The sequence below is a fragment of the Melitaea cinxia genome, chromosome 4, assembly GCF_905220565.1.
Source record: "Melitaea cinxia chromosome 4, ilMelCinx1.1, whole genome shotgun sequence".
Lineage (NCBI taxonomy): Eukaryota > Metazoa > Arthropoda > Insecta > Lepidoptera > Nymphalidae > Melitaea > Melitaea cinxia.
Window position 1 is genome coordinate 13,562,884 of NC_059397.1, and position 72,089 is coordinate 13,634,972.

Here is a 72,089-nt window from a genome sequence, read left to right on the forward strand (position 1 = left end):
TTTTTATACTGTGCTAATAAAATTAAACATGACTTCATCTACATATGAATCATCAATATCCTAATAAGTGTTATGAAATCGGGCTATCAAAACTGAAATACACTTGAGTCACATGTACGCATCGAAAATTGATAAGATATAATCAAATTAATTTATATGTTACTTAAGTCGCGCAAACGTCACCTAAGTGATGTAATAGAAATGTGGCAAAGCGAGATATCAATCACCGCGAGGTGACCCACCCAAATTCTGACATTTGTTTATTTTCTCACGCTTTTGCACACTAATACAAATATAATAAGTAATAAAATTACAATCAATCGCTAAAATAGCGATTTATTCCAGATAACTTTTGGGCAGAGGGCTATTGTATGGGAAGGGAGAAAATTTTTGTATAAAAAATGATAGAAGTCTAAAAAATTACAAATGTACATTCAATGCATAAGCAGATCATCTATCTGTCATATATAAGTGACAAAGAGAATAGATATGATTAGTGACAGATTAAAACAAAAAAAAATAGAAAATAATATCGGAAATATGCCACCTTGCCCGATAAACTGCATTTTTATTTTGCAAAAATTCGTTTCTTGCAAAATAAAAATGCAGTTTATCGGGAAATTTAAAAAAAAGTTAACAAATGTAATTTGACCTTCAACGCTTAACAGTTCGCAAGAAAGGATAACATTAGTCGGGTCAGATAGTAAATAGCTTAAGTGTCGTCTTAATTTTCATATAGCTACAATAACTTCTGCTAAAAAACACGTTTCACACAGGATAAATACCACACGTTTTATTGAAATATGTGCATAATACGATGTAAAAACACGTGAAATGATAAGAAGAACGCTTATGTATCATATCTAAAAATATAAATACCTATCTCATATATTTTTTTATATTTTCTGAAAAGATTAAATTTTATAATGACAAAACTAGAGTAGTCCATTATATAAACAACCAATGGAAATACTTAATATACTTTTGCAACAGATGTTATTATAAATATTTTTACGCTAAATTAAATCCCTTCCACAGTCTGATAAAAAAAGTAAATAACTGTGTTTGCTCGCAAACGAAAAAAAACCGACTTCCATTACATCAACAAGTAACACAACATAGGTAGACGAAAATATCTGATAAGATAGCAAATATATCCAATGACCTTGATTATTTCCGTGTGTCACAATCTATAACATGTAGTCTAGAAGCCTTAACTGAATACATTAATTCCCCTCGAGGTTTCATTTCAGTTATGCACATGAATATCCGCAGCCTAGCAAGTAATTTTGCCGTTTTTACTTTCCTTTTAGAAGAAATCCCCATATCATGTGATGTTCTTAAGTAAAATGTCAACCACTTAGTACTATAGGGTACGTATCATATATTTCAATTTATCAGAAACAGAACCCCGAGAAGAAATTTTTTCGTGTTCCTTAGAAGGACCGGACCGGGCATGCCTGATCTGGACCGGATAAGGTATGTAACGCAGAAAATATGTCTGGATCCGATCACGAAATCTCATTTCATCCTGATCAGCCGGCTCGGTCCGGTCCTTTTAAGAAACACGAATGTATATTCTTGAAAAAATTGTTTAATGAAGAAAAAGCGAATTAATATTATAAATATGTTCGCTTCAGCCTGCAATATCCCACTACTGGGTATAGGCCTCTTTTCCCATGTAGGAGAAGGATCAGAGCTTAATCCACCACGCTGCTCCAATGCAGGTTGGCGGATATAAGATAAATATGTTACGTAACATTATTTATTTCTGTTTATTTTTACCCATGTTTTTTTCATCACCATTTCATGTTTTTTTTTACGTGGGGAAAATCCATCATGGATACACTTCAGCGCGGGGACGCCAAAGGGTTATGTCAGACTCCTACTGACTAAAAACCACCACGTGTGAGCAGTCGTCTGCCTGAGTGGGGCGAGATGGGGTCACGTTAGCATTCGCCACCTCGCCCCGGCGGTAGGCCCGGATAAAGCCTCCGGGCCCCGGCAAACCAGTGGTAACACTAAGCTAGCATATGAAGTCCCACTGGGCAGTGTCATTGATCCGAAATTGTTTTGGTATACGTTAACAGCCTTCGTACTCTCTAACTACCTACTTGTAAAATATTTACCTACGCAGATGATACAGAGGGAGAGACTGGACGGAGGTATAAAAGCATGCAGAAAATCCTTTGAAACAAATTATAAGATATCTAAATTATAATTTGCTAACACTTAATTTGAATAAGACCACATATATATTTTTTTTTACTACGTACAAATTATTCAGCCCTCAAGTTATTTTTTTGTATAAGAGCTCACCATTATGATAGGACAGGTGACGTTTGTGATTTTCACTGTCCTCGCTTACCTTGTACACCCACTACATAATATCTTGGCGTTATTATAGATAAACGTCTCAATTGGTCCTTACATGTTAGGTTTATATATATTCTTTACATCTCTCATGTTCGGTAAGTAGGTTCTTATTACCTCCAAATGGGGCTTGTAGGTGACTAATTAGCGCTCTAGGGTAATAATGTAGCTAGAAAAGCCCTAGAGCGGTAAGTAATTAAAACTTCTTCATTTCAAAAAGTTCGCGTACATCTAACCATCATACTGGCAATAGACATCGTGCATTCAGCCCAATGACCAAAGAGGTCGCTTTGCTATTCAGCCTTGTCTTCGTGTGAGTATAATAGTCATCAATTTTAAATATCGAAAGGCGAAGCTCAAAATCGATCTTGAAAAAAAAAAGTAAAAGTTTTTTACTTGATTCTTTTTAATGATAAAATGTTTTATTCTTGTAATGTCGGTTTTTTTCTACTTACCTCACAATCGAGATGTAAAACAGAATAGTTAGCTCGGGTATAAGCATCGATTGCACCCTCGAACTATAGGCGCCCTCGCTGCGCTCGTGCGCCTAAATATCTCAAGCTGCAATTGATGCCTTACAGCCCTTGGCTACTAATCTACTATTATTGCACTAAGTAATTTTTACAATAGTCATTATAATATAGGAAGTTGACAAGGGCGAACTTATCTCTAAAAGAGATCTCTTCCAGTCAACCCATGTCAGTGAGAGATAATGTGAACGCGGGGCAAAGTACCCTATGGAAAAAATCTCATAAAACATGGACAAATGCAGACCAAATTCTCATACCGAGCTATGAGTTGTATGTGTATGTTGTATGATGTTGTATGTTTTATGAGATTTTTTCCATAGGGTAGTGCAGGAATAGAAGAATAATAAAAAAACATATAAAATACATACACTGCACATACATAAACATATATAAACATACACAGATACATCTACATACATACATATATACATACATACATACATATATACATACATCTACATACATATACAAAACATAAATATTACATGTATAGATCTCATACATCTGTACTGATTTTAGAAAGCAGATAGTTCTTAAAATTGATTTTAAAAGTGGACAGCGATGAGCTCTTGAATGAATTTTGGGAGATTATTCCAAAGGTTAGCAGCACGTACAGAAAATGAATTTAATCTGAATTTGGTGTTATGCCTAAGAACTTCAAGCATTGTTGTTATGCAAGAACGCCTAGAGCGGGTGGGGGTAGGAAGCAATTTGAAATTATTTAAACTATAATTTTTTAGTGTACGCTGCTTAGGGTTTATGAGATCATAGTCAATTATTTGATTTGAATACAATACACACACGCTTAAATCACGAATGTACGAACGCTTCAATAACCTTATTTAAGTAAAACTTCTTTACGCACGCTTGACTTGGGAAGTAAGAATGGTGAATGCGTGACGAAAACAAGAGAGGTGCGAGCAAACATTTTATTTCTGTCTTTCTTTCATAGCCAGTTATGTTTCGTATATTATCTAGGACACAATGCAGGCCTATTGTTCAGCCCAGGCCTTTGGAGCCTAGGCCTCAGACTGAGGTCTGGGACCTAGGCTCCAACGGGGAGGAGTTGCTGGACTTCTACTGGGCGCATCCCCTGGGTGGCAGATAGGGGAACGCCGCCTGCGGTTTAACGACTGCGGGTGGTAGGGGTCTTCGGAACCCCGCGGACCAAAACCAGACGATGCGCTCCGGGTACGCTCTGGTCATCAGAGTGGACCTGTGAGCGCAGGTCAGTTGGCGCTGAGACGGCGCGGTGATGTAGGGGTCGGTTCTTCCTTTCCCCACGCGGAGGACGGGATGGGTGGGTTCGCTCACCCGCCCTGAGGCGTGCCAAAGCGCGCACTCGTGCCGAGGCCGCGGTCAACCCGTGTGTGGGGGCCCGTGGCCACCCTGGTCTTTGTCGACTCCGGTTGGCACTATCTGCCCCGGGCTAGGCCTGGTGCGCCCGGGCTAGGCCTGGGGTGCCACGGCGGCGCGAGGAAGTGGCGTCCTTGGTGCGCGGTGCCGTAGGGCACGGCGGGCGGGCGGGGGGTTTTCACCCCGCCCGCGGGGGCCAAGCGGGCGATGGGTCGGGGGATTCGTCGTCCGCATCGCACGGTCCCAAGTCGGGGAGGGCGCGCTTCGTGTTCGAGCACGCCCTCCGAAGTGCTTTGCACCGGGGTGGGCCCGCAAGGGCAAGCGCCGGTGGGGTTTGCGAAAGCATGCTACAGGGTCCCCGCGACCGCGCCACATAGGCGCCTAGGCGGACACACGTGGCGGTTTTTATTCAGTAAGAGTCTGAATCCCCCTGGGGCCCCCGCGCCGAAGGGTGTCCATAAGGATTTTCCCCAAAAAAAAAAGGCCTATTGTGCAGGCCTATTGCTAAAGAAGTTTTAATTCAGTCATGTGTAAAGCACACTCGTTTTTTGCTCTAATCAGTAACTTTCTACACAAATGCATAGAAAGATTATTATTAGTATCTAAATGGTTATGTACTGTAAAAATCTGAAAATGTTCTGTCAACGAAAGTAAAACATGCTTTTATACTATCTCACTCGGCTCGAGAAATAATGAAATAAATTCAACAAAAAACATAAACATAATCATTAAAGAAAATTTAATTCAACTTAAAAAAAAATTAAAAATCTCTACGACGCCATCTAAATGAGCATTTAGAAATTGGTTAGATTTTCGATTGGTTAAATTAATGATATTTTTAATTTAATGATATTTTTACTATTACGAAAGACCTTTATCTTGCGTAAATTTCCTATGATTTACAAAACTTCGTTATAGTTTTTATAAAAGGTTTTTTTTAAGTAAGTTTGAGTTTTTGGCAAATTTTTGGTGGATATTTTTTCTTACAAAAAAATGTTAAATTAAAAAATGTTAATTTTACTCGTTTATTTCCCACACAGAAACGATACTGAATTAACAAAAAGTATTAAAATTTATTTATAAGATTACTTTGATATTGTACTACCGCAATTAAAAGTAATATTGTTTTTATTTAGTGTATGTATGGACTTATGGGCATCGTATGTAGGGACATCATTTAACCTAAATAGTATCTGTAAAACCCATCAGTTTTAACGTATTATAATTATAGTCTCGTTGATATGGAGTTTCGCCTTGAATTTTTATGCGTGTGTGTATTTTTGTATAGAATTTATACAAGTATTCTGAACTTGACCATGGATCTATTTTTAATGTTCTGTCGTGAGTGAATACATTTGAAGTATTATTTGATTCGAATTCAAATTTGATTTTGATGATTGCTGTTATAATTTCAATTTTGATTATTGTTGTTATAATCAAAAGCTGATGCTTGTCTTGTGGTCCCATTAAAATCTTATCGAGCTCTGATGACTATTTTTTGAGTAATCTCTGATACCGCGTATTAACTTAACTATTTTTTCGTTTTCGTACGGTGTGTTACTTATCAATGTACTTGAAGTCGGTTTTTTTTCATTTGCAAGCAAACAAAATTATTCTATTCTTAATACTTATTACATATTTATAAAACATATTACATATTTTAATAAATAAGAATTGTTTTTTTTTTTCATTAATAAGAATTTTTATTACAATATTAATGTCATAATTGTATCGTCTAACAAGTTCGTAAGGCGTATAATCATATGGAGAGTCAATTATAAAACAAACAGACTATATGTAATCTCGATCTTTAATTAATAAAGTACATAATACAATACAAATGCTTTAAATTTTAATACATATCAATAAAATCTCTTAAGGTATTAATTTTGATGCGTATTGTTATAAAAAGTGTTTAATAAATGTCAGAACTAGACTAACGTCACTTTAAAAATTTTCTGACGAAAAATCTGAGTCGAGTCCTAACTTTAAATATTAATCAATTTTAACAAACTTTATAAATCTTGAAATATAATCTGATTGGCCGTAAATAAAGCAAACACTTCTTCTTCCTATAATAATTAACAATCATACTCTTAATGTGTACATTATTAGTAATATTTCGATATTAGTATTACTTACAGAAGTTACACGTAATGTAACCTAAATAAGTACCACAGTACCTAATAGTACACACTGTGAGATAACAAAACATCCAAACTTAACTAACACTTAGCTGATTTTCGTCCATGTAAATATTTCGTATTTAAAATATAATTTAAAAAAATTAAAAGTGGAAAACTCTCGTTACACTTATTTAAATAAATTTTACTCTATGGCAATAATTTAATGAAAAATGATATTTGAAACATACTTTGGTATGTTTAATATACTTTAGAACGTAGAATATCTGACTCTGGTACACTCGTCGAGGAGCAGAAAACCGAAACTGATGCATCGACTTCAGATAACTGTTCCATTTCCTCCATTCTAAGCGCTGGGCTTAAATTTTAGTCTGTCGAGAGAATTTAAAGCTTCACGCAAAGAGAAACGGCTGTACGTGGTATAATGAAATTCAATCCGCTTAGATAGTTTTGTAGACGCTATTTGCTTGTTATATACAGTCATAGTGTTCTGGTGTACTTCACACAGTTATCAGTAAAATTTCTTATCTACATACAACAATAAGGTGGTAAGTGCATAAAATGCTTAAAATGTGTTATCATGGTTTCAGAACTTCACCCAATAGGAAATAGTTTTGTCTTTCATTATAATTCCTCAAGCATTTATACCAAGCTAATGATTCGTATAAAGGTATATTTTATTTTTTGGTTTTAAAGACACTTAAACGTTGAGATTTTATGCTTGATATGTTCCGATGTAAGCATTGCAACTCGGACAATAGTGGTCGGCGTTTTGGCAAGAGTCGACACAATAAGGAATGCAAACGCAAGGCCAGCATCTGAAACAAAAAAAAAAGCATGACTAAGATACTAAAGATAAAAAAAAGGAGGAAGAAATCTATAAAAGCCGATGAAAAAAAACTGCCGCGTTCCATCAGTTAATGGTTACGTCACGTCAGCTAGCACTCGATTCTTTTGATTCGGATTGACTGCGAATTTACGAAATGGAGTTTCGACTTATCATTTTAATTTTCTCGATACGCAATTCATATACAAACATTTCTACGATCTAATGCAACTCATATATTAGATAATTTTTAACAAAACAATATTTACGATTTCAGTATATTATGTATAAGTTATCTATCTAAAATGTAATGATAATAATACTTATTCAACTTTGTTATTGATTTTAAGTAATCGAGATCTGACAATTACTTTTTATCTAATAATGCGTATTTGTAATAATGTATAATAAAATGAAGACGTGGTTTTTTTTTGGAAAAAAACATAATTATGTACGATTTGTTTTTGTGTTACCCACACATTAGGGAATTCTAAACACTTTTTAATATCATATTAAGAAATCGACCGCTCCAGCGGGGATCGAACCTGCATCTCCGACTGACCGTGTTGGTGCTCTAGCCAATTAAGCTATGGAACGGTGTACCCGTTAGATTTAATTTATAATTGATTATATAAAATCATCATATCAAAAATTTCAATCTAACGGGTACGGTAACGGGTCGGAGATACGGAGATGATATTAGAAACATAATTATGTATAATTATGATCTTGTTATGAAAAAATTCACGAAGGGGCGGGTGGGTTCGCTTGCTCGCCCTGTGGCGCGAAAGCGCGTGGCGGCCGGGTTGCGCTACGCTCTCTGGAACTTGCTTGATTGCTCGGCTCTCGGATCCGGCTATGGAAGTCAGGTTTACCCTTCTCATGTGCTCTGCACTACGGTTGGCCCGTAAGGGCAAGCGTCGGTGGGGTTGCAGAAGCAAGCCATAGCGTCCCCGCGATCCCGCCATATAAACGCATCGGCGGAACACACGTAGAGTCTGACACTCCCCTGGTACCCCTTCGCCATCGGAGGATGTCCATGAGGATTTTCCCCACGTAAAAAAAAGATTGCGGAAAACTGGGATATTTTGCGCGAACATGGGGAGGCCTATGTCCAGCAGTGAACTGTGATAGACTGAAGTGATAGTGATATTAGAACATTACAGTAACCAAATAAGGTATGGTAATTTTTTTTGATGGTAATACAATTTTGTATGATAAAATGAATCCCCAAAATATACGTACGTGGATAATTTACAAACAACTGCACTAAATTAGATTATTTGGAATTTACTTCTTAAGACACCGAGTGATGAAAAAAAAAATTAAGAAAAGACTGGGGTATGAAAAAAAATATAAGGAGTTGTATAAAACAACACTGAGTTATGTGGCTGAGAATTTTACACATTTAAGGCATATACATTTTAGCTGTTTACATATGTAAGATATACCTGGATATAATAGTATACCAGCATTTAGTGTACCGATACAAATAACAAGCATCAATTTATATCTTTATTAGGAAGTATTATTACTTTTAATAATTGTAATTTCCTTTTAATAAACTGCAGGCGCATGTTGGAGCTATTGTAGCTAGTTATTGTCAGAAGAATGATTGTGTAAATATTTGTGTTTGTTGGCAAAAAAAATACTTCAATTAGGTACATCGACAAGTAATACAACATAGGTAGACGAAAAAATAATCAAGTGAATACGCATTATCAAAGATTACTCAAAAAGTAGTCATCAGATCTTTATGAAATTTAAATGTGACTACATGATAAACATTGGCTTTCGATTGAATTAAAAATCATCAAAATCGGTACACCCAGTAAAAAATTATGCGGATTTTCGAGGGTTTCCCTCGATTTCTCTGGGATTCCATCATCAGATCCTAGTCTCCTTATCATGGTACTACACTTAGGATATCACCTTGCCAACAAAAAAAAATGTCAAAATCGGTTCATAAACGACGAAGCTATCCCCGAATACATAAATATATATATACGGTCGAATTGAGTAACCTCCTCCTTTTTGAAGTCAGTTAAAAATATATATAAATATTCACGGTAAAAAAATCAGTATGAAGTCAGTCAGTATTATTATTACTGGTGATCTATACGATTATGACTCATAGCAATTAATTAAATTACTAAAAACGACAATGAGCTATTTAGAACAATTAGGCAAGAGACACGTTCAATTAATTAATTGAATTCGTCAGCAATGAACTATGTGATAATAATTACTATATAATGATCAGTTGATTTATATATAATTGTATGTATTTAGCTAACTGATAAATAATACCGCTTAAAAGAATACAAGTTTGTTTCATAAGGCTTATGTTAAGGTTTCAAAGTCAAACAGCTCCAAATTTTGAGCAAGATATTTGTTGCTGTGCTCAACCTCAGTGGTAATAAGATAACTCCTTAACTCAATAGAAAATTGTATTATATCTTGATATTCGAAATTTTACTACCTCAGGCTTCATTAAAAATAGGTCTGCAATATTAAACTTAGCTGTTTCTGTAGATAAGATTACAAATTTCATTCGATAAGAACAGTCAATTGGCCTGCAATTATACGGTTTACCTACAACGTTTGATCTTGGTCATTACAATGTTCGGAAATGTGTTTTTAATTTGGATTTGATGGAAATATCTTATCTTACCTACATAGAACATTAAAAAAATGGTGTGAGAAAAATTATATGCATACGCATAACTGGACCATCATCTAGTCTAAATCTATCTAGTATAAATGTGACATAAGGTACGACGTATGGTATTAGTAATATTTAAAACTGTTAGTTTTTAGGACAGATATACATATGTACGATTTTATTTTTGTATTACCCACACATTAGGAATTCTAAACATTTTTGAATATCATATCAAAAATTGGCCGCTCCAGCGGGATTCGAACCCGCGTCTTCCGACACGGTCAGTCGGAGACGCGGGTTCGAATCCCGCTGGAGCGGTCAAATTTTGATATGATATTCAAAAATGTTTAGATATACATACTACATTGTGTTGGCTTAGTATAAGATAAATATATCTCAGTTAATAAAAAAAAAATATTACACCAACTTTCGTGCAATTAGTGTACACAAGGCTTTCAGTTACAGATAAAAGGCTTATGATATTTAATCTCATCTCTCTAGAACCTAGATTACGTATTTGCACAAATATGCCATATTATACATATATAAACAATAAAAGTTGTAATTACAATAGATACGCTACCATAACAATATCTATATAGTCGTACTATAAACAATTCTGTTTTTTAACCTGTCATCCAACATATTAAAACATACTTAATTAGCTAAAATAATACACACCCTTTTTATAATTTTATATTTGTGGCTGACGAAATTTTTATATTATAGATATACAACGTTTTGTAAAAAGTAGGTGAATATATCGATTTTTAAGCAAACATACCACACGAGCGTCACAATTCAGTTTTATAAACATAAGCGATACAAGTGCCAGTTATTCTTGTAATTATAACGCCCCAAAGGCTAATCCCAATAACTTTGCATGGTAAAACTTAAACACTTTCGTTGTTTATTCACATAATAAATGTGTTTTATTTGATATTAAAAATTGTTTATTTACAGTAATTAAAGTGATGATATAATATAATTTCTATCTTTAATATATACTAGCTGCTGCCCGCGACGTCGTCTGCGTGAACGCTATACAGCACCAAAAATACTTACGATTATACATATAATAAAATGGTAGGAAAGTCAAAACTGTACATTGAATATTTTTTTGAAAGAATACTTGGGGTGTGATCTACAATCGATACCGAAGCCAAAAATATAGTTTTTAGAATTTTTGTTATTAAATGTACTAGCGACCCGCCCCGGCTTCGCACGGGTGCAACGCTGATACTAAATATACTACAGAATGTCTTTATTTATTGTATAAAGCTAGCTTATAGCATGGTTATTAACATAATAACAACATTCAAATATGCATCGTTAGATTACACGTTGTTACAGAATGCGTTGAAGAAATAAAGGTTCACTGCTCGTTCCCCGTAGGTGATAGCGTGATAATTTGTAGCCTATATATTGACCCGACTTCTTAATAATATTCGTGCCAAATTTGAAGTAAATCCATGCAGTGCTTTTTAAGTATATCCCGGATATACTAAAAATTCTAAAAACTATATTTTTGGCTTCGGTATCGATTCTAGATCACACCCCAAGTATTCTTTTAAAAAAATATTCAATGTACAGTTTTGACTTTCCTACCATTTTATTATATGTATAGATAAATTACGCGTCACGTTGTTTGTCCGCGGCGGACTCCTAACCTACTTAACCGATTTTAATCAAATTTGCACACCGTCTTCAGTTTGATCCAACTTGAAAGATATGCTATATTTCATTTTTATATAAGTAAATAATTATTATATTAAAAAAAAAATAAGCCAGTACGAAGTTCTCCAGGTCGGCTAGTTGTTTATAAATTAGTTTCATGGTACTAATTTTCTAGTAAAGCAGTAGCACCTCCGTTTTGAAATTATAATCGTAAAGATTGTAAGGATTTGTAGTAAATTAATTCACTTGTATTTTTGTTTGTACACTAGTGACAAGAGGGTTGGTGCATTTTTTGCCCAGAGAAACGGCACGGCATAGCGATTCAACGGGGAAATGCCGCCAGCATTCTTGGCACAATTCCACGCGGACATGATTTGTACCAAAACTATCTTTAAATAGTAGTAGTTAGTTAGTAGTTGGTATAGTTCTTAAGTTTTAAATTATAAAAAATATATATATAAGATATAAATAAATAAAGGTTATGCTTTGAAAAAAAAATTGTAGTAATAATAAATTTATAGCGTACGAAATTTTAACAAAAAAAATGTTATGATAATATATCTTCTGCGTGTTTAGATTTCAACGTTTCAACAACGAGCCTCATACGAGCCACTGTTTGTTCTTGCTACGTAAGACATAATAACATTATTTATTTAATTTGGCACCAAACTGTAAATTGTTATGATATAACTCTAGAATTCTTAGATTTCAACATTTACTTATAACAAGCTCTATATCGCTAGCTAGCTAGCTGATCGTACTTACTACATAAGACGATTTAGTATACTAAGGTAAACGGCAGATAATCGAATTTATTTTATTGTATTTATTAATGATACACAAAAAATATACATATAAATTAATAAGAGTTATAAACAATACGCCAAATATGTGTCCAAATTAAAGCAGAAGCTGAAGACAAATGTATAGAAAAAAAAGTTTTGAAGTTATTTTACGTTAGCTATAGTACATAAAAACTAAAAAATAGTAAATTACAGATAAGGACGTAAAATTAATTTACTCACAGACATAAGCATAAAATTAATGCTATAATGTGAGTTCTCGTCGTCGCCTTGTGATTGACTTTAGTGACTACGCTGGCGTTACAGGACGGGCAGACGATTGTGCTGGGTTTAGGTCCAACCGGTTGGACGTTCATTGTGTCTGGAAAAATATATTTAATATCAAAATTAATTATGTTCAGCTTATTTAACTAATTACTAACTAATTTTTCTTACAAATGAACTATTGTTCATTTGTAAGAAAAATTTGAAATATATTTCATACCACCAAATATGTAGTTTTGTAGTAATAATCAAAAAGTCAATTATATCAGGTTATACTTATACACGACCTTCAGTTTTACATTTTTGCATCAAATAATAGAAGTATTATAAGTGTAAACTATAACTTTTTGTTCGTGAGACTATTGTGTTCTAGTTATACCTACGTTACTTTCTATTATTGTACAAGGAACGCTAACATTCTATTCACATTCAAATAATCCAAATTACCAAATAAAATAAACAATATATATATTTCTCACTGTAAAATAATTTATTAAAGTTATAGGTATATGTTACCTTTTCCTACGAGTATTATATTCCTTTAATACGTCATTACTATAGTCATTGGTATTACTTAACTACCTACAAAATCAAACAATTTCAAATTTAGTTCAAATCTATCCACATAAATCTACACCATAGGAATTTATACTAACAAAATGCGAATTATAAAATAATTTTATAACAAAAAATTTACATAATTATTATGAGAAAATAAATAATAAACATTATTAACATGGCCTACCTGTTTGTAAAGTTATTACTTTAAAAACTACACTGTTTACACTTTGCTACCGAGGCGACCGTATAGCAACACAATCAACAGGCGACTAAAAAATAGCACGCGGTCGCTTATAACATTTATTTAATGACTTATCTTTTATTGTTAATTTATTAAAATATGTATTTTACAACGACTTTATGGGAATTACCTGATGTCATCATCCATATAAATTTAAAGATATATCTTTATATATTATAAAGGGAACGAAACAGATACAAATTTTGTTAAAAAATTATTGATAAACATCGTATTGACAGCGATTAAAAATAAGACTTTTTATTATTAAAGATAATATAAAAAATGATAATAATTAATTACTAAAACGATATATGACAGCTTACAAAAAATATGCACCTTCACAATCGATATCTTTTGAGTTTATTATTTAGTCTATAAATACTATAAAATAAATTGAATTAACATATTGTACCGATTACCTTGAGAATTACAAAATACATTTATATGTACTTCACGCCGAATCTTCAGATTTTTTAGATTTTTATTAATTGATTGTCTAAGGAAAAATGTGGTTTATCCTCGTATGGATAGGCAACATAAATAATGAAATTAAAATTTAATTTTATAAGATTTTTTGGATATTCCGTAAACTGTGAACGGATGTGTGAACGGAACGGATAATTTTAGATATTTTTTTAACAAACTTTTAGTTCACTTTTGAATTGTTTGTTTAAAGAAAACTTTCTATAATTTAATCCTTTTTTTTTTTACTCCTGGCTTACATCGATACCTAAATGCTATTTACTCGCTACGCCTCACATGTTTCGCTCGATTTGCAGCCGTACGTCAAAATTATAATATTAAAATCGAAAATTTTAAATTTTAATATCAATTTTACTAATAAATTTAACTGGAATGTATGTAACTGTAATCACACTTTTTCTATATAATTTTGTTCTGAGCCTACATAGACAATAATAAATTAGTTTCTCGAGTTTAGTTTCCGTCAGACCTTGGCATTACTTTAAAAATATATAATAATTTTATATTTGAATTGTGTGTCTATTGCGTGTAAGATAAAAAAGTTTTGCCGTAAATTAGTATTATTTATTATGAAAATGAAAAATAAATGAATGTTTTAATAAAAACGTGTGTGTTAACTCCCACATACGACTACAGTTTACTCCTTTATTTTAATGACTACCGTGATAGATGGATATATGTGGTAAAAAGTCACTCTCAGAGCAGGTAATATAGTTTTTGCTACAACGGAACTGAATTAATAGAACCTATGTTAACTGAACAGAGCCATCTTTTCCTTCTAATCGCCACAGTCTCACTATAAGATATTTATTTATTATGTAAAACCTGTTTTAATAAAAACCATCGAGATCGACGTTTTTACTAACACTCCGAGGCACGTTGGAGAGCTCCGACCGAAATAGCGACGTCTGTATTTTATGAACGTTACACCGTCCGAACGGTAATAATGAAAATATATGTGCTATTTGCATTGATTTATAAAATAGTTTTTTTATAGATCAATGGCTATTTAACGATTTCTGTTATATTAGAATCGAAAAGAAATAATAAATTATTCTGTTTCTTTTTTACGTAAAACCATAGGTACGCGTTTTTGTGTACACATATAAAAACTCAATTTGAATTAGTTGTAACAAACGTTCAATCGTAATCAAGTCACAAAAAATATTTCTTACGAGCGTACATATGTGTGTACGAGTATACGATTAATGTGTGAACGTAAAGCAGCTATTTAAAGTACCTACTGATTGTTAAATAGGGCATTTAGACAATAAATTAATGCTTAAATGTGCCTAATGTGGGAAACAAAACGGCTTCTATTTCCGTGACAATCACCTTCTTATTCTTCTATCTTTATTTTGGCCGATGATTTTGCCAATAATAAGTGCTAAAAATAAATTATAAAGTTCGGAGACGAATTCGTGACATTATCGATGCCGCTGGCGTTGACCTAGAGTATCAATGTCAAGGCTCGTGATCGGCGCGACGGAAAACGTCAACAGTAATGGTTATTTATAAAGTTCGTTCCATATTTGTTGTGCAGCTCATCTGATGGTAATCGATTACCGTAGCTTATAGACGCAAAAAGCAATACATTTTCCGATCCTTTATATTTATTTGTATCATCTACACCCGCACCACTCTGCGTAAGGTAACCAGAGCTAATGGGAGGATTGGTCTCGCCATCGTGCCTCGGAGAGCACGTTAAACCGTTCGGTCAACCGGGACCACCTGATACCATCGTGTACACCTGATAGCGATCGTTACTCATAGCAAGAAATATATCCGCCAACCCGCATTGAAGCAGAGTGGTGCATTAAGCTCTCCTTTTTCTACATGAGGTATGAGGCCTATGCCCAGCAGTGGGATATTAAAGACTGAATCGTAAGCGTTGTCTATTTTTTTATGAATTCTTTTCCTTGTCCTATCCATACTAGACTAGCCCGTTGGCGCAGTTTGTAGTGGTCCTGCTTTCTGCTCCGTGTAATAATTGTATTTTTATATTTATGTATTTATATGTATTATTTTTATGTATATTTATCAAAAAAATCTATAACAGTTTAACACAGGCATAAAGTTGCTTACCATAAGAACAGACGACAGTGTATATGTGATAAAATATTTATTATTTATTATTATATCCATTTTCGAAGAATAAAAAGATTGAAGAAATTAAAGCTATCTATTTATTCCAGTCGCAGAGCTTCGATAACACTGTAACGGGAAAAGATCAATATTTAGTAGCTTGTTATAAGCTTCTTAGTTTTCTATTTAGTACAAGATTATTATCATCATTATCATCACTTCAGCCTACCACAGTCCACTGCTGGACATAGGCCTCTACAAGTTCACGCCAAACATGTCGCGAACTCATGTATGTTTCCCATAGTCACCACGCTGGGCAGGCGAATTGGTGACCGCGTACAAGATACAGTTATGATAAACTAAAAGCTGTCAAAACATAGTAATATAAACATAATTAAGTCAAGAAAAATAGTAACAAAAAATATGATATGTTATAATTTTAAACTGTGTCGGTTTACAAGCCATGCTTAGTAACTAAGAATAACGTATAATACATTGATATCAGGTTACACATACTTCTTATAGACATAATTAAATTATGTGTAACACATTCTGTGGACACCTTAAGGTAATAAACACGTTTTTACTTAGTAACTAGAAGCACTTTTTTGTAATCGATGACAATGTATAATTATAGTTGGTTACATATTATTCTATCATAATTTTAAGCGACAAAAAAGAATACGCAATCATATTTACTTGAAAACAAAAAAAACGTCCAGTTACATTAACGAGTAATAATACAATGTAACTCAAAAAGTACTCGTTCATTATCCGTCGACTTTAAACAATACAATTAAACAAGCATCAGCTTTCGATAAAAATCAGTACACCCAATAAACATTTATGAGGTGTAATAAAATGTACAGCCATGGATTGTACCTGTAGCGCTGGCGGTTGCGGGTTCGATCCCCGCACATGACAAACATTTGTATTGGCCATATAGGTGTTTGCCGTGGTCTGGGTGTTTGTGCAGTCCTTGTAGGTTTCCCCACCGTGCCTCGGACAGCACGTTAAGCCGTCGGTCCCGATTGTTATCATGTAGACCTGATAGCGATCGTTACTCATATTAGGGAATATATCCGCCAACCCGCAGTGGAGCAGCGTGGTGGATTAAGCTCTGATCCTTCTCCTATATGGGGAAAGAGGCCTATGCCCAGTTGTGGGATATTACAGGCTGAAGCGAGAAAAAGTCAAGTAAATGCGCATTACTATCATATACATATAACTCAAAAAGAACTCATCAGATCTCGATAAAATTAAAACAGGATCACATTACAAGCACAGACTTTCGATTAAAGAATGAATTATTAAAATCGATCATCATCATTACAGCCTATACAGTCCACTGCTGGACATAGGCCTCCACAAGTTTACGCCAAAAATAACGTGAACTCATGTGTTTTGCCCATAGTCACCACGCTGGGCAGGCGGGTTGGTGACCGCAGTACTGGCTTTGTCGCACCGAAGACGCTGCTGCCCGTCTTCGACCTGTGTATTTCAAAGCCAGCAGTTGGATGGTTATCTCGCCATCAGTCGGTTTCTTAAGTTCCAAGGTGGTAGTGGAACTGTATTAAAATCGATACACTTAGTAAAATGTAATCATTAATATTAGTATAATAAAATAAAGTCGCTTCTCGCTGTCTGTATGCTTAGATCTTTAAAACTACGCTACTACTTGAGTAAATAGAGTGATTCCAGAGGAAGGTTTATATGTATAATACATGCATAATATCGTAGAGAAACACTGATAGTTTTTGCAACCGTGTGTAGCCGGGGCAGGTCGCTAGTTATCTGATAAAATAATACAATAAATAATAGAATTATTTCGCTTCGTCCACTTTCATTATTCCCTTCATACATGCTCTTCGGTTTAGGGTACTCTCGACCTGGGCTTTTTTCAAGGCGTCCCTTATTTGGTCTGGGAATGTCCGCCTAGGTCTACTCCTTCCAACCCTTCCATCCACACTCGCCTTATACACTTTTTTCGTCAATCGTTCTTCACTCGTTCTCTTGACATGATCAAACCATCTGAGCATACCTTTCACAATTTTTGTCACTACATCTTCTTTCAGACCACAACGTTTCCTTATCTCACTATTTCTTATCCTGTCACTCAGTTTAACTCCTATTATACTTCTTAACGCTCTCATCTCAACTGCATTTATTCTGCCTTCATATTTCTTCTGCCATACCCAACTTTCACTTCCGTACATGAGTGTCGGAACCAACACCCCCTCCTGCACAGCCAAACGAGTCTTGTTAGACACCTCCCGACTGCTCATAAAGAAGTGCAAATCTCCATTCACCCTGTTTCCTGCATTCACTATTCTTTAAATATCACTCTCACACTTTCCATCTCTTGTAAACTTTTAACCCAGATACACAAACTCATTCACATGTTCAATTTATTCATCTCCAATCACGATATTGCAGTCTGTAACTGCCTCATCTCTTTCAACCACCATCACTTTCGTCTTCTTTACATTCATCTTCATTCCCTTTCTTACAAAGGTCCACTCATATCAGTTACCATCTCCTACAACTCCTCGGGCAAAGACGCAAGTAATACTTGATCATCAGCATAGAGAAGACATTTGACGAGTAACTCATTCATTCTCAACCCATTTTCACTCTCTTTTAAATCTGTCAAACAATTGTCCATGAACAACCACGATGACGCTACACATCCCTGTCTAACACCTTTTTTTTATCGTCACTAGAATCCCTATAAAGAGATTGCAATGTTCGTATGAGGACACTGCTCATACCATTTACGGACAATGCTGACCACAATTCATTTCTCATCACTCTATCATAGGCCTTTTCTAAATCTACGCAATAGACTTTTTTGTTTTTGGCCAAACACTTTTCGCCTATGCACCGCAAAGAAAAGACCCGATCCGCACATCCCATTCCCTTTCTAAATCCCGCTTGTACATCCCATACTTTATCGTCTGTTTCATTCACAACCCTCTCAATCAACACTTTTGCATACAATTTACCGACGACGCTGAGGAGGCTTTTACCGCGGTAATTTCTGCAGTCCTGCCGTGACCCTTTTCCCTTGTACAATGGGACGATTACGGCTTTGCACCAGTCTCTTTGTACTTGCCTATTTCGCCAGCACAAATTAAAAAGGCGGTACAGCTTGCTAGCCACTATACCATGTCCATTCTTCAGCATTTCGACGGTAATCCTGTCATACCCTGCAGCCTTACCTAATCTCATACTTTTCACGCTTCACTCCAACCCATCCATTAAAGTCCCCTATCATCACGATCCGTTCATTTTCTCCGCACTTATTATAAGACATCTCTCATGCTATCCCAAAATTCCTCTCTCTCTCTTGTTGGGCTTTTGATGACTCACCTCCGCGCAGCTCTGTCGGTGCATAGACCCCAAGGATAAAAAAGCGAGTGAGTCCGACTTTTAGCCTGATCCAGAGAAGTCTTGGGCTTACACATTCATGCTCCATCACACATTCAACCATTCGAGAGGGAAGAATCACACCAACTCCCTGACAGCCTCGGCTGGTTTCGGGGACTCATGTCACATGTCGAGACGAAGCCCAGACCATTCTGGAAAGTTCGAGCATGTATCCGGTTTTCGAGTCTATACTTCTATATAGTTCCACCGTAGTTCCTCTAACGCCATCTAGTATTGAGTAGAGGGTTTCATGTTATCTCTGTCTTTGTGTGGTTTCAATGATTGCCGCTAGATGGCGCTAGTTTCTTCGTGTGATCGTAATAATATATTATGGTAAAGGCTTTAAAAATATTTTTTAGTCCAGATAAACTGAAAGGCATTATCAAAAAAACTGAAATAAATAAATATATATCTATGTGGTCGAAATCTAATATATATGTTTTATTAGGGACACTTAAAAACTACTTGTTAAATCACGATCAAATTTAAATGCTACAACATGACTATATATACCATCTGTGCAACCAGTATAAAGTTTTGAGGTAAAACAAAAAAAAATACAGTCAAATTGAGAACCTTCTCATATTTTTTTAATCAGTTGAAAATACAAAGTTAATATTTGACAATGAAAAACATGACTTAGACAAAAAGTAGAAACAAATAACGATGGAAAGAAATATTGAATATAGACAACAGGCTTAAAAAAATGGCATCTGTCATGTTACCTTAATCTTATACCATTCATTATACAGCCTTGGATAATTTTTCAGAAATTTTAGTAGCTACAAAAACTTCATCAATAAATGTAGTTCTTCTTGTTTAGAACTAAAAAAACGTTTAAAATTTTAAAAGAACATTTATAGAAGTAAGATAAAAAATAATTTAAACCACTTCAGATCACTAAACACAGAACATGTCATGATAGCACGATCAAAGCAAAAATATTTATTTTACTACTGGTGCAATTCTAGCGAACCTTAGGACATTTTTAGAGATCCAATAAAATAACGACTTATTTTTTTCTGTCATAGTTGTCTCAAGACCACTTTTGTAAATTTCAGAAATGATTTGACATATAAGTCATCATCCATTTTTAGGTTATATGGCATACATAATTTGATAATAATTTATGAAAATGTAGGTACGTAATATTGAATTAATATTCATGAAAAAAAGCAAAATATTCAAAAACTATTAACATTTAATTCTGTGACACCTACCTACCTATCTGCGTCGGTTTGCCAGTTATCGTGAATACAGATATGTGTTACACATGCGAATGATAGCGCTTTACAAATTTAAAGTTTACCCACGAATTTAAAAAAAAAGGTCTGATAGTCCAACGCACGGATATAGGAAGGTTAATGGAAATAATTATTATTTGTTGCTGTTTAAGTAACGACACTATCTTCAGTAACAATTATTCTTCTTCTTCTGATTAAAATGGCTTTCAATAGTGCCAAATGACCACAGATGATTTCAACAATTATTCAACACGACATTGAATCGATATTTAATATCGTTTTGACATTCTTAGTTATTTATATTTTAGTTTCGTGATACAAATCGTCGTGAATCATCCATCGAACAATGAAGGCACCATAAGTAGGTACTTAGTGATAAATGATAATAGATAAGAGATAACGAATACATCTACGACATAAATAAATATTTTTAAATATTTAATAATTATAAAGTGGGCTCAGTAATGTTATTTACAAGAAAAAGTTATTCACGTAAAAATATAGTTATATCATATAAAAATGCACCTAATTGTCTTACTAAAGGAATTACATCAATTAGTTTTGTTTAGTTGAATTTATATACATTCTACCAAGCATTGTACACTCTACCAAGCATTTTAGGATACAAGTGCTTTCTCTGTCCTTTCATAATTCTTATTCCAATCCTATTTTCGAATTGATAACCATGTAATTTAATCAACGTGTTACACGTGACTAAGAAGAAGAATTCTTAATCGGTTAATTAATTGTAATTCTAATGACAAAGCATTGCAACTGACACCGTAAAACCTAATTGGAGTAGCAAACGAGAGCAATTTTTTTTTTTAGTTTACTTAGTATATTAGTTCACCATAGTTTACAATAAATATATCTTAATTAAAAAAAAAGCTGTGTGGCTACGGCATTAAAGAATATAGCCACCCCCTCTCTTCCCAGTGGGTGTCATAAAAGGCAACTAAGGGATAAAACGGTTCCACCACCACCTTTGAACTGTTAAAGCCGACCGATGGCGAGTTATCCATCCAACTGCTGGCTTTGAAATACACAGGCCGAAGACGGGCAGCAGCGTCTTCGGTGCGACAAAGCCAGCCCTGCGGTCACCAACCCACCTGCCCAGCGTGGTGACTATGGGGAACACACATAAGTTCACGCCATTTTTGGCGCGAACTTGTGGAGGCCTTTGTGCAGCAGTGGACTGCAATAGGCTGTAGTGATGTGATAGTGATGATTAAAGAAATATTTCATACATACACTATATTTTTACATTTTAAAAATGAATCAATATAATTGTTGTATAGGCCCAAAAACAAAAGTTACGATGTAAACATATTTGTTAACCGACTTAAAAAAATAAGAAGGTGTCAATTCCACTGTATTTTGTTTTTTATGTGTACCTTATAACTTTTTACTAGGGGTACTTATTTTGATGGTTCTTTTTTAAATCGAAGCTGGTACTTGTTATGACAAGTACTAGCAAAAGTACTAGTGTACTTTTTAAATTGGATCGAGTTCAGGCGAGTCCTTTTTGAATTTATCTCTAATAATGCGTATTTACTTGACTGTTTTCTTTTCTATCTACGTTGTATTACTTATCGATAAAATTTAAGTCGGTTATTTCTGTTTGTAAGCAAGCGCAATTATTTTTGTTGCTACGATAATCTTATTACACAAAAAATTTTAAGCTCATATTTTTCGAGTAACTTGTAAACTATACAATTTTAATACGTTTTATCTAAATCGAAACTGATAAAAGACATTTATCATTATCATGCAGTTATCATTACGTGACTAGTAATTCCTTTTACATAACACAGCTCAAAAACTTTTTTCTTGTATTATTATTTTTTATTATTTTTCATAGTAAAGTTTCTTGATAATTAGGATAGCAAGAAACGAAACGAAATAAAGGTCATTTTTTACAAAAAGATATAAAAAAGAGCTAATAAAAAGAGAGATATCATATGATTCTCGACTTCTAAAGCATTGGTTCCCAAACATGTCAATCGGCCCCATTTGTATCGGAGTCAGTTTTTCAGGGGTCGATAAAAACAAAAACCACAATTTTTTTAATTCGTAAGTAATTCATCATCATCACTTCAGCCTATCGCGCTATCAAATGTGTAGTTCCTTTAGATTATTAATCAAGGATTCTAGGTTACGATAGTAGTCTAATACAACGGCTTATCAGAAATTTGAATCTACACAATCATTGAAATTCATCATCATTATAATCATCATCATCATCACTTCAGCTGATCACAGTCCACTGCAGGACATAGGCCTCCATAAGTTCGTGCCAAAAATGGCGTGAACTCATATGTTCTGCCCATAGTCACTACGCTGGGCAGGCGGATTGGTAACCGCAAGGCTGGCTTTGTCGCACCGAAGCCGCTACTGCCCGTCTTCGGCCTGTGTATTTCAAAGCCAGCAGTTGGGTGGTTATCCCGCCATCGGTCGGCTTTTTAAGTTCCAAGGTGGTAGTGAAACTGTGTTATACCTTAGTCGCCTCTTACGACACCCACGGGAAGAGAGGGGGCGGCCTTCACCGGCAATCTTACGTAGGTGGTCCAGCAGGCCAGGGGACGTACCACACTACGTTTGCGATGACGCGGTCTCCACTCCAGTACACGTCTGCTCCAACGGCCATCGGCCCTGCGACACAGGTGGCCAGCCCATTTCGTTCTCTTGTGAATAGACGTACAAGAATAGATACATTGTAATGATATATATAGTAATAGGAGTAAAGAATAAAAAGCGAAAATAGTTAGTTGTTATTTTATTAATCTAATAAAAATTAAATAATTTAATAATAACTATAAACGTAAGTAATAAACGTATATTCACCGGTTTCTCCGAAAATTGTCAACCGAAATCTTTTTTTTTTCGGTAGCGTATACATCTAATTTGATTTCATTATCATCAAGATTTGATGATGGAATCCTAGCGTAATCGATTATAGGCACATGAATATTCATTATTATTTTAATTTTTACTTATAGCTTTATAGTATACATATATAAGATTTAGGAAAAAATGCCTGTATCTCTTCTCTGTTTTTTATGTGTTCCTTGGGTAATATTTGATTACCATTATTTGTGAATTGATCGATTACCGTTTACTTAATACTAATACTGCTATAGGTAATTACTATAGACGCTTCATGTCATCTTGGGACCCGTCTGTGAGCGTTAAAAATAAGTAGTTACAAGTTTACGTCAGCAGTATTTTTATTTTCGTACATTATTCTCTTTATTAAGCCTTGTGCGTTCCGATATACGCATTACAATTAACACAATAATGCTCAGCGTTATTGCAAGAGTCTACACAGTAGGGTATGAATACACATGGCCAGCATCTGAAAAGAAAAAATGTTACAATATTAATAATACGTATGTCCCGAGCGTCCTGTTCTTTTTTAACCGACTTCCAAAAAAGGAGGAGGTTCTCAATTCGACCGTATTTTTTTTTTTATGTATGTTACATCAGAACTTTTGACCGGGTAGACCGATTTCGACAAATTTTGTTTTAATCGAAAGGTGGTGTGTGCCAATTGGTTCCATTTAAATTTATCTGAGATCTAACAACTACTTTTCGAGTTATATCTAATAATGCGTTTTTACTTGACGCTTTTTCCGTCGACCTACGTTGTATTATACCGCATAACTTTCTACTGGATGTACCGATTTTGATAATTCTTTTTTTGTTGGAAAGGGGATATCCCTAGTTTGGTACCATGATAAGGAAACCAGGATTTGATGATGGGATCCTAGATAAATCGAGGGAAGCTCTCGAAAATCCGCAATAACTTTTTACTGGGTGTACCGATTTTGATAATTTTTAATTTAATCGAAAGCTGATGTTTATCATGTGGTCACATATAAATTTTATTGAGATCTGATAACTACTTTTTGAGTAATCTTTGATAACGCGTAGTTGCTTGACTATTTTTTCGTCGATCTACGTTGTATTACTTGTCGATGTAATTGAAGTCGGTTTTTTTTCGTTTGCGAGCAAACACAATTATTGTTATTTATTGTTTAAATCTGTTATTCAAAATACATTTTTTAGGTACACCTAATCATAGGATCTACATAAAAATACGACTTCGTATAAAACCTATAATATATTTATGTAATTTTATCTAGCTTTTATTTGTATATTAACCTACTACGTATTCCTATCCCGACCGTCTCGTATATTCGAGTTTATTTCTGAAGTCTTACTTAATCTCTCAATTATATCGGGTCATCAGGTCAATTTTGTAATTCACACTAGTCTTTGACTGGCTACGCAATTTGCAACTCAATTTCGTCAAATTATATCATTTACATCTAATTAAAATATTTTATATTTACTTTATTTTATAAAGTACCACCACATTGTTGATTTTTAAATGAACTGTACTCAAACTTAACACTCCGGAAAAATCCCGGCGATTTTTGAAGTGCATTATTGTAATTACATTTGTTTGTTACATGAGTTTAAAGAAATAAAAAAATTACTAGTCTAGGTCAAACCTTTCGATATAGCCACATATAGCATACCTAATCCTTACGCTAAAAGTCACAATAATAGTATTAATATATCAGAATACAATAATTTGATATATCTAATTTATTTCATAATAGTTTGATAATAAGAGTATACTATTATATCAAAGCTTTTAATCATGCTAATTAAAATTGCATTAAGAAACTTACGCAAATAAAAATAACATCACAGCCACAACGTGTGTTCTCATTGAAGGCACTCGCTTAACACGTGTAAGAATCTGCTCGTTACAAGACGGGCACACATACACTGTTGGGTTTGGACCCATGTCATTTGCTACAATTATTGTTGCATTTGTTGGGACACTGGTCGTATTATTGGGATAGACAATAGTGACATTTGATCGTCCAGCTGGTGGTGGAGGCTGATATTTAGCATTACTTTGTCCATGTGAATTACCAGGAAGACTCGATTCAACTGAAAGACCAGGGTATGGTGGTGGAGCCAGTGGAGTAGCATTGTACGTGTCCGTTTCGATATCACCTTTCATATCTGTTACTGAAAATTTTAAAATTTAAAAAAAATATCGATATAAATAAAAATCAATTGCTAAATGTATCGCTAAGTGTAAACCTCGAGAACGGTGTTTTTTTTTTTAATATTTAAATAGTTGTAGAAGGTTCTTACAAAATGAAAAAGGAGAAATTTTCTCAGCAAATTAAAAAAAAATAACAAACGTAATTTAAACTTCAAACGCTCAACAGTTTGCAATAAAGGATAACATCAGTCGCGTCAGATACTAAATAGCATAAACGTCATCTTAATTTTCGTAGAGCTACAATAACTTCCGGTAAAAAGCACTTTTCGCACAGAAAAATGACCACACGTCATTATTCAAATATGTGGATTATACGATAATAATACACGTAAAATGATAAGATGGAGGCTTATGACTCATATAAAAATATAATTATCCCATATTTTTTTTATATTTTCGGAAAAAAATAAATTTTATATTGACAAAACTAGAGTAATCAACTACATAAACAACCAGTGGAAATACCTAATATACATTTGTAATAAATATATGTGTATATATATATAAATATTGTTACGCTAAGTAAATTCCTCCCACAGTTTGATAAAAAAAATTACAAACGAAGCGTTAGAAACAAAGAAATTTTTTCTTACCTTTTGTTGAAATATTTTTTACACTTACAAACTCTATGTCGACCGACTACGAATGCGACACTAAAATGACTTGATTATATACCAATATTTCGCGTCACAACGCTTCTGTGTAAATAAGATTAGAATTTATCAATTTTTGATAAAAAGCGTGATTGTATATTGTTTATGCTAAAATAGTACTAGTAATACGGGTTCTTATGCCGTTTTTTTTCTGTTTCTGTAATCAATATATGTACATACAACCTACTGTGTGGTTACGGTAGTAAAGAATATAGCAACCACCTCTCTTACCGTGGGTGTCGTAAGAGGCGACTAAGGGATACACAGTTCCACTACCGCCTTGGAAATAAGGATGGCGGGGAAACCATCTAACTGCTGGCTGTGAAATACACAGGCCCAAAAAATTACTTGAAATACACAATCCACAATGGATTTGTTGAACTAGAATTCCATCTACCTTCGCCGTGATATGCACATCCTTTCTTTCCTTTATAAAATACTCAACGATCAAAAGTCAATATTATAATGACTATTGTAAAATTACTTAGTGCAATAAAGAATATTATTATTATTACTCGAATTAGTTATTCGTGTGACTGAAATGCTATGTTATAATAATTATTTTTTTAGTATAAATTAATCGTAAACCACCGTATTCAGAAAACTGAAGGTTACAGGGCAGTCGACATGAACGGGCTGGCTAACAATCTTAGAGACCTTCAATACTGATGAGTTCTATAAAACTCACAGTTTGGCTTCTTAAATAAGCCTCATCAAAGAATTATGTCACCTTTAGTTCATTTTGATGCAAAACTTTATACATAAGAAAATTACGGTAACTACAACAAGAGGTTTAAAAGTATATTTTTACTAGGTGACCCCGCAAACGTTGTTTTGCCATATATTTTATTAACCCCTTAATCCCCCTCCTTTTAACTTAGTGGTATGAAAAATAGATGTGGTTCGATTCTCAGACCTACCCAATATGCACACAAAATTTCATGAGAATCGGTCAAGCCGTTTCGGAGGAGTTTAACTACAAACACCGCGACACGAGAATTTTATATATGAGATAAGTCAATTGTCAATAAATAAATAAAATAATAATTATAGTTTTTTTTTTTTTGTTTGTGACAGTCACAAAGTGTTCATTGCTCGCTATGTAACAACTTAAATGTAATTTTTTTTATCTTCATTGAATCTTTTTCGTTTTAATTTTTCAATATCATAAAATAACTGAGAGTACGGAATGGATAAATAGTTATATAGGTTAGTATAAATAAATGATTGTTGTGTTTCTGTGGTGAGTAAGGTGACCAGAGCTCCTGGGGGAGATTCGGGGTCGGCAACACGCTTGCAATGCTTCTGGTAATCGCTTACCATCAGGTGAGCCGTACTCTTGTTTGACGACCTAGTTGTATAAAAAATATTATAAATATTTATCATGTCTTATTTTTATCATAACAGTTGGGATATTTTTTTTTATATTATCTCATCTATTATGCTACGAAAAGAGATACATTTTTTCGATTTTGGAATATTTTTATTTTATTAATCGTTGTAGCGTAATATTTTATAGATTGCTTTCGTCAATGAATTGGCTCTCAAATATCATATCATATATTATATTAATACACTTAGGTTAAGATGTTTGCCTTCCTATTTGGAAAAATCTCACAATTACTCCACATAAATTGTATATCGCACTGTGAGGATTTATGGGTTAAACTTGAACTGCTAAATACCAATGGTCAAACTGATTATCTGTACATTTGCACCGTTTATATCCCCCCTCCGCAACAGAAATATATCTTGGAACACTTCATTTTAAATACAAATCATATAATTGATAAACTTAGCTCCTTTAACATAATCGTTCTTGGTGATTTTAACTTGGGCGGTCTGTGTTGAACTAGACGACTGGCCCTGCACTGACTCCGATAACAACGAATAATTTTTTGAATATCATGATTACTGATTTAATGTCATTAAATGCTCTTACACAGTATAATTGTTATAAAATTAATAAAAATCGCGTTTTAGACCTAGTAATTAGCTCTCTGGTTATCTCCCAATTGAGCGAAAGCAAGGACCCTCTTTCCGGGATAGAACCATTACACCCTCCTATCTGGGGGCACGGTAGTGCCCCCGCCAAGACGAGCCAAAAAAAAAAAAGAAAAAAAAAACGAAAAGCACTACCTATCTTTTCTCGAAGTGCTTCGTCGTTTTTTTGAACCCTCATAACTTGGGTTTGGATTATACCAGATAAACAAAATTCTGGGGATATGATGTCAATAGCGGATTTATTAAACATATAAAGTTTCAATTGCATAGCTCTTATACTTTAGATTTTATTGATATCTAAAAAACCCCGATTTCGTCACTCACTGATGATCATCAAAATTCATAGAGTACTTCCTGAAGTCCCAGAAAGCTGAAATTTGGTATGTAAGCTAGTATTAGTACACAAACAACAAAAAAATTCTAAAACTTGGAACTTTTACCCCCCAACCCCTTAAACTAGGAGATGGAAATTTGTATGAGACTTCCGCAAATTTTGATGCTAGAGGTCTGAAAATTGATATAGGGACTCCTTGTTATTAATAATAATAATAAAATACATAAAAAATAAAAATCGGTTATTAGTTTATGTCGAAAATTTACATTTTGTAATTTTGGTATTTAAGTTTTGGCGGAGGTCACCGTTTGCATATCAGTTCAACATAAAATCAAAAACAGCGTGCTTAAACCGAATATTGTGAAGATTGGATGATATTTATGGTATAAAATGTGTCGGTGGTAAAATGCAGCTATAATATTGTCATAAGCAACTTACAAAAAGAAGTGAAATCCCACCAAAAACATTTTCATGTAAAATGTTGCCAAGACGAGATCATATGGCTCGCACTGTCAAAAAGTTATCAGATCTCATGTAGAGCCAAGCTTCTAACCCTACACGCCCTAACTCTACAAACCCTAACTTTACAAACTCTACACCTTAGTCAAAATATGTGGCTTGGCCGTTTCGTTACTACCGGCTGTCGATGTTGTAGATGACGACTTTTCTGTCTCATTTATATATATATATATTCTCTTTTTATTTTTATTTGTATTATATGTATATCAATTATTCTTCTTCGTTTTATTTTTTCTTTAATAGAACTATTGTATAACAGAAAAGTAATAAACAGTGAATAAATTTTTCACCTTACGCCCACGTGACGGTAGCGAAACGGCCAAGCCACATATTTTGACTAAGGTGTAGAGTTTGTAAAGTTAGGGTTTGTAGAGTTAGGGCGTGTAGGGTTAGAAGCTTGGCTCTACATGAGATCTGATAACTTTTTGACAGTGCGAGCCATATGATCTCGTCTTGGCAACATTTTACATGAAAATGTTTTTGGTGGGATTGAGTTTTTCGCTAAAATTAACTTTCAGGAAAAGCTCGAATCTTGTATTGGGGCTAGGTTCCGCTTCTACAAAGCTGACTATGACAAAATGACAAGTGCCCTGGATTCTTGGGAGAAGAAATTGTCGACTTATGATTGCTGTTCTGAGAATTATCGTTGCTAAACATGTGCCCAAATCCAAAACACGGTCTAGTAAATATCCGCTATGGTTTTCTGCAGCACTGATAGAAGTCATCAATAAAAAATTTAAATATCGTAAAAATGGCAACCCTCCTGATTTAATTACTTTTAAGTTGCTCAGGGAGCGTTGCGCGAAGCTTCATAATCTAAACTATAAATTTTATTTAAATAGCCTGGAAACAACTTTGTCTTCAAACCCTAAACTTTTTTGGAACTTTATCAAGCGCAAAAAGGGTAAGTCAATTTCCTATCCTGCCACGATGTCCTTAGATGGCGAAGTGGCTTCTTCCGGACCTGGACAGATATAATATCATAAATAACGGTTCGTTATTAAACAGGTTTGTTATTTTTGTTGGCGTCCTGTCCACATTGGCGCGTTGGCACGTTGGCGCATTGGCTTGTTGGCGTGTTGGCGCATTGGCGTGTTGGCGCATTGGCCTGTTGGCGTGTTGACGTATTGGCGTGTTGGAGTGTTGGCGTGTTGGCGTGTTGGCGTGTTGGCGTGTTGGTGTATTGGCGTTTTAACGTGTTGGCGTATTGGAGTGTTGGCAAGTTGGAGTGTTGACGTGTTGGCGTATTGGCGTGTTGGCGTGTTGGCGTGTTGGCGTGTTGGCGTGTTGGCGTATTGGCGTATTGGCATATTGGCGTGTTGGAGTGTTGGCGTGTTGGCGTATTGGCGTGTTGGAGTGTTGGCAAGTTGGAGTGCTAACGTGTTGGCGTATTGGCGTGTTGGCGTATTGGCGTGTTGGCGTATTGGCGTGTTGGCGTGTTGGACTGTTGGCATGTTGGCGCGTTGGCACATTGGCGCATTGGCTTGTTGGCGTGTTGGCGCATTGGCGTGTTGGCGCATTGGCGTGTTGGCGCATTGGCGTGTTGGCGTGTTGGCGCGTTGGCATGTTGGCGTATTGGCGTATTGGCGTGTTGGCGTATTTGCGTGTTGGCGTGTTGGCGTATTGGCACATTGGCGTGTTGGCGTGTTGGCGCATTGGCGTGTTGGCGTGTTGGCGTATTGGCATGTTGGCGTGTTGGACTGTTGGCATGTTGGCGCGTTGGCACGTTGGTGCATTGGCTTGTTGGCGTGTTGGCGTGTTGGTGCGTAGGCATGTTGGCGTGTTGGCGTGTTGGCGTATTGGCGTATTGGCGTGTTGGCGTATTTGCGTGTTGGCGTGTTGGCGTATTGGCACATTGGCGTGTTGGCGTGTTGGCGCATTGGCGTGTTGGCGTGTTGGCGTGTTGGCACATTGGCGTGTTGGCGTGTTGGCGCATTGGCGTATTGGCGTATTAGCGTGTTGGCCTGTTGGCGTGTTAGCGTATTGGCGTATTGGCACATTGGCGTGTTGGCGCATTGGCGTGTTAGCGTGTTGGCGTATTAGCGTGTTGGCGTGTTGGCGTATTGGCGTGTTGGCGTATTGGCATATTGGCATGTTGGCGTGTTGGACTGTTGGCGTGTTGGCGTATTGGCGTGTTGGAGTGTTGGCGTGTTGGCGTATTGGCAAATTGGCGTGTTGGCGTATTGGCGTGTTGGACTGTTGGCGTGTTGGCGTGTTAGCGTATTGGCGTATTGGCATGTTGGCGTGTTGGACTGTTGGACTGTTGGGTTATATATACTATATAATTAAATAAATAAAATGTTATATTAATTCAGTACTTTTTTAACTTGAATCTGACCTGCCTACACATTCTAAATTTAATATATGGCCCTCTGCAAAATTGAGTTTAACATCCCTGATCAAATATAATTTTATGTGTATGATCTGATTATAATATGGGCACAAATATTTTGTTGAAACTCGACCCATATCTCTAGGACAGACCACAAAACCTCTAGGTCGTGTGGTCTGTTGGGTGTTTGATAGCTAAAGTTATTTGAATAACTCAATTCAGCTAGCTAATCAAGATATAATAGCAGCGACGTCTCAATTTTTGTATCACCATTCTGATCGGTCCCTAAAAATTCTAAAAATTTAAATTAATATTAAAAAATTAGATAGTTACATATCTTCGAAATTTTTGTAGAACTATGATATTATACAAAAAATCAATAATTGTGTTTGCTCGCAAACGAAAAAAAAAACCGACTTCAATTACATCGGCGAGTAATACAACGTAGATCGACGAAAAAATAGTCAAGTAACTACGCGTTATCAAAGATAACTCAAAAAGTAACTATCAGATCTCAATAAAATTTAAATGTGACTACATGATAAACATCCGCTTTCGATTAAATTAAAAATTATCAAAATCGGTACACCCAGTAAAAAGTTATTGCGGATTTTCGAGAGTTTCCCTCGATTTCTCTGGGATCCCATCATCAGATCCTGGTTTCCTTATCATGGTACCAAACTAGGGATATCTCCTTTCCAACAAAAAAAGAAATATCAAAATCGGTACATCCAGTAGAAAGTTATGCGATATAATACAACGTAGGTCAACGAAAAAAGCGTCAAGTAAAAACGCATTATTAGATATAACTCGAAAACTAGTTGTTAGATCTCAAATAAATTTAAATGGGACCGATTGGCACACACCACCTTTCGATTAAAAAAAATTGTCGAAATCGGTCCACCCGGTCAAAAGTTCTGATGTAACATACATAAAAAAAAAATACAGTCGAATTGAGAACCTCCTCCTTTTTTGGAAGTCGGTTAAAAAATTAAAAGTATTAAGTTATTAAAAAAAGGCTACAATGAAAATAAAATGTTATTGGGATATCATTTTTAGTCTGTGTCATACCTGTGTTGGCCGTTCTTCCACAGACAATATGTTTTGAACAGAAAAACTACATCATTAAAAATATATAGGTAATACGATGTTGCCATACTTTCATCTATAGTAAAATTGTACAGGATAATTTTTTTAAAAGCTTTATATTTCTCGAACACAACATAAAAAAAAAATTGTGTTTGCTCGCAAACGAAAAAAAACCGACTTCAATTACATCGACGAGTAATACAACGTAGATCGACGAAAAAATAGTCAAGCAACTACGCATTATCAAAGATTACTCAAAAAGTAGCTATCAAATCACGATAAAATTTACATGTGACCACATGATAAACATTAACTTTCGATTAAATTAAAAATTATCAAAATCGGTACACCCAGTAAAAAGTTATTGCGGATTTTGGAGAGTTTCCCTCGATTTCTCTGAGATTCCATCATCAGATCCTGGTTTTCTTATCATGGTACCAAACTAGAGATATTTCCATTCCAACAAAAAAAGAATTATAGAAATCGTTACATCCAGTAGAAAGTTATGCGGTATAATACAACGTAGGTCGACAAAAAGGGGCAAGTAAAAATGCGTTATTAGATATAACTCGAAAAGTAGTTGTTAGATCTCAAATAAATTTAAATGGGACCAAATGAAACACACCACCTTTCGACTAAAAAAAAAATTGTCGAAATCGGTCCACCCAGTCAATAGTTCTGAAGTAACATACATAAATAAAAAAAAATAAAAAAAATACAGTCTAATTGAGAACATCCTCCTTTTTGGAAGTCGGTTAAAAATAAAATTAACGTATTTAATTGAATTAACATATTATTGACTTAGATAAAACGATTTTTTAGTATTTAACATTATTAATGAATATTATAGAACGGAAGTAAATTTCTATCTACTTACGAAAACGACTCTAGTCTAATAAAAAATAATAATAATAAATTAAACAGAGAACCAGAAATAAAGAAATTACAAATAACTTCCTTTTTGTTAAAATATTTTTATCAAACACAAACACTATTTATTAACCAACCAACTACGAATTCAACACGTAAAAAAACTTGAAGATACTTGTATAATATTTTGACGAACATTTAACCTTATAAGAATTCAGTGTAAATAAGATTAGAATTTATCAATTTATGATAAAACGCATGATGAGGTTGGTTTTACTAAAATTTTTAACAAGTAGGTTACTAGCATTTTAGGCTATACTCTGAGATTCTATACATCGTACGTATATAGTACATTATTTGTTACTGCACTCGTAAACCCCATATTCAACAACGTACGAATTACATCGTTAGCAAAGGTGTTCAATCAGCTTACCGATGATTCCTGCGAAGTAATCCAATGTGAGCTATTGCTCACCGGTTAATGTTAGGCGCTTCCACATACATAAAAAGCAACGACAACATACTAAAGTATTTTCTAAGGCATTTTTAATGAATTTCATAAACTGACCGATCACCGATCTACCGTCACAAGATATCTGTTCGTATGCCTTGTCACTGCTACAACCGCATGTGATGGCCTTTAGAAGTTTCGGACTTTAGAGCATCTCTGTCTTAACACGTAATATACAGTAATATATAGTAATACATAGTAATACATAGTAATACATAGTAATATATAGTAATATATAGTCATGTTTAGTAATACGCAGGTAGGTAGGTATCGCTGTGTTTTAGAAATGGTGGTAAAGCTTTAGATTAGGTAAAACCGAATTTCGGGACCGTGGGGGGATGGGGGGGGAGAGGGTGGGGAACGCTACCCCTGGTACCACTGTCACACCTCGGAACCCCATGGTTATGGAGATATCCATGGTTAAAGTTTTGAGGTTAGAAGAAGAATTTCGAAAGTTAGAGGAACGCTTGGCTCCGGCGCTGCGGGAAGTGGCTGCGGCGCTCCCTCCGCGCCTCCGCGGCACAAAAAAAACACTCTAGGGGTAGGACAGACCAAGACCACGTGGACAGTGGGGTGCTCCGATTCGGTTTTGGGTATTTTTCGAATTTCTAAACCTATATTCTAGCACGCAATGTTACTAATTTTATTAGAATATTATGTCTGACGCGTTATTTTGTTTAAAAATGTCGATTTGTCAGTCGTTAAGCGTCAGTTCGTATCGTTTGTTGATCTTGCAATCGAGATCGTTTTTACGTAAATTTGATCGAAAATAAAATGTGAAAGTTGGTGAATGGAGCATATGAGTGCACTTCCCGCTGCACCGGAGTTAAGGTGGAGTCAGACACGGAGCTCTAAGGTATTGTAATATCTCTGAATCACGTAAAGTTAACCCCAAAACTTCAAACACGATATCTTCGAAACCACGGGGTTTACGCGAAACGCACACTACGGGGGGCTAAAAAACCCACCCTCTCCACCACCCTTTACCCTCCCACCCCCATTTTACCCCATAAATTGGAGGCCACTTAACTAGCGAATGACCAATTCTTCTTCTAACCTCAAAACTTTAACCATCGATATCTCCATAACCATGGGGTTCCGAGGTGTGATAGTGGTACCAGGGGTAGTGTTCCCCACCCTCCCCTCCCCCATCCCCCCACGGTCCCGAAATTCGGTTTTACCTAATCTAGATCTTAGCCGAAATGGTAATAATTTGCGACTCTATCAGTTTCGTATTCTTAGTATATAAGCAGTTTTTACTCCTGCGTAGATTCTCCCGTAAACCTTCTAATGACATAAGTGTACTAGATAACTAATATCACAATCGACTTTACTAAATCTCTTTAAAGACCAGTTTCAAAATTTAAAAAAAAAATGTTTAATTTATTAGATAAATGTTAGATAGAATGCGATCTGTATATAATTTATTTATATTGTGGTTTTTAATATGCGCGTTATGTCATATTTATTTTCTAAAACAATGACTATTATTATGAGTATTTAATGGTTGTTTTGCGTGCTTAAAAATTGTCTAAAAGTAATATTTAATTATAATTAATACAGTGCTCGTAATTTCGTGCGGTTACTAGTACAGACAATATTTATAAAATTATTTACGTTTTAGGTTGTTAAGAGACCTATTTACTGTTTGTTTTCACCAACTGCCAAGAACGCTGTTTAGAACTACCTTTAAAATATTACATACAACATATTTTAATGGAAAATATGTTTATATACTGGGATATTTTTAATAAGCGCTACAAATCACAATAAAGAAGTTATTGAAGCAATTTACGCATATATGTCTCTATTTGATTGTTACATTAGTACCTAATTAATACCAACTATTTTTTTAATATAAATAATGTAATGTTAGCAGTGCGATACTCTTAACTGTTTCTATTTGTAAGCAAAAATTTTGAATAGTCGCATATGTTGATATCCTAGTGAAAGGGTGGAAGTACCATTAGATGGTTAAGGTCTAAGGAGTTAATGTTTTCATCCATTAACTCGGCCGAGCATTTATGAAATTCGTGCCCGCGATTCGAACAAGATTACACGGGCTAGCTGGCATGTCTTCATTGGCAGGGCTGTCAGACCTTTTTTATATTAAAATAATCATATTCAGTCATAATATTATAAAATCGTTTAAAATGTGAAAGATGTCAGGCCATTTATATCTCATAATTTGCTATCATGTCTTAGAATTATCCATCATCCATCTAGAAATTGATTTTTCAGCCAGTTTTTTGAGTTTGTTGTAATCCCGCCTTCACCTAGCATCTTGCTATTTTTTGGCTTTTAGAGAAAAATATGAATATTATGTAATATATACTTTTAGATTAGTATGACGTAAGTTTATTCTTTAACACCTTTTTTAATTTTAATTACTCTCTGAAGAACTACTAGTCTCATTCGGGTAGAATAGATGGAGTCATCCGATGTTGTTTCATAATTTTCTCGTGTGACCTTCCTAAAAAAATAAAATAACTAGGTTACTATCAATTAGGTTTTTAATTAATAATTTTTATGTTTGTTTTGTGATTTTCTTGAAAGTCTGTAAAATGATAGCTTGTATATTTGGTTTCATCTGCCAACTCATGGTATTTAAATATTGTGTGTATATACATATAAAAGCAGAAAAGCGAACATCAACGTCGAGTCGAATAATAATTCGTAGATTGACAGCCCTACCTTTAACTCGTTACCTGGATGGAACCTCAGGCGTTCGTTACGTCTTACAGCGACCACTGTAATAAGAACCATATTCACACATCAGCATCCCTTGAGTAATCCAATTATACTAGTAATACGAAAGGAACAGGAGGTCAATGAAAAATGGTAAATCACGTGGCAGGTTGAGGCATATTTGCTAATGCAATACAGATGGCGAGACGACCAATGTTTTCAGGTTTACCGAAATTCCAATACTTCTATGTTCGAATGTGAAATACATACCTATTTGCGAAATATAATTTACACTTTAATAATTTAGTTTGAGCGGTCTTTAATACTAATATATTAAACGATTTATGTTTTAATTTCGTCACCTTAAAACTTAATAAGGTTGTAGCATGCTCCGAGTACAAATGAATATATTTCTAGTACAACTATGTAAAACCTGCCCGCCATCCCGGATTGGAGCAACGTGGTGGATTGAGGTCTAATCCTTCCCCTACATGGGGAATGAGGCATTTGCCCAGCAGTGGGATATTATAGACTGAAGCGTGACTATGCAAAATTTGTCACGTAAACACTATATTAAATACCCATCCAAAATATAGCTGTCCACGACCTGACTATTTTAGCCACCAAGCAATTTAACGCAACGTCATTCTTATCAAATTAATATTACCTTTAAAATAGGAGGCAAGACAAGCGTAATTTTGCTAGTCATAATTTTAGAGAAAAATGATAAATTATAGCAAATAACTTTTTGAGGTTCTCAAATGAATATTCAGATAACATACAAAACAACTCTAACTGCAAATAAAAAAAATAATAGAATACGCATTTTCGAAGTTATGCTTCTTTTGACACGTTAGGAAAAAATGATAAGAGTAAATTTTTACGACACGTGCGCACACCGTCACAAAAAAGTGTGTGTGTACTTATGTACGCACATAAAAGTCATACATCATTGGTTAGCTAACTTCACGTTGCTAACTTCTTCTTCGTTGACTAGGTAACTTCAGGGTGTCGAAGAAGTCAGCAACGTGAAATTAGCTAACCAATGATGTATGACTTCTTATGTGCAAACATAAGTACCCACACACTTTTTTTTCTATATTACTGGCACATTGATTTTTCCATTGTATAATTAATTATATACTTACTAATAATTATGTTGTCTGTAATGTTTGAATAACCCATAAGGGATATCTTTGGAATAAATAAAAAAATAATAATATATATCTTGGAACATACACACACGGTCGTCGGTTCCTATGGTAAGCAACTTAATGCTTGTGTTACAGGTAACATCCGACTGTTATGGCTATAAATATTCATAGAAATAATACATATATAAATACAAATTTACACCCAGACTCAGGTGGGAATCGAACCCGCAACCCGCGGAGCAGAAAGCAGGGCCACTACAAACTGCGCCAACGGGCTGTCTACTTTATATAATATTCTGTGTTTAAATATCTTCTTTATAACTTAATCATATATTGTCTCTTTTAGCCGCTCTCCAATGCAAACCAACGGATACTAAATTTTGAGACAAAAACTACTCCTTATCAATAAATAGCTAATATTATAAAGTCAAATCGTGTTCACTTTTTCTTCAATTTAACATTCATAGTACAGACAAACATATAATATATATTTCATAAATATTTATATAATGTTCACTATTATTATTATCATTATTATATATGTTATATTTCCTTCCATATAGAGTTAATTATTTTTAAATTATACTTCCCAGGGGTATTTATAGGTTTAATATGAAAACAAGTTTGTTTTTTTTTTGTGTTTTTCTTTTTATTTTATTTTTTCACGTTTGTTAATTTAAATTTTAAACGGATGGATGGTCGTAATTGGCCTTTTTGATTATATTTCATTCTAGTTTGTTTTATAATTTTTTCTGTGCTGTGTACCATCTCTTATAAGTAAATAAATAAATAAATAAAATAAATTAATTTTTTTTTTACGTCACTAGGTCGGCAAACAAGCGTACGGCTCACCTGATGGTAAGCGATTACCGTAGCTTATAGACACCTGCAACACCAGAAGCATCGCAAGCACGTTGCCGACCCAATCCCCAATCCCCCCAGGAGCTCCGGTCACCTTACTCACCAACAGGAACACAATACTGCTTGAAAACAGTATTATTTTGCTGTGATCTTCTGTAAGGTCGAGGTACTACCCCAGTCGGGCTGCTGCAGATTTTGATCAGGTAATTTCCTGCTGTGCCCTACCTCAGTTTTGGACCTGATACAGTCTTAATGTAAGTAAATATAAGCCGATTTGGTTATTAACTAATAAGGATTTATGCGTAGTAGTAAAGGAAGGGATGCGTACTAGTAAAGGAAGGGACATATTTGTAATACGCTGAAGCACTTACATTTATAAGACCCGTATAAAGGACACTAGTCCTTGTCTTAATTATTTTATAAAATGTAATGTTATGTTTTGTAATATAAATCATAATGTTAAAAGAAGAGTAAGCGGTATCATCACAATTTTTAACTATTCTTTAACGTTAATTCGTACAAAATCACTATTATTTGGCATGTTTGTCTACTAAAGTCGTCTTTGCTAAATTTGAAATTGCAGTTTCTATCAATATCTAGTATACAGTAATAGAAACAGAAACTTGTTTTAACCATAAAACTCAATAGAAAAGAATACAAAACAAAAGCTTTCAGATACGCGAGTCAGTGATGTTTCGCCGTTTAGATACCGCTAAAAACTGTGAAGGTATAAAATAACGACCAAATATTTTTGTATTTGTATTTATTAGGTATATGTATGAGGTTATATAGCAAATTATATAAGTTATATAAGTTTAAATTATATAAGTTTAGAACTATTTAACGTAATATTTGAAATTAGTAAAAAGGAATGAATGTAGAGAAACAAGAAAACTTCTGTATTTCAAAGGTAAGTAAAAACTGGCAAGCGGAAATTTCAGTTGGACGACAGTGACGTTGCCATAGATAATAACCGCTCCGGCCCGCATTGTGCAGCTTCCGGAGGGTACAGACTGCGATAATCTTCGACGTACGTAATTTCCAAATTGGAAACGTAAAACTATGGAATAGGTATATGGTTCTTAAAATATTATTTATTAAAAATGAACTTTATTATCACGCTTGCGCTAAAGACATTTAAAGAAACAATTTAACAGTTAAAAATTCTAGTGTCTTGTTAATAATACAAAACATCAAATTTGTAACTTGTTAAATCAATTTAAATTTCAACAATAAAAATTATATCTGTTTTTAATCACTATCTATTTCAAATAACAATAACAACAGTACAGCATTTATGTATTTGTGTCTATATTTTTTTATCTTATAACATACACACACGGTCGTCTGTTCCTATGGTAAGCAACTTAATGCTTGTGTTACATGTAACAGCCGACTAGTTAGTAAAATTAGCAATAAATACCAAAACAAAATAGTTTAGCAAAAATAATACAGTTTCTAAAATAAAATACCAGACGAACTGTATTAGACAAGTGAGCAAGTGTATCTGCACATTTCGTTCTTCTAGCACCCTTAAAATTGAGTATAGTGACCCCAGCTCTCTCTCCCTGCAGGTAAACAGCAAGTCGAAACACCTGAGATCAACTTGTACCATTAACATAATATGATCAGCATTTACTTTGAACAATTCACAGTAATTAAACGCAAATATTTGTCTAAAGATAGCATTGGGTAAGAAGATAATTATAGGGGTAGAAATTGCCTTAAATGCTTAAAAAATACTTTAAGAGTTTAAGAAATTCAATAGTCGAATATAAAAAGAATCTCTATTCTATTTTAGTTTTTATTTTTTGTAAAAAGAATGATTTTTAAATATAATGGTTATTACCTACTATAACAATATTTAATAAAAAAATAAAAATTTATTTCTCTTTATTCTTCTTTTTCTTTCGTTCTTCTTTCTTCTTTCTTCTATTAGAAACACATTTTATTTTGTAAAGACAGTTGGATACATCAAAAACAAGAAAGTAGAATTTACCTATAAAGCTTTATGTAATAATGCAGAAGTACAACACAAATTTATCAATTAATATAACAAACATTAATTAATTATTAATAATATATACTATTAAAATGCACACAAAAATGAAATAAGGCATACCTAGAATAAAGAAAATATTATAAGTCATTTGAGGCACGCATTCAGCCTGTAAAATCCAATGTTGGGTATAGACTTATTTCTTCATGTAGGAGAAGGATTGGGGCTTAATCCACCACGCTGCTCAACTGCGGGTCGGTGGATATGTTCCCTACTATAAGTAACGATCACTATCAGTTATTTATGATAACAACCAGGACCGACGACTTGATATGCTCTCCGATGCATGGTGGGAAGACCCACAAGGATAGAGATCCGAACCGGAAAGAAATATTTGTAAAAATACAAATATCCATCCGGAGCGAGAATCGAACCCGCGAACCGTCGGTGTTTTAGGCACCTACTCGCTCCACTATACTAGAGCGGAGGTGTTAAATCTTATTTAAAATTAATAAAAGGGGCTGATATTATTTCTTACAACTCGACATTTAATAGTTAATGTTATATTATAAAATTGAACATTGAAATGTGTAAATAAATACAGGAAGTAAATCTATAAAAGCATGAATATTTAATATCGTTCGTTGCAAACAGTGGATTAATGCAATGCTGACACAAATACCCCTGAGGCATATTTTACGAGAATGCAGTTTAAAAAATTGTAGATCCATTAAAATAAAACTGATCGTCATAATTTTACAGAAAAAAATTGTTAAAAATTAAAATATGGTTTTAAGGTTATGTAACAAAAAAAAAAGAATTTTCAACATTATAGTTTACATCAAATAGGTCTGTAATGTGTTTGAAATGTTAAAAAATGTTTATCAAATTTTGATATTGGCAATAATTTTTAAGTATTTTAGGAATTACAGCAAAGACGGCACTTAAATAATTGTGTTTGCTCGCAAACGAAAAAAAACCGACTTCAATTACATCGACAAGTAATACAACGTAGATCGACGAAATAATAGTCAAGCAACTACGCGTTATCAAAGATTACTCAAAAAGTAGTTATCAGATCTCAATAAAATTTATATGTGACCATATGATAAACATCAGCTTTCTATTAAATTAAAAATTATCAAAATCGGTACACCCAGTAAAAAGTTATTACGGATTTTCGAGAGTTTCCCTCGATTTCTCTGGGGTCCCATCATCAGATCCTGGTTTCCTTATCACGGTACTAAACTAGGAATATTTTCTTTCCAACAAAAAAAGAATTATCAAAATCGGTACATCCAGTAGAAAGTTATGCGGTATAATACAACGTAGGTCGACGAAAAAAGCGTCAAGTAAAAACGCATTATTAGATATAACTCGAAAAGCAGTTGTTAGATCTCAAATAAATTTAAATGGGACCAATTGGCACACACCACCTTTCGATTAAAACAAAATTTGTCTAAATCGGTCTACCTGGTCAAAAGTTCTGATGTAACATACATAAAAAAAAAAAAATACAGTCGAATTGAGAACCTCCTCCTTTTTTGGAAGTCGGTTAAAAAGAAATCAAAAAGATGCATTTTTTGTAGTATCATCAATAATATTCTAAACCAGCACCTACAGATTTATGCACACACCCAGACTAATACACCTTCATCTTACATACACACACCTACACTAATACACCTCCATCTTACATGCACACACCTACACGAACACACATTCACATCTTCATGTCATGCACTCACCTCTAACTGCAGTGGATAAAGACGGAACATAGCCGTTTACTTTTTTTACTTCTTCTTACTTTTTTAAATATAGTGTCTAGTTATGCATTTTATAATGATTAATTTTCTTTCATATCAGTATGATCCTATTTTGGCCATTTTTATACATTATATTGTAACATACTATTGAATTATAACGCTGTTGGATTGCCTAATAAAACAAAATAAAATAAAAAATAATATATTGTCTAGGTGTTTTTACTTCCCCCTTTTTTCACATTAATTATTACGAAACACACTGATATTTCCAATATAAAACAGTGGAATTTCCACTGTTATTTCAAATGTATCGTTTTTGTAAAAAAAATATATATGCACATCACGCCAATAAAATACAAAAACATTTATATTTTAATAAAACTACAGTTTTTTGTTTGTGCAAAAAGTTTCAAACTGTCCGGAACAAATCCGGGCAGCGTTTGAAATATTTATGTTATGTTATACCGTCATATCTCCGGTTTTCCACGCACTTCCACAACATTGAGCGTCGAACGCGATACAAAAACTAATGGTGCCACGGAACGAATAAACCATCGGAGTAAACTTTCACCCTCACCCTTTAGTCGAGTTTAAAAAATAAAAAATGTGATTATTAAATTATGACTTTTTGAATTATCAATGGAGTAAATTGATTATTTTTGTATTACTGAATCAAAAATTTACGATTTGGTCTGTGAAGATTTCGCTTACGATCGACATTAAAATTAATATTATTATGCGTATCTGTACTTTAAATGTAAGGATTTTGTTTGAAAAAATAAAAAGCTACGTCTTACACATATATTTTTTTTTTTTTGTTTGTTAATTAATTATTTAATTTAATAGGTTGACTTTGCTTATTATTGACATTAATAAATTATTGACATGAATTCTATTTAATCGATTACTAAATATTGTATATTTGTGTGTATTTTGATATAATTATCCTATGTTTTATTATTTTCCTATGTTTAATTTTGGTTTTTTCTCTGTTTCTTAATTATGTTTGTATTCTGCTGTTTAATTGTATGGACTTTGTCTGAAATAAAATTATTATTATTATTATTATATATAAATTACATTATTTGTATGAAAAGATGCACTTTACTATAAAAATTTACCTGCTAGGCTTTACCTTGAAAGAGGAGTGTTAGAACTTAATTCGCCACATTGTTTCACTACAATTGATGAATAATAATTAAAAAAAATGTCGTTTATTATTTACTTTAATTACAATAATTTACAACAGAAGTAGTCTGAAAACGATAAAAATAATTGACAATGACAAATTTTATTCACAATCAAAATACATACAACACATTAAATGTAAATTAATTGTGACAAACGACCTGGGTACTAAAGCGTTTCATTAATTTCAAAGGGCGTTGAAGGTATACTTTCTCTATTCTATACATAAATCCCAACAAAAGATAATGTTCCTCTTCCCAGTGGAAAATGAAGTCATAAATCAGAGCAGCACTCGTGTCATGACGTTCATCTTATTGGCGTTATTGTTGCTGTGACGTTGTATTAACTAGTTATAAACAGAAAAATAGTCCATGTTATTTTAGTAATAAGGTGCATATTTTTCTTGCCAATTTAGTAATTATAGAATCTTATTATAACTAAGCTACTCGTTCGTTTCAGAGATTTATGGCTGGTTGTTTTAATATTTTTCGTCGATATTTATTGGAGATGTGTTAACCTTTTTATTACCTTATAAATAAGGATAAGGTTATCAAATTTTTTGTTTTCTCGTTTAATTTTAATATTTAAAAAAAAATATAGCAAATATTGTTTTTTACGATTACGGTCGAGTGTGCAGTGGAAGAGTCTAACAACAACTGACAGACTAGTCAATTTGCCAGTAGTGATTGATTCTGGGATTCTTTTTTATATAACTTAGCAATCAAACGTACGGTTCATCTGGTGGTAGCGTTTACCGTAACTTACAGACGTCTGCAATATCAGAAGCATCGCAAGCGCGTTGCCTCCAAATTTCCACCAGGAGCTCTAGTCACCTTACGGCCGAACCCAATATTCAATCTATCTCTGGTTATGTCCTACTAGAGACAGAAATATCTATCTATCATTCATTTTACTGACCCAATAAACTTGTCGACGATAGGCAATCCTATCCTTCAAAGCTGTCTATCGACGAGAGGGAGGATAGCTTACCAGAGATAACAGTTCGTATGAAAATGACAGTGTAAGTGTCCCAATAATAATAGAGTTCTATCTGTCAGTAGCGTTGGTTATCTTTAGTAACAACAATATCCGATCTATAGTTTTCGGGGGATAACTAAGATTTATTAATTGAAAAAGTATTTTCTTTGTTTAAAATAAAATTAATTTCGAATGAAAAATAATGGCAGACTCAAGTTCAAGTAGCAGTTCAAGTGATATTGCTCTTTTGCAACAATTAATTGAATAAAAATAATAAGTTTCTTGTGAAATAATACTTACTTTACTCATCTTGTGAATAAAACAAAAAATTTGGTGAATGATTGTATAATTTGCAGTGATTTGTATAATTTGAATTTTGATTTGTAAAAAAAACAAAAAAAAAAATACAAACGAAACGACGATTCAATAAAGCGTAATGGCGTCGTAGCGTCTTTTCGTGTCGTGTTAAAACGTTCCGTTACTAGATTTACCATGGATTCCATATTAAAATAATATCATTTATTATAAATTAAAAAGTCTATGTAAAAATTAATTTGTCCATATTTTTATAAAACAAGATTACTTTAATATGAATAAAATTTGTATGACAAATTTAAATACTACAAAACATCTGTGTAACATAACTGAGGCCGTCTGTGACGCTACGTATACTGGAATGTAAGGAAGAGCTCAGGTAGCCGGTCTATCTACAGCTAACTGGAGATAGTAGTCCCCTATGCGAATTATTGGGACAACTACAAAGGATAGATAGCTAGTTATTAGCAGTCGATGGTAACTACCTATCTCTATCTTTAGATTGAATATTGGGTTCGGCCGTTAGTCACCAACAGAAACAGAACACTGCTTGAATACAATATTATTTACCTGTAAAGTTGAAATACTACCCCAGTTGGGCTACTCTATGTTTTGAGCAGGAAATTTCCAGCTGTGTCATAACATCGGATAATTTCTAGTCATTTTATTTTAAGCATATATATATAACGTATGTTGTTATAGAATTATTAAAATTTATACTATTTCTTACGACACCTCAAGGTAAGTCTAGATTTTTACAATATATTATAAAAACATTACAAAGAGGAAAACAAAATACTCCATCCTCCAATCAATCAAGTAAACAAATATACAAGTAGAACCTGTGTTCTCAGCTTTCAGTTAAATTGTTTGACGGTGAGCAAACAGCGCTGTAACAATACTACCGTAGTTCACAGTTGGAGTTGTAATTGATCTTATACGGACACTTGAAGCTTCACTCGGAATTTGTAAACTATATTCAGATTTATGCATAATGAAGACGAGGTGATTTGATATTGTCTCAATTATATATTAAAATAATGACGTTATAATAATACATGTAATATATAATATCTTAAATAAACATGTATAACGAAATATTTTTGAATATCATATCAAAAATTGACAGCTCCATATATGTATAACGAAACTTAATGTCAAGAAACATATATATTAACGTCTTTTAGTCAATGTATATAAACATTTATACATAATGCGTAATATGACTGGGGATCCGACTCGGCATGGGCCATAAAATCACTAATGCTGTGCAAGAAAATATAAGAAAATATATTTTAAATATATTCTTTGGTAAGAAATTAAAAAGCTTAACTGGGTCAATGAATTTGACATGTGAATTAATACAATAGCAAAGAAAAAGAAAATTGCTTTTGGAGGTTAAGAGTTTAACGTATCCAGAGCGACTTAGGTGGTATATATATCTTATATGCTTACCTTTTCTAATATACCCAAGTGACACCTTACTTAATTTACATATTGCGATGTCCCTAACAAAATAACCTTCCCATAAACTTATGACTAAATCCAATCCCATGTAAATATTCAAATATGATTAGCCACAACCCTATTTAAGCTTGTATTCGAAATGCAATTTAGCAGTGGTATATTTTACTAGAATATTAACTACGTTATTTTATTGCAAATTAAATATATTTCTCATGAGCAAGTAGTACTAACTACAGGAGTCAACTTATAGTCCATATCCAAATAAGTGTTATAAGATATTTGTTAAAAAAATAATTTACTTAAGATGTTGCGTAAAAGACGTATTTTTATTTCTTAATATTACAAGACGCAATTGTCATTTTTAAATTGTAAGAAAAAGCTTTATTTCTTCAATAATTTGTCGTGTATTTAAATAACATAAGAAACAAAGGTTTTGTGAAATTCTACAATCGTATGTTAAGATTAGATGACATATGACATATAAAAGCAAAAACATAGATTATAGAATTGTTCCATAAAATCATATATCTTGTCCGGCTAGAAAACAAACCCTGAGCAGCGGTTGTAATACCCCACTATACCTACTCCGTACTGCCCCAAAACATTAATCAATGTAATATACGTAAAAATACAAGTAAGAAATTAAACCAGATTATTTAAAATTAAACTTTAAAATATTTTTTATATAAGCCTATAGTAGAAGAAATGTCTAATAAATATTACAATTGCATATTCACCTGAAATCGACTTCTGACCACTCGCCGTAACTGTGCAGCTAATCAGAATCATTAAGTATTCCACACACGCGCTGTAGAGGTCTCGATGCTCAGAATCACGGCTTTATCATGTGGGGGCTGCAAAAGGGACCTCCTGTTATGTGCTCTTGATATGGTTTATCTCTTTCATTATAAGTACCTCATTTATCTATAAGTAATATAAAACTGAAAAGGTTGTAGTCCCTTCGCATGTTTGTATTGATAAACAGGGCAAATATAACATACCCTAAGTTATATTATGTTTTTGTTTGCGTGTTACGAAAAATACTTGAGGTTTTGGGAGTTGTAAGAAAAATTTTAGAGATTTAACTTTCCATCCCGTGGTCTCCATCGGTAACATAAAGGCTGGTAAGTACATTCCTTATCTAAAAGAATTCGTAAACTAGGAATAAGCTACTATTCTTGCCACTATTCCACGCATGGTTTTTATATCTCTAAATATCTCGGAATTACTATTTTTTTAAATTTTACATAGTAATATGTACACACAACACTGTAATTTTATTTCAAATAAACGCAAATTCAAAACACAAAATTTTATGCAAACCTAATTTTACATTTGTAATTATTGCGGCACATTTTTTATGTTAATCACGAGTAAGTAGACAAACAAAATGTTCCTCGGTCCTCATATAATATTCTCATGAAGGCATAAAATCTTTATGAAAGGGATATATGGATACGGATTAACGGATGCAAAGGGACGTGGTTTAAACATAAAGCAACGTATAAGCTACGTTGGAAATGAGTATTTGGTTCTAAATTTTATCCAAGGAATAATTTATGTATTTATAATCTATATGTTATGATACAGTATTTACCTGTAATGTATTTATTTGTGTATATATTTTACGATAAAGCATAATGTAATGGGTATGTATTTATTTGTGTATTTAATTCTTTATATGTTTATAATATATACTATATATATATATATATATATATATATATATATATATATATATATATATATTTTTAGGAACCAGATGTGGAATCGAAATAAAAAATACAATAACAATTACTTACAAACTTTTATACTTATATCAGGAGTCTAAACCAAATGTGTTACAAAAATAAAATAAAGCTAACGTTTAAATAACTTTAACGAATACTACTCGATTACAAAATTAGGCAGGTTAACTCTCCAAACGGACAAGGAACTACACGAAACACGTTTACAGTTCACGAAGTGCGTCTCGAACTGAAACGCGCACAGCGCACGCGCCTCGTCCCTCCTACGGTGACCTTTCTTCACTATTCTTCTAACACGGCCTCTCCTGACTGGAGGACGTCCTCGTGCTCCTGTGTCTCCTGATGTTGGGCGCCCACCGAGCAGGAGGGCACAGGCTCCGTAGTAGGCTCGCGAGACGCATTGTTGCTCCGAGCAGCTTGCTCAGGCGTGGACTCCATATCGTCATCATGGTCTGCACCTGAGAACATAAAACATAACGGATCGGAATATCAGCAATTACCAAGAACACATTGATCCGTAGATCGTGATCACACAAATACAAATACCAGAGAGGAAGCACGACGTTAGCTATCTCTGACTGTAAGAAACATAGGCACGACGTTAGCTTATTTCTTACATCAGCTCACCTACATGGCATAGGCACGACGTTAGCGTACCATGAGGCTCGCACGAATGGCAGAGGCGCGACGTTAGCGTACCACTTTAAATTAACCACATGGCATAGGCACGACGTTAGCGTACCATGAGGCTCATACGAATGGCAGAGGCGCGACGTTAGCGTACCATCTAAAAATTAACCACATGGCATAGGCACGACGTTAGCATACCATGAGGCTCACAACTTACAAGCAGGTTTGCCCGCACAGGTAGATACGGGTTTGTGTGTTTCCAAATCAAAGATAATCAACTGCTGCGGCACCCACTAGTCGGCAGCATCCGCGAGACGCAATGACGGTTCAAGAAGACCGCAGACAGAATACAGTCAGCAGTTGTATCGCCCGATTCGGTGGCGCCTGAAGCTCGCAGCTGGCAAGCAGAGTAGCCCGCAGATAGAAGATAGTCAAGGCTGCGTCGCCTGAGTCGAACTTGCCAGTCGCATGTGCCCGCTGCTTAACAGTTTGGCATGCGAGCTTCGACTAAAACTTGCACCTTCTGTTCGCTCGGCTGCACCTGACCCTTACCGACAGTCCGCTCCAAATATTCTACTTTAGTGGACAAAAAAAGAGCATTTCTTTAGGTTATTAGAATAATCACAATCAGTCAAAGTTTGAAGCACCATGCGAAGAGTCAACAGGTCATTAATTGTATTGCTCAGTATAAATACATCGTCGATATACACCAGGACCTCACCAGAATCTAGGCATGGGCGAAGAGTTTTCGAAGTTATCCGCTGGTAAACAACAGGTGCATTTGCTAAACTCTAGGCATTTTCAAATATTACCCTTATTAATATACCTGTGAGAGGTATTGAGGCATTATCCACAGGTGAAATCCTGTGGGCATATCGAGACTGGTAAAGAATTTGTCTCCATCTCATCGATTAATATGATCGTCGATCAACGGTAAAGGGAAGCGATCCTTAACTGTAATTTCATTGAGTTTACGATAGTCGACACACATGCGGTCGGACCAGTTTTTTTTTTTTTTACTAATAGGATAGAGGACTCGTATATTCCAATTCAGAGTATCGATTGATAATCTTTTCAAGAAGATTTTTAATTGTTTCGTGAATATTTTATAATTCTAGGATAAGAAAGGCTATTGGGCCTTTAATTAATTAGCATAGTACTATTTAATTTAATTGACATGCTGTCGGTTGTGGACCTAGCCGTCCCAGAGATAAAAAAAGTTCAAAAATGTCTTAATTAGGACTAACAGGTTACTTAAATTTTGATCAGCGGTTAAAGACGTCTTAATCGGAATCTGCGTACTCGGCGTGGTACACATATAACATCATGTGTAGGACGAGTCTTATAAGTAAGGTATTGCTGGTCACGGGTACGTACACCTACAAGTAACACCTTCGCGGTTTAATACATCGGTACCAACAATAATAGGAGTATTCATAAGTTCAGGGGCCACGGCATGTAAGTCCACCTCTAAAGTTATTTCATTAAACTCTTGACAAAATAAGTTGACTCAATTCCCGCATATACCTCTTAAAACTCTGAAAGCTGGCTTACGCGCACATTTGAAATATCTCTGCAACGATGAAGAAATTAAGGATATACTTGAACCGCTATCTATAAGAATATCGACAGGAATTCCCTGTATGACTGCTTCTACTATATCTTTGTGTTTATTATGGCAGTTTTCCTGGCAGAAGTTAACATTATTCGTGTAACGTGAATCTGATTTAAGTCTTGCAAAACAAGTTTCAATTTTATGAGCCTTTTTTTTGCGGAAAGTGCAAGGTTAGTATTTATTTAAACTCAGAGAAGAACTATCCTTCTTATTGCTTTCATCGTTGTTGATTTTATTAGAAATGATTTCAGACTTCTTGAAACAATGAGACTGTGTATGACCACGTTGGCCACATAAAAAACATTTGCCTTCCTCAAATTTACGTCTACGAAAGTTTGCATCATGATTTAACTTAGAAAAACGGCTATTACGAGTGCTATCACTAGATTTCTTATTAATCGTTGAGGATTTGACATAAATAGAGAAGAATTCTACAAGCTCATTTGGCATTAACTTCGCATTGGTAGCCGAAGCACGAATTTGCGGATCCGTAATGCCCCGTATGACTATCGCTGAAATTAGTTCATCACTTAACCCCCTAACTATGCGTAGCTTTAATAAGGACCGGCGAGCATAATCAGCATATGTCAAGTATTTATCAGAATCATTACTCATGACCTCGTATAAAATATTTGCAATATCCGGTTTCCTAGGACACAACGGCTTAAATTCTTTCTTAAAATTGCTCCAACTACGATCGTTAGTTACCCATTCATTGAGCCAAGTCCTAGCATCCCCTTTAAGACAGTTACCGATGCGAGACAGACACTCATTATCGTTCCAATAGTTTGTACTCTTAGCACGATCAACTTCCTCACACCAGGCGTCTATATCGTGGATACTAGGATCGAAATTAGATATGTAATAAGATTGGTTAGATCTCACCGTTGTGTTGATTGAACGTATCGCATCGATTATACGATCGGTCCCGCTGGCGTCATGGTCCGTAATTGCACTCACGGGACGCCCCGGCGAGGACGGCACAGCAGACTCTCGGCCTTCCACCGCCGAGCTCTGATACTCAGCTACAGGTGCGGTGACAGGTCGCAGCCGTGGTGGCGTTGGCGCAGACGCACCGGCTCTCGGCTCGTATGGCCGCGGCTGTGAGGAGCGGCGTTGCCCCTCCAGTGCAGTTAAACGACTGAAAATTTGTTGCATTTGTTCGATTAGCACGTTATTAGGGGATATACGTCGTTTTGAAGTGCGTCTAGAATGATACTTTCGGCGTCTAGAACCAGAATCACTGTCACTTGAGTGTACAGCACTGTGTACAGGACGCGAGTTACGGTTTCTAGAGCGACTTCTACTTTTACGATTTTGGTTTGACATTTTCTTTACTGTAACAGTAAATTACGAAAAATAAAAGTAAAATAAGTAGTAAAATATGTAAGTAGCTAAATAGCACAATAGAGTAATAACAAATTAGTTCTCAATTCACAAATTTATTTAAAATCTTCTAAAATTATATTAAAATCACTGTACGTACTATTAAAAATATTGAAACGTAAATATTGAAACTTACTCACCAGGGTTCTTAGTATTGTATACATTACCATACAACCAAGCAGATTTCAACCTACTTACGTAGCGGCAAGGAACATGAAAACAATTCACTGTTCGAACGCAACAAAAACAACTCGTTAAGTGTTTCGAATCATGTTTCGAATAGTCAAACTGCCATATCTCAGGAACGCAAAGCGGATTAGGTTACGTGAAGTGTCGTATCCCACTTCTGATTTTAGGAACCAGATGTGGAATCGAAATAAAAAATACAATAACAATTACTTACAAACTTTTATACTTATATCAGGAGTCTAAACCAAATGTGTTACAAAAATAAAATAAAGCTAACGTTTAAATAACTTTAACGAATACTACTCGATTACAAAATTAGGCAGGTTAACTCTCCAAACGGACAAGGAACTACACGAAACACGTTTACAGTTCACGAAGTGCGTCTCGAACTGAAACGCGCACAGCGCACGCGCCTCGTCCCTCCTACGGTGACCTTTCTTCACTATTCTTCTAACAATATATATATATTATTGTATTATTAAATTGTAGGATCTACTTTGTTTTTAATTTTCTATTTTGCCTTTTGATAACCCTACTCTTTTTATTTTAAAATCTCCTCTACCCCAAGGTTGTCTGGAAGAAATTGCTTACCTAGCGAAAGGACCGCCTTTGTGCATAATATTGTTTTGCAAATTTTATTTTTAAAGATGTATGTTATGTTAGCTTGTAATATGCACAATAAAGTATATTTCTTCTTCTTCTTCTTCTTCTACTCTTCTCGTATTCGATGAAAATGTACATATACACTTCATCAAAATTTAATTTATCAACTTTTTTGAGATTTATAACGAAAACCAAGACTATATAATAAAAACAATTCTTTAACATATTTCAATAGATAAGTAGTAGGTGGGTAGGGTGTAACGTTTGTAACGATATTATTATATATATATTTTTTTTAATTTTTAGACAGGACAGTAACTACTGGCGGACCCAAGAGGGGTGACCACTATCATGGACACATATCATCCCGCTACTTATACCTCCATGAATACAAATTTTATTTTATATGAAATGATATTGAATAGACGATAAAAACATAACACAAAAATAAGTTAGGTACGAGTACTAAACTGAAACCGGCTCTAAAGTTTTTATTGTTAGGAAAAGGTTTCCAACTATATAGGGCAAGTTTTGAAGTTTAACCAAACTGCTTAAAATTAGTTGATGGACTATTTCTTTCAGATAATTTCCAAAAACACCTACTCTGTTCTTAAGCGTAGTTTGGTGGGTTAAGAAATGGTAAAGTGAATACTCTAAGACTTCATAAGACGAATTTAATACAACAGTGCAAGCCCGATATTTTGACCAATATGACACAACCGACCTCGTGATCAGGCAGTCTCTGCTGGCTGAGTTGTCGCGGGACATTTTAATGTTTGCTCGTCACGAATTTCAGTGCTCCGACACAAACTGTTCACGTTCAGAGTGAGCCTTAATTGTAAGGACAAAATAAGTAAAAAATTTGTTCCTAACGAACCAGCAACTAGAATTTAAAGCACTTTAGTAGCACAGTCTGCATGCTAGTAAATCAGAGCGTACCTCTAAAACCGACTTGACGTTTCCATTTTCCGAATGTGAGCGGGTTTTTAAAGTGTCTAAGCAAGTAATTGTTCTGCCAGTTACTTGCATGCTCGTGTACAATGTAGCTTGTGTTAGATAAAATAGTCAGTGATTTTTGAGTGTTATTTTTTTATTATCAGTAGATTTTACTATATTTCTGTACGCATAGGGTACGAATGAGTTTATGTTACTGCAACTCCGTGACACGCCTGTCATGGAGCGGTATCTTTGGATAGTAACAGGAAAATACTGTAATTTTCAGAAATCATTAGAACTTTTGTTGGAGCGCACTTATTTCAATATGTTTTTTTATGTTCAGTTATAGCATTATCATTACAATGTGTAATAATACAAAAATAAAGAGAAGAGATGAATATATATATATTATAGTAAGATTTCGTAAAAAAACTTAAAAATAATATATCTGAATTTAGAAACGTTAAAATTTTTTATTTAACAAGATAATTCGATATTTTTTTTACTCTTTCTTCTCGTTAGAAGCAGCTCTCCAAATTGACAACATCTTTTCAATATGTACGATTTTTATTTTTGTGTTACCCACACATTAGGAATTCTAAACAGTTTCGCTTAAACCGGAAAATGAAATCATCATATCAAAAATTTCGATCTAGCGGTTACATCGTTCCATAGCTTAATTGGCTATAGCTTAATTGGATATTCAAAAATGTTTAGAACATCTTTTCAAATTGGCGATTTAGAAAAGTATAAAGCCTAGTATTAATTATGTTTAGAAATTGAATTTGAGTTCAGTAAAATCTTATGTAAATAAATAATTTAAAACATTTTAGAAACACATTTTTTTGGAAAATGTGGCGTTAGATAACTGGGCCAGTAATTATAATTTCCATAAATCTTTAAAGATAATTTTAAGTCACAAAATAAGATACAAAACAAATCGAAACAAAGTATATATCAACAGCACTATTCAAAATCAAATTTAATGCAAATAAATATAAATTAACCAAATACATTTCCATCACAGATCACACACCTTTGAATCAAGCATTATTCACAAACAAAATGTATCAAAAGGGAGTCGAGGCTATTAGCGGAATGAACGCGCAAATATTAACATTCGAGTTTCAAAGCGAAACCGATAAGCCTTTTAACACTAGAACTTTATGTACTACATATGTCCTCATCCACACTAAAATGGAGGATACTGGCGTTATATGTATAAACCAATTACGTATACAATACTCGAAGTCCTAAGTATACAAGAAAAAAAATTGTACCTTAGAACCGTGACGTACAAAATATTATGTCGAGTTTTTTATCAAGTCTGTATATATACTTATATAGGTATATAAAGGTATGTTTAATTTACTTTTATATTAATATATATTTTTGTATAATTCATAACTTGTATACACTGGTCAACAAAATAATGTTGTCTCCGGAGAAAGAAAATTATATCTAACACTAGCCGACCTGTGCCCACTTCGTTGGGCGTTAATTAATATTTTTGTGATGCAAACATATAGTAAAGTTTTCATCTCGCTCGCATTTCTCCGACTTGATTTAGATATATTGTTATTTTTCACTGAAGTTTTTGTTCAATAACAATAAAGTATAGCCTATATCACTCCTGATTAGTGTAGCTTTCTGTTAATGTAAAAAAAAAATCATGATCGATCAGTATTTGCGAAGATTACCCCTTACAAACAAACAAAGTTAGAAACTATACCTCTTTATATGTATTATATAATGAATACTGTATATTATTCTGAATATATGAATGATATTTTTTTGTTTACATACGTTTTATTATCACGGTATGAAGTAATAACATGACAGGTTTTAATATACATTTCAAATATTTCTTTCCAGAAATTTTATCTTAATTTTGTAGTCAATCTTCTCATCAATCCATTCTGACAAAGTTTCTCATTTATATTACTAATAGGATAATATCAATCGGTAATACGCAAGCATTAATTTTTCAATCATGCTTATATTACGAATCGATGTTAACTTATGTCTAATGATACGAACACTCCTTTGATGTGAGCTCGGCCCACGCGACCGAACGGCGCATATGTTTGTCTATGTTAGTCTCAAAGCTGTATTTAATTGCTACCTCGTTATTTTTGGATTATTTACAGAGTAGGTGCGCTTAAAACCGACCGTCCCTCGGGACCAACTTCAATTAAAACCATCAAACAATTTTTCCGCATATGAAACAGTTATTTAATTGACGCGAAACATTTCGTGTTCGTAAATTGTTTTGCATATTACGTTGATAAAGTTCGTTAGGATTTATGGTAGACATTTAAATTGATTTTGTTATTTATAAATATTTTATATTTGAGTTGCCATAAATGGGCTTGTGTTATATATTTATGTGAAAAGGTGATAATTATGTTTTTTTTTTTTAAATAAAAATCAAACGTTACAAGCTTTGACGATGAACTGGGACAGTGGTCACGGCAATTAGCTGATGTGCTAGGGCTTTCGAGCTCCATCCCCAATCAAAACCAATATTTGTTTAGGTCATACAAACTTTTGTACTTGTGTTATGTGTGATTCTGGAACCCCAAAACAGAATTCGAATCCTATTGGAGGTCTTTATTAAAAAACAAGACCAAAATATTATACGTTAAGCCGTCGTCCGTTCCAGTTGTTATCATGTACACCTAATAGCGATCGTTACTCATAGTAGGTAATATATCCGCCAACCCGCATTGGAGCAGCGTGGTGTACCTATTAAGCTCTGATTCTTCTCCTACATGGGGAAAGAGGCCTATGCCCAGCTATAGGATATTATAGGCTGAAACGTAAGCCCAAAAGATTATTATTTTGACACATAAACATAGTGAGGCCATAAAAAAAGTCATGGTGGTATCAATATTAAATACGTTGTAAACAAATAAGTAAAATGAAATAAGTGGAAAAAATTTACGCGTGCAAACTTGAAGTACATCGAATCGACATATATTTTTATTTTGTTGAACATTTTTTTAACAATAAATCTTATAAAATTTTCAAAGTTAATAAAATTCAAGATTCATTGGAACGTCTATAAATATTTACATTATTCTTTATAATTATCTGTATATCTTTCATTTATTTTTATTATACCTATTATTTATATATATTTAATTTTCTTACGCACTACTAAGCATTATGACTTAAAATAACGCGACGTAAATATCTGCAGATAGGGTAGTTTTTATCTCCATTATTGATCTCAATATTTGTTATTGCAAATCAAATGTTTATTATACGTTATACACGTTTGTATTTATCGGTTAGTTCTATAAAATCCTAATAGATGGCGGTTTGGCGTCTAAGATAAATTATAGATGGCGCGTTTGAAAATAGAATTTTTTTACATATATTTTAATAAGCTATGATTACTGAGCCACAGCAACGCGTGGCTGGGTCAGCTAGTGTTTGGATAAGATTTGAACATAAAAAGCTATAACCTTGTTACTTATCTTATGTAAGTATGGACTCGTACATCTTTTATGTTAGCTAATTAAAGAACACATCTCGTTAAGAACACAATATAAGTTCGTTTGTCAATTTGTATACATACACAGTAATCAAATTAGCTTGGAGCATACCATTAGGAAAGGACAAACTTTACCATATTCCATTGCAGATAAAATCTTCGACTACACAGTTAAAAGGCTTTCTAGCTCGTCTGAAATGTCATAAGTCTGCCAGGCGAGTTTTAACAAGACAAACTTGGGTCTAACAAGTCGACTGCCGCTTTGTTGGGCACTGTCGAATATTGTAAGCGGCTTATACCCGTACGATGCAACCCTTGAATAGGATTAAATGCTGTATGGGGATGGAAGATAATTAACAAAGTGATTCGCTCGAGATAACTTTGCAATTCGTTAAATACGAATATGATAGAATATAAGCTTGGTTTTTTCCACTTTTTAAAAAATTAAACTCCGAATATTAGAATTAATCTTACGTCTATCTATTTATCTCAATATATCTACCTATATACATATGCAAAACAAATTTTCCTCGGACAATATTAACGCATATCATTAAATTGAATTGTCAGAAGTTTCTTCGAAATTCTATCACAAATTCGAATTATATATTTGTTTAAAATCTTAATATACTGTAGTAAGATTAAGTTTGAAATTTTTGCTGTTTAATATTTAAAATATTGAAGATTCTTCGTCACCACTGTTAATAGGTAAATGTTACAAATTACGTTGTAAGCCGCATCTATGTTTTTTCTGTGTTAGTAATTGGCCCGTACTGTGTTGGAACACATCACTAGTATAAGTATATAGTAATACCCATGCTTAAAGTCATTTTTCTTATAAGTTTGTTTACTTACAAAGAAATTAAGGGAACTATTCCTTTAAATATTTTTGTAGAACAATGTCTTCTGCAATAAACTGTACATAAAATGTAAACAATGTTGTCAACTTTTGTTTCTTAGACATTGTTTTGATGATTGGCTTACTCTAATACCTCAATCCTTATTTTAATATTTTCAACCTCGCCATAGTGCTTTACTCGTGTTCTCGTACATCCAATAAAAGTGCACTGAAGTGAGTAAATACACTGTGTACAGAGTTTCTTCATGAATCCATTATCATCGATCGACGGTCTCGACACTCGAGGCTTCTATAAAATTAAGTGCAGTTTCCCCTCCCCTAATCTCTAATGTTACGTGAGGTATTAAGAATTTAAGGAACATCCCGGCCCCTCATCGATTGGCTTACGTAGTGTACAGCCATTGTTTTGATTTTCGTCTGCCGTCGAAAGGTATGTTTTAATACATATTACTGTATTATAATCGTCACAGTTATTTTTTTAAATGTTGTTTTTAAGGCCCTTTATATATAGAACACTTATATAATTAATGATAATTAGTTAATTAAAAAAAAGATATAAGTATATAACTTCTAGTAACCTTACTAATTCTAAAATCAAAATTAGTTTTTACCAAAAGTCTCTTAATAATGATAATCTATTTTAAAAGATAATTAAAAATACGAAACAAATTACGGAACAAGAAAGTTATAGGAAACCCGTGATAATTTAGCCCTCAACGTAAATGCAATTGTGCGGATCCATCACGGCAATCTTGTCATAGCATTATATTCTTTACCTCTATGGGAATAAAAATCATTATTCACTGTTTCGTGTCATGTTGTATCATAAACATTCGGTGTTCATGCCCTTACAAAGGTTGCAATTTATAGAGGGAAATAGGAAGCAGACACATTAAAAGAGGAAAAGTGCGCAGACAGGGCGTTTCATTTGAGTGTTTAATTATTTGTTTAAATGTGTTACTATGACGCGGTCTTTGTACTCGGTTGTTCCACATAATCATTTTTATGACTTTGAAGTTTAAGTTGACAGTAGTGTAAAAAGTGTTATATAATTAATATTATTTTCTTACGTATGTAGTAAATAATGTTGCTGTTAAAGACGGGCGGTTAATGAGTCAGACCTAATGACCTAACTAATGGTAGACCTAAGACCTTTTCGTGTTTTCTCTAGAGGAACTCTTTTCCTAATTACGTCTCACAATTATCTGTTGTCGAGGCTGCAAATAATATGTACATGTCTATATACTACTACACGTAAATATGTATATATACTGCTACACCTTACTTGATTAAATGAACTAAATTAAAGTCTAATATACCTACAAATTTGAAGATATGAATCAATTATTTTAAATTACATACTAAATACTTTTAAATGGCTATAATTCAAACGAATGAAATATAGAATTAGTTCCGTATACAATAAATTAAACCAATAAATCATAATGGGTACCCCACACTTGATATACGAATATCACGAGTTGGGCCACTTCTATATGTAAAGCGTACATGACGGGCAAATACGTCAACCCGCCTGATATATGATAGGCTTCGCGGATAGCTGTTAACTTATGGAGTTCCTTGCTATTTAAGTGTTGTGTTTCAAAAAATACCGATATCGATATACGATCAAATGAAATGACGAGATTTATTCTTCATATATTTTAACGTTTAAAGTTTACAAAAACAACTTACTTGATTAACGTTTTATATTTGTAGCATTGAGATAAGCAAAATAGTAATGATTTCTTATTTAACAGCTTTATAAATTTTGAACATACGTTAGAAAATATCGATATATTGCCATCACTATCCACAGCACTTTACATTCTTACCTTGTTCACGATGGCGGCAAATGACTAATCTCTTGGTATATCGACGCTCACCTTCCCTATCTACTGATCTCCGAAAAAGTGCTCCTTTATTACGCTACTTGGATTACGACCCTACAAGCTTCAAAACCCTATAAAGCCTTAGATCATAGTAACAATAGGCCACCCTTCAACGACACGAAAAATAAAATTTATGAAACTGTTATTGCATGTCTTATTTATGCGCTGTTTTAAGGAAAGTTTCACGAGAATAAAATAAGTAATTATTTAAAACAGTTCAATATATAACATACATTTGATATATTGATTTGAAAAAGGCGCGAAAAAATAAGGATTATTTAAAACAAATATTTTAAAATTCTGTTTTTGATATAATACGAATTATAGACATCCTACTAATGTATAAGTACGAAAGTTTGTGGATATGAACGGATGTTTGTTACTTCTTCACGTTAAAACTTCTAATTTGTACTAGATTATCATGAAACTGCGTAGATAGCTGGAGGTCCGTAATAACAATAATTGTGTTTGCTAGCAAACGAAAAATACCTTCATTTACATCAACAAGTTATACAACGTAGGTAGACGAAAAATAGTCAAGTAAGTACGCGTTATCAAAGATTACTCAAAAAGTTGTCATTATATCTCATTTAAATTTAAATGGGACCACGTGAAACCCACGAGGTGTAATTAAAACAAAATACATTGTCAACCAATAGTACAGCAATTTTAGAGTTACAATATCTAGATGGTTTTTTATAGAAATAAAATGACATTTCCTAAAAATAAATCCTATCCAGATTTATTTATCTTCCCCGAAATTCCCTGCATACTAAATTTCATGAAAATTGTTGGAGCCATTTCTGAGATTCAGATTATATATATATATATATATATATATATGGAATTGCTCGTTTAATAGTATAGGATAGTACAATTCAATATAAATACATATAAAATATATTTATGTGTTCGTGTCTCTGTGTGTGTGTGTGTGTGTACACACGGTCATCTGTTCCTAAAGTAAGCAACTTAATGTTTGTATTATAGGTAACAGCCGACTGTTTATGCTAAAGGTTTTATATATATATATATATAGAAACAATACATATATTAATATATAAATAAAAATATTGCACCAACGCAACCACGCAACCCACGGAACAGGAAGCCGAGCTACTACAAACTGCTCCAACGGGCTAGTCACTTAAATAACTAGTTAATGTATTAGAGATTACATCGTTGTATCAATTGAGACTAGGGCTATGTAACACAATATAACATGTCAGCAAAGATACTAGCTGAGTATAACAGTTGGTTCATTGCTTCAAATCTGATTACCACTCTTTGATAAATATTTGGTCAATTAATTGCATAGACCTAGATTAATCCAGTACATAAATGCTAAATAAAGTAGTTAAAGACTAAAAACGAGTACACTGAGAAACCTGGCAAGTTTCACGAAACAAACACAAGCCGGTTTTATCTTTAAAGTCGGGACGGGGAAGTTTGACAAAGTATTTATTGTTAGTAAAGAAGTCACAGCGAATACTCACGACGCCCGCTCTGAACGATAACGAGTTCTAAAGTCCGCAGATATCCGTGACTGAAAAATACACTTACAGCCATTTCACTCGAACATCGAGGTAATCGTTTTATATTTATCGAAACACGTCCAAATTGGTGGTTGTCAGAAATCGTGACAAAAATACAATCACAAAGTTCTAGAGTAATCGATAGTAAAACGTTGTTTCGGCGAAAAATCTTAAGTAGCATTATTAATTTTTAGTGTAATATGGTTAGCTACCAATCAGTAGATATGCAACCTTATATTTCGGAGTGTAGCCAATACTCTACGTGGTCTTGTGTCTACTGCTTGGTGGATATTTCTTATTTATTCGGACAGTATACAAACCTTAATTTACCTAATCCTTTTTTATTCCTGAAAACGTGAATAAAGAAAAAAATTTAAATTTTCATAACTAAACAACCTTAAAACTTTCTCTAATATAAAGTAACATTACAAACTTCCTATCTAAAACAAAAAAAAATATTTAAATCCAGTTCTTAGAAAAGAATTTGTTTCCAAAAACCAAATTATCCAACTCGAACCGAGTTTTACTTTTCAAACAATGTTTACTTAATCAAACGGTTTTTTATTCATTGCTATGTCGAAATAAAAAAAGAGTTTTCCTTGAATCTAGTTTCTTTACAAATTATCTGACAGTCTAGAAATAGGTCTGCCCTATCTTTAAAGCTTATCTTTTGATTAATAGTCAAGGAGTCCGCAATAAATTTTATTAGATAACGTACCGATGACTAAGTGTATCGCATTATGCTAATCCGAGACGTCTAGTTTGAAAACTGTTCAAGGGACAGAAGTTTTATCTAGTTTCATATTTTCCGGAAAATCGTGTTTTGTATTCTGGATGCGTGTCATGTGGATGATACGAAACATTCAGTAGATCTAATTTTTACAATTTGTTCGGCTACAAATTTGAAATTGAAGATTTATTTATATTACAAATTCGTAACAAAGGTCCATTCAAAAACGTTTACTTAGCTAAATAGGAATCAAAAGGCTGTGAGATCAGCTGAGATTAAGATAGAATTTAATTTAGGACTATGAAGATAAATTAACATCTTAATGTAATGGTAAACATTTTTGGACCAATAAAATCTATTTGTATGAATAATTTTTAAGTGATCCTTATTTACTAATTTACTACCTTTATTGTTACATACAAAATAAAGTCTTTCAAAACTTAACACAATAATACCTTATGACATCCATATAAATAATATTTAAAAGTAAAGTTGAATTTTAGTTCCATGTTAGAAAATACAAAGATACGTGTATCTCGACAACTATTTCTCACTTCTGACTCCACTCTTAAATTACGTGGTCTCAATAATTCACTTTTAGTCTGTGACCTCGATTTATACCGCCAATGCCTTAAATAGCCAGCTCGGTAGGAAAGCGAAATAAATTCCTGTAAAAGATAACCTAGCCTAGAACGAAAAGTGCTGCAATAAATTAGCTCTAAGAGCGTGGCGACATGGATTAGGTTAATCTGCATCCAGAAGAAAAATCTTCAACTTTTCTTGTATAATTTAACACGTTTGCCAAAACTAAACAAAAATTGTGAGTATTACAACTTTTTTTTTCGTATCTTGCTAATTTTTTAACCGATTTCCAAAAAAGGAGGAGGTTCTCAATTCGACTGTATTTTTTTTTTTTTAATGTATGTTACATCAGAACTTTTGACCGGGTAGACCGATTTCGACAAATTTTGTTTTAATCGAAAGGTTTTGTGTGCCAATTGGTCCCATTTAAATTTATTTGAGATCTAACGACTACTTTTCGAGTTATATCTAATAATGCATTTTTACTTGACGCTTTTTTCGTCGACCTACGTTGTATTATACCACATAACTTTCTACTGGATGTACCGATTTTAATAATTCTTTTTTTGTTTGAAAGGGGATATCCTTAGTTTGGTACCATGATAAGTAAACCAGGATTTGATGATGGGATCCTAGACAAATCGAGGGAAACTCTCGAAAATCCGCAATTACTTTTTACTGGGTGTACCGATTTTGATAATTTTTAATTTAATCGAAAACTGATGTTAATCATGTGGTTACATACACATTTTATCGAGATCTGATAACTACTTTTTGAGTAATCTTTGATAACGCATAGTTGCTTGACTATTTTTTCGTCGATCTACGTTGTATTACTTGTCGATGTAATTGAAGTCGGTTTTTTTTTTTCGTTTGCGAGCAAACACAATTATTACTGTAACTTGTTAAGAGATTTTACGAAATAAATTGTATTATTTATTACTTTTAGTGAAATAGTGTGAAAAAAACTATTTGTTTGTATAATTAAAATTTTAGAATCGTTTTCGTCCAGCCTGAAAAAAAAAATTTGAAGACTTTTTAAGGTAAAAAGGAACAATATGTTTTACTTTTTATTTGCCTGATAACTGTTACACCTAGTAAAATATTTACTACGCAGACGACAGCATTTTCCCTTACATCAATACTACTAAAATATAAGTACGTTTTTTATGACAACACGTTGGCAAAGTTTTCATCAACTTCATCACTAGTGATGCTGCGCTAGTAGTCTAGATTCGTTCTTAGCTTAAGATACTTATTTTTATAGACCATTGAGATATTTGTTGAGGTCTGGACGTTTAACTTTATGTAAGTGTTTGTGTGTCAGACCTTTGACATGGGATACCCGTCCAACTAGAAGCGGTTGAGTGTGAAGCTTTCAATTATGAATATAATATGTTAATTGATTGCACAGTGCATTAGCACTTGTGAAAGCAAATAAAAATTTACAAAGTAATTATCAAACTGTGTCAGCATTGATTTGGCTTCGACCTGTAAAGTAGAGACTGTGAAAAATAACAATATGAATTTCAAATTATATAAACAACTCATAAAAGCATCTGCTTTTAAACAATGGTTCATATTTCACTGAAATGAAAATTAATAAAACTTCGTGCGATGCTGAGTTACATAATGACTTATATTGTTGCTACTACTCATCTTTATTTTACTTTAACTAGATGTAAAGAAATCGTATTTTGTAATTAAACCATAACAAAGAAAAAACTAGTCGCTTAGATCGAATATAAAAAATCATCATATCAAAAAAAAACGATCTAGCGGTTACATCGTTCCATAGCTTAATTGGCTAAAGCACCGACACGGTAAGTCGGAGATGTAAGTTCGATCCCCGCTGGAACCGTCGATTTTTGATTAGATATTTAAAATTGTTTAGAATTTCCTAATGTGTGGGTAACACAAAAATAAATCATAAGAAAGAAACAACTACATAAAATGTTGTATTCAGATTTGGTAAAAATATTTGCATACATTGTATCTTTGGTAATTTTGTGAAATACCGTCGCATGTAGAATATTACAATAGTACTGAAACGAATAACCAAACAAAAGGCTTAAACTTTATTCACTTAATTCGGAACGTCAGAACCGGCGCAGTCATAAAACAATATAATAATGTATGTATTGTTCACGGCTCCGTTGTATCAGAGCATTGTGCGTCGAGAGTCAGCCTGTCTGCCTGAAACCTGCTTTGTGAATTTCGACGAGGAAGGCTTAAAACCTCATTTAGAGAGACCTCGCCGCCTCTACCACTTAAACGTTATGGCCCAAGAAAATTGTCCCCTAATTTAAATGACTTTGTCAAGTCCTCTCCATTGTTTTCGGATTCAGACACCTCGAGTGCATAAATCTTACTTGAGCGTATTCACTTTTGTTAAGAGTATTACGTCATTGTCTTTCAGTATTCCCTTTTATTTAACTCACAATCAAAAAGCAATATAAATCTTTCATTTAATGTTTCAGTTAAGTTTCGACAAGACAATTTCGTGGATATTTCTGTAAAATATTGCAAGCAGAAGACTTTCTTTAAATTATGATAGGGATCATAATTATGTCTCATAATTAATAAACAAGCCATGAAACTTCCAGCTATCCTCTATTTGTTTTGAACGTATTTATAATTATTAGTTAATTTTAAATTAATATTTATATTCTATAAGCATTTATACATTAATTCGAACGAAGCTTTAGTTATATTTAACTACTAGAACTTCATACCCAACCACTAGAATATTACGGACAAACGCTCAAATACGCTTTCATAATATTTAGTATACCAAGTAATTGAACGTTATGCAGAAACAGGGAAATCTCCAAATATCGTAACGTACCTCAATATGGAAGTTCTCAGAATATGAGAGAACGTCAAAGGCCAAAGTATGATACCTGAACACAAACAGTTCCTGAAGTTAATTGAAAAGCGAACGGGCGTCGGTGTATTTGCTCAGTACTCGCGGTGGCCAGACTGTATGTACAGCTCTTGTCCAACTTGTATCAAAGACTGAACTGTGAATACACACACATTAAAAAACTGCGTACTTTTTATTAATTATGTTGTTGTTTTTTTTTTCATTATTATTAAATAACATCAACTTGTAAATTTTATTTCGTGGAGAATGGTGTGAGCTCCAAAAACATGCTTATCGGGAATAACACAAACGTTAATATAACTTTACCAACCTTTAAATAAACAAATAAGCATGAAACGAACGTATGAACGTACGTAATGAATATTTTACTTAAAACCTCTTAACCCTTATCCTCCTTATATACATATACTTTATATTCATTTTCATAAGCTAAATTACCAAGTCGTATTTACAGTATGATCTTAATCTAAATCAATTAATTAGAAGGCATCAAGTCGAGTCCGTATTAACGAATCCCATCAGAAAATTGGTTAATGAAGCTTATTGATATCCGCCATCACTTCACTAATCAATAAACATAAACGTTGAAATCAAAATCGTGACACGTAAAGTCGAGACTTGATACTGAAGGGGGAGTTCAAAGGGCTGTCAATCTTGTAATGAAGTAAAGACTTAAGAAAACTTTAATCTCAATATCCATTTGCTACCGTAATATAGCGTGGCAAAGTAGCGTAGTTGGTTTAACGAAGCTATATTAAGACCTAGAGCAAGGATTAAATCAATTTTAGTAAATGAGCATTTATTTTACAAAACTTAAAATATAAATTAATTTGTTTTACGATTGTATGGCAGAACAGCGTGTTAATATTATCTAAAATTGTGATATTGTAGGTGTGTGTATTACGGCAATGGCATATTTTTAGCGGACTTTATTGTGTTTTTAAATGTCAGTTGTTCTATAAAAACACATAGCAATAGAAACATGGTGATGTATTTTTTTAGACCATATTTATATTTTTATTTGTTCTAGATCCATAATTTTACAAAACAAAAGCAACTAGTAAAGTTACAAATTAATTAAACTGTCAGGAATAAACATATCATAGACTTATAATATTGTTTTACTGGAAACCCTACACTTTGTCTTCTGCGTTTGCTGCAATATGCTGTCAAACGTTTATACTACGAACGCCAAGCACGACAAGAAGCGATTAGCGATGAGGGCATACAATGAAAGCTGTTGTGCTGGGAATATATCTTTAAGAAAGATTAACGATCTTCAGGTAGAACGCTTGGGGTCGGGCCATAATTAAACGCAATGGATGGAGCTTCCCTAAAGATTTAGAACGAGGGTAGGCGTCTCGCTGAGTTATGATTTCGCACGAAACGATGTGATTGGCACTCTGTAATGAAGCCGTGAATCGACTTTTTATAGTTTGACGTACGATCTTCGTACAAATGACGCGTCAGCTCAAAGATATGGATAAAGATAAAAAAGTCTGAAGCAGGTAAAGCTTATTAATTTATAAAATCCAAGTATAACTTTCAAGGAGTACCTAACACAAACATGTAAATTCACACATCGATTGACAACTTCGTTTTAGATCATGGGTAATATACGGAATACAACATACGTTTTCACTATCTTGGAAATGAAATATTGTAAATTACATTTCAAAATAATTCTATCTTTTACTTTTGTATCTTATGTATTCATTAAAATGTATATCACTTATACAATACAGTAAAATAGAGAAAGAAAATCAAGTAACAAAAGTAATTTAAGCATAAACAAAAATTAATAATACGAGATACATTATCTTCTGTAGTAAAAAAAAATATTAGCAACTCAGCCTGTAATCACGGCCTATTCACTAGTTTTCTACGATGTTACATTTTTTCTTGTAAATGTACATGATTTTGTGTGAATTTAATTATGACTAATTTTTCTCGTGTATTTCTTTTGATATCTTTGGCAATTATCCATAATTATGCTTTTGCTTTTACTATGTAGGTTAAAAAATATCGAATTTTGACATAATTATATTCAATTTGTATTTATTATTGTGATATTATTTATTATTATAGAAGTGATACAGGGCTTACGATATTTAGCTATAGCGCCCAGCAAAGTTAGACAGCATCAGAAAAAATCTACCAGTAAGAAGTAAATAAAATTATCAATACATATTATAAAAATGTAACGGGTCGCTGTCTGTACATTTAAGATATATGAGAAAAAATATTATTGGGACCTTTACTAACGCAAATAGAACCCAAAACAATGATTGTCGGAATTTTTGTCTGTTTATCTGTTTATCTGTGCTTTTTGTTTTTTTCGTTTGTGCACGCTTATCTTAGGAAACGTCTTATCCGATTAAGATGTAGTTTTTACTAATATATTTTGACAAGCTTACCTTAACATTTAGTGTTTGTTTCATGTCAATCGGTTTATAAATAAAAAAGTTATACCAAATTAAAGAATCACGTTGAACATGTAAAGTACTATTCCACGCGGACGAAGTCGCAAGCACAGCTAGTTAAAACTTAGTTAGAAAATGTAGTGTACTTTAAACTTCGTTAATAAAATTTGTCGGAAATGCTTTTACTTACTTTCCAGAAAGATGAAAAGCTTGCGTCGGGAGTCCTGAAACACATAATGAACATATTTGTCAGGTCTGAATGTCAATAGCGATGATATGACATAAATAAAAAAAAATCCAGTCCTTGTCAAGTATCATAAAAAATTAATACTCTTAATATTTAGTTTATCAGTTAACTCAGATATTATTAGGAATACAGTAAAATCACAAAATGACCATCGTACCATTGCAAAAAAAAATAATTGAAAAATTATTTATACTCTTCAGTCAATAGTACGCTTGATTTTGATGTTTTTATACGCTAAATCATTAATCAAGTATATTAATAACTTTATACTGTCGTAGTAATTATAATTATAGTCGCAATTAGAGTTACCCTTCCTGGACACCCGACCCTAGTATCGTCTCTACCTACTCTATGAAAATTGACTGAGTTTTGTGCTTGTAAAAAACGATGTAATTTTTTCGCCAACACAAAAATTATACAAACATATCCTTGTATGTTTTACATATTCAAAAATTAAAACTATTTTTCACAATGTTCCATATAGAAATACACTATACTTTTTTAAGATATCCTTCCAAACCTAGTTTTCTCAATTCTATGTGTAATTGAATATAGAAAATATATCGGTTCTCATAGTATCTCAATTATTACAGAACTATATTCAAGCGTCCAATAGATATGACGTCTAAGATATGTCTATCAACGGGAATAATCCGTCGGTAGGATGCGGTCCACCGCCCGATATGTCAATTAGGATATTGGATGCAGCTATAAGCAGCCGAAGTTTGAGTTTGGCTTTGAATACTGTTTGAACTTGATAATTGTATTGACTGTGGCTAAAGGGGCTAAGAATACTTAAGATATAGGGGCTTTATTAAATGGAAACTTTATAGATACTAACTTTGTTGTTTGCTATATTGATTCAGAAAGATTTTAGTTCAAATATATTGAAGTTTTTATGCCGTGTTTTGTTTAAAATACCATTTAACACATGAGAGTAATGGAAAACATTGTGAAGAAAGAAAGAAAGCGTTGTGAATCTCCAGTTTTACACTTGATATAGCTTCTGTTTTGCTGTAAAACATGTATGCATAAATAGTATAAAAAAATTATAAGCACATTATTGCGGAACAAATGATTTTTTATTAAATTTAGAGTATCTAAATATGTTATTTTTCATTATAATTTTAAAACGTAACAAACTTAATACGAATATGAGATGTTTTAAAATACTAGAACCATTTTATTACCTTTCATAAATATTTATATAAAATTTTCCTACATGGACCTCGGGATGTATAACTGTTGAAATAAACGTTTAAGATTATTATGGTAAAGTTAAAAAAAACATGACATGACAAACATGCTTATATACGATCGATGACTGATTGATGTGTGATTGGATGTTTATCATTATTTCATGCTAAAACGGATTGATTTGAACATGTTCAAGTTCCGAAGTAAGTTATAAAGCTATTCTTATCCGTTAACATTAATCCAAAAAGCAACATTGGTACTTACTCTAATAAAAAGGCTGCGTAAAAGTAGTAAAAGACTAAAAAGTATACAGCTTTTCTGCTACATCTCTTTTTATAAAGAAACTTTTTAGACTAAAAACGTGAAATGATTTTTTTTTACAATATATTTGTTTTTTATATATTAAAAGTCATTAGCAACATCCTTACAGGCGTCTTTGAAATAAAAATTTGAATTGAGCACGGCCACAAAGCCAAGCCGGCATTAGTATAAAGCTGGCCTGGCTGCAATTAGCTTTGCTGTTTGTGGACAGAATCAGCCCAGGGGGTAATTAGCAGTGTAAATATCCTGGACTCAGAATTTAATTTAAATTGGAAATGGTGCAATCAGTTCTTTTTTAAAAGTTGCTTTTTGTTCCAATGGCCACAATACAAATAATATTAATTATAATCTAGAAAGTCACGCCTCGAAATACTTAATAAACATATATATAGCACAATAATTATTACAAGATAGCTACAAATTCATATAATCTGACTTATTTAATACTTATACAAAAAGATATTAAATTTTATAAAAAATTCAAAAGAAAATAAAATAAGAGTAGTTAATTGTTAATGGTAAGTCATAACCAACTTCCTTTGTTAATATTAAAAGTATTTAACATATTTATGTTTTTCTGATCATAACATGTTTTTTATTTGTGCAAATATCATATCAAGTTTGCTTGTTAAAAAAGCTTACTTACATAATTATGAACTTCAGATACTTAAATTAATGGTAGCATTTCCTAAAAACTATCGTTCTCTTTTACAACCAATGGCACAAAGAATCGGCAACTGGTACTGTTTTGGCCAATAGCTGTAATTAGCAAAAACTCTTTCAGCGTGTTTTCATATTTTTTTAAAGTTCTATTTCTCGGAAATATTTGAATGAAATGCGGACGGTGGCAGCTTTTGCAATTTGAAGATATGCATAATTAATAAGAAAATATAAAACATAATTCAACTAACGTTCACATGCTAAATATTTTTATACAAAATGAATATTATTATTTAATGTAATCCGATACTAAGTCGTGAGTAATATAAAAAAAAATTGTAAAAAAATCTGTTAAGATGATTATAAAATATTTTCGAATAAGTGAATGATTAATTATTTGAACTATTTATCGCTTGTTGATTGATCAATGAATTTTCAATTAACATTATTTGAATAAATGTAGAAGTAAATACATAATTTATCCCGTCAAGGCTCACAAACACAAATCCGCCACCGACGTTTGATAACAATTTAAAAAGAAGCGAACATCGCTAGCGGGAGGGTGCTAATTTAATTCACCGTGTACTCAGACAGGCCAAAAAATACACTCATTTGAATTTCGAATGCATTGCGGACGTGACCTAAGCATATCCCCATTTGGATGCACTGTGGCCGCCCCGATTAAATTAAGCTTCACGAAAACACTTTTAACCTGAAATTCTGAGGATGTTCAATTACTCAACGAGCAAAATAAGAATACGAGTATTCCAGTCTTCTTTTGTAACAACATGCGGTATAAAAATATTCGTTTTTCTCAAACAAAAAAAAACGACTATAATTTACATCGGCAAGTATTGAAACGAAAACGTCGTCAGATCTCGCTTAAATTCAAATGGGACTATATGACTATATGCACTAGCTTTCGAATAATAAAATCATCAAAATCGGTACCCCAGTAGAAAGTTACGAAGTACACATAAAATTACAGTGAAATTGAGAACTTCCTTCGGTTTTTGAAGTCGATTAAAAATCTACCAAATGATGAAGGTCAAGTAATTTAAGATTATTATGCACTGAGATCTACAAACAGACTAACTAATTGAAACTGAATTAGTGGATCGGACAAGTATTATTGTTTATTTTACTGAATGCAATGAAGTTGCGGTCGTGAATACGTATCTCAAAAAATATTTAACGATGAGCCTTTACCCCTAAGCATAAAAATATATAAAGTTTTAAATAGCTAACCTTCGTTAATGGTTCAAGCCGTAGATGCCTCTTTTAATATAAAACGATAATCAACTTTATGGTTGTGTTATAGGTAACAGGTGACTCCTATACTTTTTTGATTGATAAATTTATATATTATAAATAAACAAATACATATATTACATCCAGACTTGAAGTGAGAACCGAATCGACAACACCCGTTCAGAAAGCCGGGACACTGCATACTGCGCCAAGGTCAAAACCTCACTTTGAAAAGTAATAGACGAGTGCCTTGTTGTGTTTAAAATGACCACAACAATAGTAGACTCATACTAAAGTCATATTAACGGGACTAGAGGTGCTTGCAGTGAGACATTTATCCTTCTAGGTAATAATATGAGAAGTATAATGCCAGCATAAACAACCTCTAAGCTTTCCGC

General features: G+C 33.5%; 3 protein-coding genes across 5 annotated transcripts; all 3 read right to left on the bottom strand.

Moving 5' to 3' along the window:
- Nucleotides 1-5,936: 5,936 nt before the first annotated feature.
- On the bottom strand, nucleotides 5,937-13,472 carry LOC123670245 (lipopolysaccharide-induced tumor necrosis factor-alpha factor homolog). Its single transcript, XM_045603752.1, has 3 exons — nucleotides 13,384-13,472; nucleotides 12,597-12,735; nucleotides 5,937-7,221 (listed from the first exon to the last, which is right to left on the bottom strand). The coding sequence occupies exons 2-3, from the start codon at nucleotides 12,728-12,730 to the stop codon at nucleotides 7,119-7,121; spliced, it is 237 nt and encodes a 78-aa protein (XP_045459708.1). The 5' UTR covers nucleotides 12,731-12,735; nucleotides 13,384-13,472; the 3' UTR covers nucleotides 5,937-7,118.
- Nucleotides 13,473-23,890: 10,418 nt separating this feature from the next.
- Nucleotides 23,891-26,435, bottom strand: LOC123669920 (lipopolysaccharide-induced tumor necrosis factor-alpha factor-like). Of its 2 annotated transcripts, XM_045603437.1 has the most exons (3): nucleotides 26,364-26,435; nucleotides 25,382-25,730; nucleotides 23,891-24,036 (listed from the first exon to the last, which is right to left on the bottom strand). In XM_045603437.1, exons 2-3 carry the CDS (start codon nucleotides 25,720-25,722, stop codon nucleotides 23,934-23,936), a joined length of 444 nt encoding a protein of 147 aa, XP_045459393.1. In that variant the 5' UTR covers nucleotides 25,723-25,730; nucleotides 26,364-26,435; the 3' UTR covers nucleotides 23,891-23,933. The 2 variants fall into 2 exon arrangements, with proteins under 2 accessions (XP_045459393.1, XP_045459394.1); XM_045603438.1 differs by lacking the exon at nucleotides 26,364-26,435 and having other exon boundaries at nucleotides 25,382-25,747.
- A 21,851-nt stretch (nucleotides 26,436-48,286) lies between these two features.
- LOC123670247 lies at nucleotides 48,287-51,664 on the bottom strand. 2 transcript variants are annotated; one of them, XR_006745887.1, is made up of 2 exons: nucleotides 49,094-49,185; nucleotides 48,287-48,704 (listed from the first exon to the last, which is right to left on the bottom strand). XR_006745887.1 is itself a non-coding variant. In XM_045603755.1 (2 exons), the coding sequence occupies exons 1-2, from the start codon at nucleotides 51,647-51,649 to the stop codon at nucleotides 48,537-48,539; spliced, it is 366 nt and encodes a 121-aa protein (XP_045459711.1). In that variant the 5' UTR covers nucleotides 51,650-51,664; the 3' UTR covers nucleotides 48,287-48,536. The 2 variants fall into 2 exon arrangements, 1 of the variants encoding a protein (XP_045459711.1); XM_045603755.1 differs by lacking the exon at nucleotides 49,094-49,185 and adding an exon at nucleotides 51,452-51,664.
- Nucleotides 51,665-72,089: the final 20,425 nt, after the last annotated feature.

Excerpts from the sequence above, each read along its gene's own strand:
- LOC123670245 (XM_045603752.1), bottom strand. The coding sequence starts at position 12,730 with ATGAACGTCCAACCGGTTGGACCTAAACCCAGCACAATCGTCTGCCCG. Across the intron at positions 7,222-12,596 it reads TTAATTTTATGCTTATGTCT|ATGCTGGCCTTGCGTTTGCA; the intron begins GTGAGTAAATTA and ends TTTTTGTTTCAG.
- LOC123669920 (XM_045603437.1), bottom strand. The coding sequence starts at position 25,722 with ATGAAAGGTGATATCGAAACGGACACGTACAATGCTACTCCACTGGCT. Across the intron at positions 24,037-25,381 it reads GTGATGTTATTTTTATTTGC|ATGCTGGCCATGTGTATTCA; the intron begins GTAAGTTTCTTA and ends TTTTCTTTTCAG.
- LOC123670247 (XM_045603755.1), bottom strand. The coding sequence starts at position 51,649 with ATGCAACAAATTTTCAGTCGTTTAACTGCACTGGAGGGGCAACGCCGC. Across the intron at positions 48,705-51,451 it reads CGTCCTCGCCGGGGCGTCCC|GTGCAGACCATGATGACGAT; the intron begins GTGAGTGCAATT and ends TTATGTTCTCAG.